This window comes from Protomyctophum parallelum, assembly GCF_964188405.1.
Source record: "Protomyctophum parallelum genome assembly, chromosome: 8".
In the NCBI taxonomy this organism is placed as follows: Eukaryota; Metazoa; Chordata; class Actinopteri; order Myctophiformes; family Myctophidae; genus Protomyctophum; species Protomyctophum parallelum.
This window is the reverse complement of record NC_139703.1, coordinates 11260758-11318257: the sequence shown is the minus strand read 5'-3', so window position 1 is coordinate 11318257 and position 57500 is coordinate 11260758. Positions and strand designations below refer to the sequence as shown.

The 57500-nt window shown below is 44.2% G+C and overlaps 3 protein-coding genes across 4 annotated transcripts in view; 1 reads left to right on the top strand and 2 right to left on the bottom strand.

Annotated features, from left to right (window-relative positions):
- The window catches only part of stab1 (stabilin 1), a 61711-nt gene extending 44764 nt beyond the window's left edge, over positions 1–16947 (bottom strand). Inside the window, exons 1-20 of the mRNA XM_083770422.1 lie at positions 16774–16947; positions 15757–15890; positions 14587–14705; positions 14195–14280; positions 13073–13142; positions 12558–12653; positions 11990–12103; positions 11558–11745; positions 11203–11342; positions 10302–10438; positions 9270–9331; positions 8527–8667; positions 7074–7214; positions 6114–6185; positions 5435–5548; positions 5072–5125; positions 3880–3960; positions 2884–3042; positions 1625–1687; positions 709–801 (exon numbers count right to left, since the gene is read on the bottom strand). Of these exons, the coding sequence (XP_083626548.1) occupies positions 709–801; positions 1625–1687; positions 2884–3042; positions 3880–3960; positions 5072–5125; positions 5435–5548; positions 6114–6185; positions 7074–7214; positions 8527–8667; positions 9270–9331; positions 10302–10438; positions 11203–11342; positions 11558–11745; positions 11990–12103; positions 12558–12653; positions 13073–13142; positions 14195–14280; positions 14587–14705; positions 15757–15890; positions 16774–16881 (2172 nt within the window). The 5' untranslated portion in view covers positions 16882–16947. The remainder of the gene's footprint in view (positions 1–708; positions 802–1624; positions 1688–2883; positions 3043–3879; positions 3961–5071; positions 5126–5434; positions 5549–6113; positions 6186–7073; positions 7215–8526; positions 8668–9269; positions 9332–10301; positions 10439–11202; positions 11343–11557; positions 11746–11989; positions 12104–12557; positions 12654–13072; positions 13143–14194; positions 14281–14586; positions 14706–15756; positions 15891–16773) is intronic.
- Positions 16948–22870: 5923 nt separating this feature from the next.
- ptpdc1a (protein tyrosine phosphatase domain containing 1a) lies at positions 22871–52203 on the bottom strand. 2 transcript variants are annotated; one of them, XR_014569677.1, is made up of 15 exons: positions 52019–52203; positions 47520–47621; positions 44748–44919; positions 44018–44098; positions 43300–43418; positions 41585–41722; positions 40454–40794; positions 31733–31964; positions 31219–31544; positions 30842–30895; positions 29852–30121; positions 29027–29212; positions 27329–27439; positions 23323–26841; positions 22871–23106 (listed from the first exon to the last, which is right to left on the bottom strand). XR_014569677.1 is itself a non-coding variant. In XM_083771966.1 (14 exons), exons 2-14 carry the CDS (start codon positions 47611–47613, stop codon positions 26728–26730), a joined length of 2238 nt encoding a protein of 745 aa, XP_083628092.1. In that variant the 5' UTR covers positions 47614–47621; positions 52019–52203; the 3' UTR covers positions 22871–26727. The 2 variants fall into 2 exon arrangements, 1 of the variants encoding a protein (XP_083628092.1); XM_083771966.1 differs by having other exon boundaries at positions 22871–26841.
- LOC310863538 (uncharacterized protein) lies at positions 23046–23633 on the top strand (the record flags this gene model as incomplete). The annotated part of the gene is made up of 2 exons (XM_083771967.1): positions 23046–23528; positions 23570–23633. 2 exons carry the CDS (start codon positions 23046–23048, stop codon positions 23600–23602), a joined length of 516 nt encoding a protein of 171 aa, XP_083628093.1. The 3' UTR covers positions 23603–23633.
- Positions 52204–57500: the final 5297 nt, after the last annotated feature.

Here is a 57500-nt window from a genome sequence, read left to right as displayed (position 1 = left end):
CGGAATTTTCCCCAGTGAGGGGGATAACTTTGTAATATGCTATTGGCTGTTTGTATTCTTTTTGGAAAAATATAAAAAGATACTCCTGTGGAAAGGCTATATTATTTTACTTATATTGAACCTATAAACAATTTAGTATTATTTAGTATATGTAAGGTTTTGCCCCCTCAAATGGTACCTCGTCAGATAATCCCCACATATCCTACAACAACTTCTGTGAACAGACTTCACTGTAGTAGCTTTTCATAAATTATATTTGTACTTAGGCTGTTCTGCTGTCATGAAAGTTTATAGTTAGAGAAATTCAAAGTCCAGCCGTCTGCTGTCCAGCCTCTCCCACCCCTCACTGGGGAAATTCTGGGAGGAAATCAGAAACGGGGTGAGTAGTCTTGTTACCCATTTAACATGTATACCAACTTGGTTGACTTGACAGTAACTGCACTGGTCTCTCTGCAGTCTGCACCTCTTCTGCCCTATACTGTGAGCCTTTATACCTCTAGCCCTTGACCCTAGATTCTAAACTAAATCCTTAATCCTTAACCCCTGACTGTTAACCCCTTATCCTAAACCTAACCCTTAACCCTTAACACCTAACAATGACCCCAAACGATAATGTCAAAGACCACTCACATGCACGCACACGCACATACACATACAGTACATAGATTCATACACATATGCATACGCACACACAGGAGTGTGAATTACCTCAGAGGTGACGTTACAGTACTTGGCACAGCCCTTACTGAGAGAAGGGTCCAATGGTGATGTCACATAGGTGCAGCCAGTCAGATGACTGTCCTACAGACAGACAGACAGACAGACAGACAGACAGACAAGACAGACAGACAGACAGACAGACAGACAGACAGACAGACAGACAGACAGACAGACAGACAGACAGACAGACAGACAGACAGACGGTAAAATTATGCTCAGAACATCCTACTATAAATGCGCCACGTCTCTCTGTGTGTGTGTGTGTGTGTGTGTGTGTGTGTGTGTGTGTGTGTGTGTGTGTGTGTGTGTGTGTGTGTGTGTGTGTGTGTGTGTGTGTGTGTGTGTGTGTGTGTGTGTGCGTGTACGGTTGTAATGCACGTAACTCGAGAACCGTTTGACCCACCGACTTCACATTCGACACATGTTCCACACCCCCACATGGAGTGCAGTGCCCGGTATCGAGTCGGTCGGACCCACACTTCTCCAGAACCACCACAAAAGGCTCTGCTCAGGCTCTGCCAGTGGGCCTAATGAGGCCAACTCCTTTCACCTGGGCCAGGCTGAGTGCCAGTGGGCCTAATGAGGCCAACTCCTTTCACCTGTGCAATTTCCAGCCTCTGCCTCAGCTAATTGAGGCTCAACCAATCAGGCTCTGCCAGTGGGACGAATTGATTGCCAAATACACTTTTCAGTTTGTAGTCTTCACACACAGGCACACAGGCACATACTGTAGTGTACACAGATCTCCATGTGGGACACTGGCTGACAAGTGCTATGACAACGTATATCATTAGGTTCCCAAGTTGCATCGTTCCCAAGTAGGCCGGTGACTGCGGCTGCGACGGACACGTACAGGTCTAGTTATAAGAATAAGAATAATAGAAGAACATAATAGTTTATTTACCAGTTCGATGCTGCCTTCTGGACACTGTGTCTGATAGAGATAACTACAGCGAACACATGGACCCTGTTTCCAGGAAGAGAAAAAAACATGAAGGTAAGATATCAATCCGGTACAGTAAGCACATGTGGTTTTAATCATCGCATTGTACATTGTATACATAATTTCTGGTATTCTGTATTGTACAGGATATAGTCACTAAGGTGACATTCAAAGCTTTGCTGCAATTAAAACGAATCCTGCTGCGCATTGTCAGAAAGTGCACTTCGTTTGGCAGGTGTGAAGGCTCATTAGAATCCTAATGCGTATCAAAGAACCGCATTCTAGGCTACTCCGAGCAAAAACGGGGGTTTCGCTTCGCTTCCAATCGCACTTGATTACGATTCGGTGCAGGTGTGAATGCAATCCGCAGTAAATAAAGGAAGCAAATGTGGCGGGTGAGGAGCTGAACACAGTTGGAGACGGAGAAGGCATATTTTACGCAGCGCAAAGATGTCCCGTTACCGTGGATAGACTTGGTCGAATGAGGAGACTGAAGCCCTGATCGAAATGAGGAAGCGTAAATTAATCAATTACTTAAGGAAATACATAAAAACACTGCAGTGTAGCCTATTATAGCCTACAGAATATTCTGTCTGTCTGTCTGTCTGTATGTCTGTCTGTCTGTCTGTCTGTCTGTGCGTGCCGTAAACATGGAGTGCTGTCACTGTGTGGGGACTGGGGAGTTGAATCAGTGCGCTCAGCGCTGTGCCTCCATGCCCAAACGAACAGTGCGTGGCGGCTGCGTGCGTATAGGGGGTCCAGTGACAGTCCCAGACGGCCCGACACATGCACGTTATGAGTGTAATTTTATCACCATAGATTTCACTGTGTAGGCTAGTTTATGAATGGGATAAAGGCCTGCTGCGCTTCCAATTTCTGCGAATGACAGTGTGAAGGCAAACCACAGCAAATTAAATATGCAAGAATCCCAAATTCTCCACCCATACGCATTGAGTCTACCGAAGTATTAGGTGAGAATGTGACCTAAGGTGTTCTGTACATGAGATTAGGGTGCAGAGTATCATCACATGGTATATTATACATGAGATTCGGGGGCAGAGTATCATCACATTGTACATGGTATATGAGATTAGGGTGCAGAGTATCATCACATTGTACATGGTATATGAGATTCGGGGGCAGAGTATCATCACATTGTACATGGTATATGATATTAGGGTGCAGAGTATCATTGTACATTATATATTATACATAATTACCACAGTGATTTTACTCTGGATGACATCACAGCGATGAGGCAGGATTGGTTTGATGGAGGGCGGGACTAACAGGCCGCCCACCATATGGATGATCCCATTGGATGCCACGATGTTGGAACTCTCCAGAGTGGCGTTGATCTCCCCCAATAAAATCCTGCCCTGAGAGAACCAATCTGTCAGTCTGTCGCCTATACCGATACGTCTGGGGGGAACAGCTAACAAACCTAACAGTACGTCCACTGCTGAACTAATCATATCACCTCCCAATATGAAGGACTGCCTTTTGATTAGTTCAGCAATGCAGGGTTATTTTTACTCTTAAATTGTTTCTGCCCACTATCCAACCCAATGCGATGCAATCTAATGTAATGTGATGTGATGTCGTGCGATGTGATGGAGTGCAATCTGATGTGATGCAAAGGGATGTGATGCGAGTGCAGACGATAGCCGACATGAACTGGAGACTCCTGAATGGCCACTCTCCTGTCTATCATCAGGGTATTGAGCTCTGAAGTGTGGTTAGTTCCATTGTCACGCTGCAGCGTGTCTACGTAGGTGGTGCACCTCTTTCTCCTCCTAGCTGTGACTTGTGTTGGCTCCATGGGACAGTTCTGGGTGCGTGACAGTGCTTCATCCTTCTCTCTCTAGGTCTGACTGGCCTTGTGTGTGAGCTGCAGAGTCCTCTAGAGGTCCACCCATGTGCCCACCCACCTCAGTTTTGTATTTGATCGGTTATTTTCCATTCCATTCCATTTTTATTTGCTCCTCTAAATAATAAAGGAAATAGATGAGTAGTCAAGCCAGATAAAACAATAGAATACACATTAAACAGTACTTTTTTGCCCTAAATCCCCCAAAATGAGATTATTGTGATTAGTTTAGCTTGCAAGGTGATATAAGTTATGCCTGTATCAGTTTTTTCTTGTTATAGTCTGATTTGTGAGTCTACTGCCTATCATTGACACTACTGTATGCATAATAATAACAATAACTTACATCATCAGCCACTGTAATCCTGATGATCTGATTGGCCATCGTCTGGATCTGAGGAAGACTGGCCAACTGGTCTGCTGTCAACTAGACAGACAGACAGACAGAGTTAGACTGGGTACTGGGTAGGTAGGTATAGGTAGACAGACAGACAGACAGAGTTAGACTGGGTACTGGGTAGGTAGGTATAGGTAGACAGACAGACAGAGTTAGACTGGGTACTGGGTAGGTAGGTATAGGTAGACAGACAGACAGAGTTAGACTGGGTACTGGGTAGGTAGGTATAGGTAGACAGACAGACAGACAGACAGAGTTAGACTGGGTACTGGGTAGGTAGGTAGAGTTAGACTGGGTACTGGGTAGGTAGATAGAGTTAGACTGGGTACTGGGTAGGTAGATAGAGTTAGACTGGGTACTGGGTAGGTAGGTATAGGTAGTAGTTAGACTGGGTACTGGGTAGGTAGATAGAGTTAGACTGGGTACTGGGTAGGTAGGTATAGGTAGTAGTTAGACTGGGTACTGGGTAGGTAGGTAGAGTTAGACTGGGTACTGGGTAGGTAGGTATAGGTAGTAGTTAGACTGGGTACTGGGTAGGTAGGTAGAGTTAGACTGGGTACTGGGTAGGTAGGTATAGGTAGTAGTTAGACTGGGTACTGGGTAGGTAGGTAGAGTTAGACTGGGTACTGGGTAGGTAGACAGACAGACAGACAGACAGAGTTAGACTGGGTACTGGGTAGGTAGGTAGAGTTAGACTGGGTACTGGGTAGGTAGGTAGAGTTAGACTGGGTACTGGGTAGGTAGACAGACAGACAGACAGACAGACAGAGTTAGACTGGGTACTGGGTAGGTAGGTATAGGTACAGAGTTGGACTGGGTACTGGGTAGGTAGGTATAGGTAGTAGCCCAAGATTTAGACTCTCGTAGCGTTTTTTTCGATTCTGACGTCATCACTCTCTACGAGAGTCTAAAGGCTCATTCATAGTCTGGATTTTCGGTGGTGAGGTGACCACCGGAGCTGAAATAACGTTGAGCGGTGGTGAGTAAAAACAGAGAAAAGGGCTGGAGCGGTGGCGGTGGTTTTCTCTTCACCGCGGCTCGTGACGTCATGTTGTAGTTCGGTGGTCACCTACCTCACCACTATGAATGAACCTTGAAGCGTTATTCATAGTCTGGAGTTTCATAGATAGATAGATCTTACTGCAGCATGGGAGAACATGTGATATTTCAGCATCTCCTGAAGTTTGTGTTGAGCCTGCATGGAGAAATGCAACACATGTGGGCTAATATTATTAGTCAGTAATACCAATAACACAAAAACATCACACCGTGTGAAGTGAGGGGCGCTCTTATCATCATACATCATCATATATCACATTCCGTGCTCAACCAATCAAATCATCACAAATGTCATAGACATTAGGCTTGAACAGAGCACCACTTTACTTTACACTTTTTGAAATAATATTTTGTATTACTCCTTATTACATGCTGTCTTGTTCAATGAACTGTTGCAGCCTTAGTTATCATGAGACGTTTTGAACAGAAACGTAAATGCTCTTACGTGGTTTAGCATGTAGATGATGCTCCCGTCCCTGGCCCTGTCTACAGCCTGGTTGGTGGGCACAAGCACAGTGAGGGGCCCCGGGCCCCGCAGAGGGAGGGGGGCCCCGCAGTTCTATAGGACAAACACACATACATAGACATAGAGTAGATCAGTGGTTCCTAAACTTTTCAGCTCGAGACCCAAAAGAGAAAGTACACTTTTGCCCGGGACCCAAACTAACAGATCTGTTAGAACTTTCAGGTGACAATGACAATGCATACTTTTTTGGGAATGTTTTTGTAAAATGTTTTGAAATAATAATAATAATAAAAGAAAATGTACCAGTTTTTGGGAACCAATGGATTAGATACAATACAACACACATAGATTAGACACACAATATCTAGTAATTATACATAGAAGCTACAAGTACTGCGGGCTATAGTAGCCTACTGTAACGAGATGTAGTCAAATGCTAAGGGTCAAAAACAGAAGACCTCACGTGTAATTTAAGCTGACAAAGGTTGATCAATCAATCAATCCTACTTCTCGGAACAATGGTTTTTAGCAACACATACTTGAATAAGCTGTAGGCCATAACTGTTTGACACGATAATAACTCCACAACTTCCTTCTTTAATGAAACTTTCTGACCACTCACTGCATTCTGAGATTATACAAAACAGTCTATACTCACATCAACCAGAGACAAGAAACGGTTGTATTTCTCATCTAGGGTCAGAATCTCTCCAATTGTCTTGTCAGCAAACTGGCAGGCAGGCAGGCAGGCCGGCAGGCAGGCAGGACAGACAGTCAGACAGACAGACAGACAGACAGACAGACAGACAGACAGACAGACAGACAGACAGACAGACAGACAGACAGACAGACAGACAGACAGACAGACAGACAGACAGACAGACAGACAGACCAAAAAGCTGACAAAAAATGCATTCTCGGGTGCAGTACTTGTTTAGACAGTTTTTGGTTTAGACTAGTCATTGGTTAGACCAGTCATTAGTCCTACAACTATCTCAAACCCTCACCCTAAACCTAACCTCCCACGGGGCAGCACACCTAAACCTAACCTTAACTTAACCCATGTCTAAACAAAGACTAGTCTAAACTAAGTATGCACCCCCTCAGGTCGGGATACCAATTTGATCCAATCTGGATAGAGAACTCACACAGGATACAGCTTAAACAAGTGCAATTGGAAGCGATTGGAAGTAAATTGGAACTGGAACACTATCGAATTTAATCTGATAAATGGGTACTCGCTACTGAATTTTGCAATCCACCTGGAAATATATATTTTTGTTTATTAAATGGAGTCTCCTGTTACTGAACAAACACTCTATGGCAATAATTACAATCAGAATATATAGTGTTTTAACCTTTAAAGAAATGTTGTTTTAACACAAAATAATATCATTTAATAATTCATACCATTTCCCTTCCTAGAAATGTAATGCAAAATGCAAAAGTTGTCTTTGAAATGTAGTGGAGTGAAACTTATAGTCTAAGTATCCATTGTAAAGTACATTTTAAAATGTGTACTTACATGTAGGTGCAGTAGCCTACTACTACTCAATTAAATGTAGTGATTTCATGTGATTCATTCATTCATTCGCTCTCTGTAGCGCCGTTGTCTCACCTGTTCATCCAGCGGGCTACCAGGAAGAGGTTCACTGATTGTGATTGGCCGGTCGATGATGTGAATAATCCCATTGGATGCTGGGATGTTTGCCTGGAGGACAGTGTACAGTCTGCTGGGAGCCTGCAACAGGATGAACTGCTGTAGAAACGAACACACGCACACTCATGTTATTTTTTCTTGAAGCGCGTGGAATGCTTTTATACCAATAAAGAAATAAAGTATTCTATGTTAGTTCCATTAAATCCCTGTTGGAATTTAAATAATCATGCAGATGGGTTGGCGAGTGGTCGAGTTGGCACCAAAACATTGTGGGCACCTCAATGCTATTATAATTATTTCCCCTCCAAATTGTAAAACAAAAAATGTAGGCCTATGCTTTTTAGTGTTTCCCCCACCCCATTTCCCCTCACTGTATATGTATCTTTTCCCTTTTTGCTTCCTATATGATGAATTCCTGTTCTGTTCTTTAGCTACATAGAAGTGTCTATTTGTATGTCTCTAAATGTTTTGATGAATTGAACAATGTGGACCCTGTTGTAAACAAGTGTATTAATTGGGTCGTCCACTCACAGTTGACAGTCTTTGTATTGAGTTTGTGCTTAAAATGTACTGTAAATTCTACAAACTGTTAATAAATATTTCAATCAATCAATCAATCAATGTCCGTAGATGTTACCTTGTTTCCCTTGTTCCTGGCTGTGAGTACCGTAGATGTTACTGTAGATGTTACCTTGTTTCCCTTGTCCCTGGCTGTGAGTACCGTAGATGTTACCTTGTTTCCCTTGTCCCTGGCTGTGAGTACCGTAGATGTTACCTTGTTTCCCTTGTCCCTGGCTGTGAGTACCGTAGACGTTACTGTAGATGTTACCTTGTTTCCCTTGTCCCTGGCTGTGAGTACCGTAGACGTTACTGTAGATGTTACCTTGTTTCCCTTGTCCCTGGCTGTGAGTACCGTAGATGTTACTGTAGATGTTACCTTGTTTCCCTTGTCCCTGGCTGTGAGTACCGTAGATGTTACTGTAGATGTTACCTTGTTTCCCTTGTCCCTGGCTGTGAGTACCGTAGATGTTACTGTAGATGTTACCTTGTTTCCCTTGTCCCTGGCTGTGAGTACCGTAGACGTTACTGTAGATGTTACCTTGTTTCCCTTGTCCCTGGCTGTGAGTACTGTAGATGTTACTGTAGATGTTACCTTGTTTCCCTTGTCCCTGGCTGTGAGTACCGTATATGTTACTGTAGATGTTACCTTGTTTCCCTTGTCCCTGGCTGTGAGTACTGTAGATGTTACCTTGTTTCCCTTGTCCCTGGCTGTGAGTACCGTAGACGTTACTGTAGATGTTACCTTGTTTCCCTTGTCCCTGGCTGTGAGTACCGTAGATGTTACTGTAGATGTTACCTTGTTTCCCTTGTCCCTGGCTGTGAGTACCGTAGATGTTACTGTAGATGTTACCTTGTTTCCCTTGTCCCTGGCTGTGATGCTGCCTCCGTCCAGGTTGAAGTCCTGACCCTTCAGCTGCTCATAGAGATGCTGACCCACCATCAGGTGGTTCTGGCACAGCGGAAACAGCCCTGCTTCTGTGTCATTCACTCCCTGAATGAAACATGCTGACGTTTACATCTACGCAGATGATGTCATATTTAAGGGCGCAACAGTTAAAGTGGCACAATGTCACTTTTTTTTATGAATCAAAATATAAATTTGTCCAATCTGTATGGCAGATAAATGTTAACACAATATAAATGGAGGTGATTTTATTTTGTCTCCCTGCTCTTCCATTGAGACATTTGGATTGTGTCAAAGGTCATGTCTCACCTAAACACATGACACCAATCTTGACCTGATGGTCAAGATTCAATTTATCCCCTGAGCAAGAAGGCAGGCTCTATTAGCTCCAGCTTTTATCGAACAAATCGATTTAACTGGTTCACAGTTTACACACACACACACACACACACAATATTCAACTAATTAAAAAAGTAACAGTAATTGATAGATTAATCACAAAACAACTCACATTGCATGAGACGTTGTTAGATGGCTGTTTTCACTATGCACAAAATAGAGACGCCAGTGTTAAAGTGGTTAATATTAAATTATCAGAACAATTATAATGAGTATACTTAGTAAGAGCATAGAGCAGTATTAGTAGTTTAGCTATTAGTTTATTATTATTATTATTATTGATAACTTACAGACACAGGGATGAAAGCAGTAAAAGGTCCAAGTTGAGTCAATCTGAGCTCACAGCCTTCCTCTGAAACATCATAATCACACAGTTCAATAATAATTCATTAATTCATGCATTAATATATTTATTTTGTATTATTTTTGTTGTTGTTATACAAAGATAACCCAAATATGAGAACAATATTATATAATAATGGTTATATTATAATATATAGCCATGACTGTCCTAAGCAACATTAACAAGGAACATTTCACTTTTTTCAACATTTCCATATTATGGGTCCTCAATATTGGCATTCTTCACCCAAAGAGTAGTTACATGCTCCTCCCAGTTCAGATAGATATAGGCTTCCTGAACCAGTGTACATTTTTTATTTAGTTTAGTCACATTCTTTTGAAAGTAATTTCATTAACATTTAGTAATATTTTAGCCATCTGAAATGTTTTAGTTTTCGTCTAGTTTTAGTTGACTATATATCATTTGATGGAGTTGGTGTATTTTGGTGGGCCTTGATAGCATCGTAATGGGCCTTGATCGTAATGGGCCTTGATAGCATCGTAATGGGCCTAATGGCTGATTTGACACTTGGTTACATGCTGAAAATAGCCGATCTACAAGCTTGTATGTAGATGATAGATCTGTTATTTTCAGAGCGCAACACCCGAGTGCAACCAAACGCAACAAATGACAAAAAAATTGTCCCTCCCGAACATCTATTTTTATTTCTTGACAAAATCGACATTAGGCTAAATATAGTTTTAGTCATTTCGTTTTTATTTCGCTTTTTTGTTGGAGGTAGTCGACAAACATTTTTAGTCATCGTTTTAGTCGATGAAATTGATACTGTCCTGAACTATAGTTCATTTAGTCAGGACATTTGGAGGTTCCAAGGAAAGGTTCTGCGACCAGCACTCCGAAGCTCGGATTGAGTTAAATCACCTGCCTTTCAGAAGAAATGTCCGCTCGTTGGAAGGAGCATGTGTTGTGCTTTAGCAGTATGTTGGTTTTTTTGTGTGTTTTTTTCTTTTTTTTTTACCAGCAATGGCGTTCCTGACGGCGGCCGACAGCTTCCCTTGCAGCGGTCCACCATCTTTGTGTAGCTCCAACAGCCGTCTCAACAGGTTACCATAGCAACGCATCCCATCCCCCACCTCATCATTAGCACATTCGCACCTGAGACAGACAGACAGACAGACAGACAGACAGACAGACAGACAGACAGACAGACAGACAGACAGACGTTCTAAACAAAAAGGTTTCCTCGTGGTGTTCGAGGATCTATTCCTGGTCCTCCATAATATCGTAATTTAAACTTTGTCGGATGTGTGACAGTGTGTGACGCGCTGCGATGTGATGCATTGTGATGTCAGGTTGTAAGTGGTCCAGAAAGATACCAATTTGATCCAATCAGGATAGAGAACTCAGTCAGGATACGCATATTAAACAAGTGAAATGACATGAAGAAATGAGTAGACAAAATTGGAACCGGAACACTATCAAAATGAAGCTGATAAATGGGTTAATTAAGATGTGGAGAGACTATAGGGAGAGAGTATAAATATATTGACAGTGCATTGTTCAAAGCCCGAACACAATCTATTGACTGATCATAATGTGCTCTGAAAATGCACACGTAAAAGGTTGAGAATGTTGACCAACAAGTGTAATGCTTTATTGGGTCGTCCACTCACAGTTAACAGTCTTTCTGGAGGATGTACTGTAATTCTGCAAACTGTTAATAAATATTTCAATCAATCAAACCACACCTATATGTGACGTGTGTGTGTGTGTGTGTGTGCGTGTGTGCGTGTGTGCGTGCGTGCGTGCGTGTGTGCGCGTGTGCGCGTGTGTGCGTGCGTGCGTGCGTGCGTGCGTGTGTGCGTGCGTGCGTGCGTGTGTGCGTGTGTGCGCGTGTGTGTGTGCGTGCGTGCGTGTACCTGGGTTGTCCATCCAGACCAGTGTGACAGGTGGCGGTGGGGTGACAGGGGTTTGATGAACATGCAGGAATCACATGACAGCCCAGCTGTACGGAGGACGAGTCCACAGGACTCATTCCTACCATACACTGACAACTAGACTAGAGAGGGGAGGGGGGGGGGGGGAGAGGGTGAGGGATGAGGGAGAAAGAGAGAGATAGGGAGAGGTACTAGTTAAATTCATGTGACTAGTATGACTACCGGTAATAAAACAGCAGTTGATGTTATTAAAGTGAGACCGACATGCCGGGAAGAGGCGCACGCACGCACACACACACACACACACACACGCACACACGCACGCAGGCACACGTACCTTGTTGGGTCCCTTAAAGACACAGACAGTGGAGTCGAGGGCACAGCCACCATTGTCGGTGGAGCACGGGTTTATGGGGGCGCAGATCTTTCCGTCGCCGCGGTAACCCTGTTTACAGGCACACTTGACCTTTGACCCCGAGGCTGAGCACTCTGCATTCACATCACAGTCCCCCTGTGAACACACACCTGGACGGACGGACGGACAGACAGACAGACAGACAGACAGACCACTGTTAAGATGTTATACATTTGTTGTTGTATATTTTTGATCATCTTAATCTCTATGTGCCAACACGTGACAGACAGACAGACAGACAGACAGACAGACAGACAGACAGACAGACAGACAGACAGACAGACAGACAGACAGACAGACAGACAGACAGACAGACAGACAGACAGACAGACAGACAGACAGACAGACGTTTACTTGGACAGGTGTTCTTGGAGGTCTTGCGGTGTCCAGGCAGACAGTCACACACAGCGGCGTCTCCCACTGTTTTACAGTAGGAATAACTGCTGCAGTTCTTACAGCCCGCACTCACTGCACGACACAACACAACACAGTACACTTATGTTACATAATGCACAATGCACACTTATGTTATATAAATCAAATACACAACACAAACAATAACACACATACAGTATAGTCATCATGTGCGTGTGTCATAGCAGAGGTGCTCGGATTATGGGTCAGGACTCAGGAGACCCAGAGTGAGGTCACGGGAAGATTGACAACTGACAACTGTAATCACACTCATGTGAACTGAGCGGTACAGGCTACTCAACAGCACCGCTGGCTGGCTGCCAGCGGTATGTACTGTAATGCCTCAACTGCTACAATTCCAAGCCCTACAATTCAGGACAATTCAGGGGTGGTGGAGGTTCCTCGGTTCAAAATGATTATTTTGAGTGGTCGCAGCCTGAAAAGGTTGAGAACCACTGCATTAATAATACTGTTTAATGGTGCTGTGATCAGAGCGAGGCGAGGTCACCTTGGTCACATCGTGGCCCGCTGTATGGAGGCTGGCAGTAACACTCTCCATTTCCCTCTGGGCCGCTGTTACACACTCCATTCACACAGTCACACTCTGGAGGGAGGGAGGGAGAGAGAGAGAGAGAGAGAGAGAGAGAGAGAGAGAGAGAGAGAGAGAGAGAGACACAGACAGACAGACAGACAGACAGACAGACAGACAGACAGACAGACAGACAGACAGACAGACAGACAGACAGACAGACAGACAGACAGACAGACAGACAGACAGACAGACAGACAGACAGACCACTGTTAAGATGTTATACATTTGTTGTTGTATATTTTTTATCATGTGCCATCACGTGACAGACAGACAGACAGACAGACAGACAGACAGACAGACAGACAGACAGACAGACAGACAGACAGACAGACAGACAGACAGACAGACAGACAGACAGACAGACAGACAGACAGACAGACAGACAGACAGACAGACAGACAGACAGACAGACAGTTGTCATGGTGACATACGTTTGTCGCAGCTGGGTCCGTAGGTGTTTAGGTTCTGACATTTCTCACAGGAAATCCCAGAGAAACCCTCCTACAAAATATACAAGGCCATACTGTACAAATCAAATGAAAATGATCATAACATCAACAACATTTACCGTATAAAGAGAAAGAAATAAAATAGGATTTCACGGTTCACCTCACTTTCACCTTGCATTTGTGTTGTGTATTGTTCCCATTTGTCATAAGCGAGACGTAGGTAGTCATGTGCACTATACGCAGTTTTTAAACTGTACACTGTTACACAATGGTTTTTTTGTTGTTGTGGGGTTGTTTGGGTGATTTGTTGTCTTGTTGTGTTGGGTTGATGTTTTTGTGTGTAATAAGGCTAAGAGTGCTCCTGGCACAAGCATTTCATTGTATGTCTGTACCTATATGGATATGCATGTGACTAATAAACCTGAACCTGAACCTGAACCTAGCTCAGGCTCAGGCTATGGCAAAGATTGGAGGCAGGAGACGAAGTAAAAGTGTAACAGAACTGTCTATTTATTATAAAATAGGCCTAATGACAGGATACTAAGGCATGAACTGGAGAACTAAAATAACATAACATAAGGCTATAAGGATCCTATGAGGTGTGAGGTGAGTCAGTAATCAGTGGTGTAAGTGTGGATGTGTGAGCCATAGTGTGAGCCATAGTGTGGTGTGTTTGTGTGGATGGAAAGAATATCTCAAAACATAAAGAACACAAAAGGCATGGATAACATGGGTGTGGAGGCACAGGCATCAGGCCTGCCTCCTCTGGATCTCTCTGAATGAATGGCAGTATATTGCAACGTGTTGTGTAAGTGTTCTCAGCCCACCCAGACCTCTAAACCACCCATCTGACCACCGTCTGCGTCACAGTGGTGTGCCGCATGCATTTTCAGAGCATGTTTATTTAATTGCAGTCAATCAATCAATTGTGTTTGATTTGATCAATGGAAAGTTCCTGCATGGTTAAGGTTTTGGGATCACTATACGAAAACTCATTTTCAAGGTTTTAATATAGTGAGTGTGTGTGTGTGTGTGTGTGTGTGTGTGTGTGTGTGTGTGTGTGTGTGTGTGTGTGTGTGTGTGTGTGTGGGTGTTGATTCTTACCTCACAGACACAGGTTCCGTTGCCCAGTTCTCCATCTAGACACGTCCCATGGAAGTTACACACCTTCCCCAACGAACTGGGACACCCTGGACACACACACATGCACGTACGCGTGCATGCACGCACACACACAGATGGACAGACACAGGCAGACATGATAGCTTTCGCCTTTCTTTAAATTGTATTATTTACATGACTATTTAACCTGTGTTTTGTTGACTATAGAGTTCATGTCATTTACTCAGATCTTACACTTGGAACTCACTCTTGATATAATCGTCGGATAAATACCTATACTGTACATTGCGTGCGTGCGTGTGCCTGCGTGCGTGCATGTGTGCATGTGTGCGTGTGTGCGTACGTGGGTGCGTGTGTGCTTGAGTGTGACTCACGAAGACACAGTGGGCCCCAGTGATCAGGACAGCAGTGTGTCTTCAGGATGATTCTGCTGCAGGTGTGTCTGCAGCCTGGAAGCTCCACCCCATTAATGTCGCTCCTATACACTGCGTATCTACACACAACCAATCACACAGCTGTTCATGACATGACATTAACCAGAACACCGTATCTACACACAACCAATCACACAGCTGTTCATTACATGACATTAAACAGCTCCTATACACCGCGTATCTACACACAACCAATCACACAGCTGTTCATTACATGACATTAACCAGCTCCTATACACCGCGTATCTACACACAACCAATCACACAGCTGTTCATTACATGACATTAAACAGCTCCTATACACCGCATATCTACACACAACCAATCACACAGCTGTTCATTACATGACATTAAACAGAACACCGTATCTACACACAACCAATCACACAGCTGTTCATTACATGACATTAAACAGAACACCGTATCTACACACAACGCAATCACACAGCTGTTCATTACATGGCATTAACCAGAACACCGTATCTACACACAACGCAATCACACAGCTGTTCATTACATGACATTAACCAGAACACCGTATCTACACACAACGCAATCACACAGCTGTTCATTACATGACATTAACCAGAAGTTGGTGCCCAAGAGTATAGAATGTACTTCTGGGGCTGTAACTTTCATTGAGTTATAATATACATAGTGTATATTACAGTATAACTCAAATTTTCATATCAATGCCAAATTATTTATTTGGCATTTGAACCATATATAGACCACCATTTAATAAGGCTAAATTGATTTAGCCTCAATATTATTTTGTTGTCGTTGGATAAGATTTTGTCCACTTTTCTATGATACGTGACACCTACTGTAGGAGAGACAACAGGCATGACACATTGGTCAAAATAACAATTCTTCTACTTTCTCTAATACTACTTGTAAATTAAGTACTGCAGGTGTTTAACAATAATTGAACTGAGTGTAAAATAAAATCATTTGCTTTCATTTTACACTCTCAAGAGTTAAAGATCTATACGGGTCTATTTGGTTACCAAGTCTCCCCATCATTTAGCTGGGGACCACCTGGAACCCCCTCAAGGACCACTGGTGGTCCCCGGACCACTGGTTGAAAACCACTGGTCTATGCTGTACCTGCAGTCGGCCACGCCCATGCCAGTGCTTGTCTTGGTGAAGGGGGCGGGGCAAGAGGAAGTGTAAGAGGCTGCACAGGAAGTGCAGGTGGTGTGGTGAATCAGTGTTTGCTCTACATCACAGCGACCAGGAGCCTGTTGACATGTGTGGACACTGAATGTTACATTCATTTAGAGGATTAAGGAATCGTCACTTATTTGGAAACTGTAAAGAAGTGTCCCATATTCAATGGATCCAAATATTGTACTTTTACTCCACTACATATATCTGAAAACTTTTGTTACTAACCCTAATGGGTCCATTTGTACACTCTCAGAGTTAAATCAACATTGATTTTACAATATAAATTGGGGTCTCAGAGATAGAAATGCCATTAAATGGGAGTCCATACAGTATATGCATGTCAAACTGGTGGTCCTTGAAATTAAACATGTTGAGAATCACTGCTATAGAGCCGTAAAAATCGTATCTCTTATGGGGGTCCCTGGCATATCTCTTCAAATGGGGGTCCGCAAGCTGATGATTAGTGTCAATTCGGGGGTCCTTGACATGAAAAGGTTTGGGAACCACTGCTGTAGAGTATGTACATTGTGCATCTGAATGTTCTGCTACCCAATCACTGCCATGTTTGAAACAATGGCCTGCATGCTGTCATGTGACGTTCTACATGTGCTTCGATTGGTCCATCCGTTTCAATGGTTACTAGGGACGGTGGAGGAGGTATACAGCACTGCTGGTGCTGTACAGCCTATAATATTATTATAGGATTTGGGTGTCCTTATTAAGGACAATGAATATGTATTTGGCCGCGGACACCCATCTGAAAATATCTTGTGCCAGGGACCCCTTGCCCCATACAACATTTGTTTGTGTGTGTGTTTGTGTGTGTTAAATATTTCAAACATATTCTACTATACTTCTTTTAATTATTGCAAATATACTATGTGTATGTATGGTTAAAGTGTGTGTGTGTGTGTGTGTGTGTGTGTGTGTGTGTGTGTGTGTGCGTGCGTGTACCTGTGTTTGAGCCGTGCAGCAGGACACACAGAGCAGCAGCAGTAGCAGCAGCGGTGGCAGCATGCTGGACGGGAGTCGTACCGACAACCTGCCTTCAACTCCCCTCATTAGTAAGTCCAACAGAGCCTTGTTGTTGCTTGTTCCTCCACTGAATGGAAGTGAAACGTCTGTGTGGTGTCTGGTACGTCTCTCCTCCCCTCTGTAGCCCCTCGCTCTCTCCCCCTCCCCCCCCCCCCCCCCCCCCTCTCTCTCTCTCTCTCTCTCTCTCTCTCTCTCTCTCTCTCTCTGTCTCTCTCTCTCTCTCTGTCTCTCTCTCTCCAGAGGGAAAACAATTTCTGGTGGTGGAGTGAGAACCTCCTTATCTCCTCTCCTCCTCTCTCACACTCCCAACGTAAATACACACACACACACACACACACACACACACACACACACACACACACACACACACACACACACACACACACACACACACACACACACACACACACACTGAGAGAGAGAGACAGGAAGGTTGGTCAGTTTCCTGGTTTTTCCAGTGTTTGGACGGAAATCCTGTGTCAGCTCTCACACACACACACACACACACACACACACACACACACACACACACACACACACACACACACACACACACACACACACACACACACACACACACACACACACACACACACACACACACACACACACACACACAGGGAGGCCACATACATGGAGCTGCCCGGCATATGCCTTGCAACTCCATGCCAGCCTATACCTGTCTACGGCTCACAATCCTGTCTGTCTGTCTGTCTGTCTCAGTAGTGTTGTATAAAGTAAGTATACCATAGTCATGACCCCTGACATGTTAAAACCACACACACACACACACACACACACACACACACACACACACACACACACACACACACACACACACACACACACACACACACACACACACACACACACACACACACACACACACACACACACACACACATTTATACCTTGAATTTATATACCAGTGAGGACATCAATATCTTAGGATGCCAATTTCATAGATTCTATAGATTTTTACAATCCTTTGCCAATTTTAACCGTACGACTGAAGCCGTAGACAGACCTGTTTACGTAAACAGACCTGTTTACGTAAACAGACCAGATATGGCCGATATACTTGTCGTTTACAGTACTGTAAACGACAAGTATAGCGGCCATATCTCCAACCCCAAACCCTATAAGCCTAACCTCTAAAAGTGTAATCTCAGGGAAAATGATCCTCACAATGTCTATTTCTCTAATTATAATATATTTGTGTATTTGTGGGGACACTTGGTATAACAAGTACACAGTCACACAGTCACACAGTCACACAGTCACACAGTCACACAGTCACACAGTCACACAGTCACACAGTCACACAGTCACACAGTCACACAGTCACACAGTCACACAGTCACACGCAGGCATGCACACAAAGTCAGTCAGACTGACACGCAAGAAGCATGTTGTTTTGTCCTGTTTTGTCTTTTAACCACATGAACCCTGTTATCGGCCTAACAAACATTCAACAAAAATAGCAGATCTAAGCTCGTAGATCTTGTAGATCTGCTATTTTCGGCAATACCATTTAGTATAGACAAAGAGAGGAGGAGCCCTGGTATATAGAGCCCACGGGAATCCAGTCAACTAACTAGTGTTTAAATCTTAGTGTTCATTGTTTTCCGGTTCGTGCTATGTTTGATTTCACAGCACTGTGGTCAGCGGTTGTTGTTTTAAAGTGTGCTTTATGACCCTGTTTCTCAACGTCTGGTCCAAGGCCCAGCAAGGGTCCAAATTGACCCTTAGCAGGTCTGTAATTCGGAGAGTGTACAAATGGAATCACGTTTTATCTTTGGTACCCCAAACTGCACTGTCAAGTGATCTGTGTCCATTTAACTCAGAGTGTACAAATGAAACCCCAGAGGACCCCAAAAAGGTTCCCTTTATGTGGTTCCATTTGTACACTCAAATGTAGTTACAGCCCTAAAGTGTCTACCCATGAACCCCTAGTGCTCCCCAGACACTCTGAGTTACAGCCCTAAAGTGTCCACCCATGAACCCCTAGTGCTCCCCAGGCCCAGACACTCTGAGTTACAGCCCTAAAGTGTCCACCCATGAACCCCTAGTGCTCCCCAGACACAACGTTGAGAAACAGTGAAAACAGAAATATTTGACAGTGGTGGATGTACTTAAGTACAATTTTGAGGTATTTGTACTTTACTTGAATATTTCCAATTTCAAATACTTTTACTTCTGCTCCACTACATCTCAGAGTCAAAATATTTACTTTTACTCCACTACAATTATTTGAAAACTTTAGATACTACGTTAGTTACTTTGGAGATTTTAATTTGGATTAGAAAACATACATTAACCACTTCAGCCTTATACATTCTGGTCATTTGAAAATAGCAGATCTACAAGCTCACACTGCATTGTCGCATTGTGAGCTTGTAGATCAGCTATTTTCAAAATATTTTGTACACATTTTGAACTTGTGAAATGGGACATTCTGCAATATGAGTACTTTTACTTAAGTACATTTTGCTGCCAATACCTGAGCAGTACATTTTTAACACAGGACTTGTGTAACAGAGTACATCTACATTGCAGGATTTATACTTTTACTTAAGTAAAACATTTGAGTACTTTTTCCAGCACTGCTAATTTGATGACAGAGGTGATGAGTGGCTCCCACTCTGTGTCCACAAGACATGGATTAGTTCATTTAGATTCCATAGTCTATGGAATCTAAATTAACTTTAATCTAGATAGTCTATGGCATACACTGTCTTTTATGGAAGCATGTTGTAACCAAAAATAGGCTATCGACAAGCTTACGTGTCGCAACACTTGTAGATCGCCTATTTTTTGGTTATTCGTTATTTTAGTTATTTAGTGGTTAAATTATAGCGATATAATACATGTTCAATCGCCCAGAAAACCCTAATGATCTTGGATATTTCATAAAAACAAAGGTTAAAGCCTCGATGAATCTGTGATAATTTATTCAACTGGTTGGCTGTATGGCTTGGCTACCAAAAACATCATCATTTATTTTATTCGCAGATTATGACTTGGCTTTACACCATTTTTCAGTGGTGAGATTTGATTTAGCTTGGATCCATGCATCCAACTCAGACCTCAGGAAATGTGTCCAATCAGCAGTTTGTGCAGGAAAGGGCCGTCTTGTGATTGGCCATAAAGCAGACAGGAAACAGTGGGGAAGATAGAGGAAGTGAAAAGAGTGGTAATATCAGCGGAACACGATGGCCACTGAATGACTCCAACAACATGCCTGCTCTTTTGCTCTTTTCCAGTAATGAATAATGAAACAAACTCAACGACATGAGATATAGCCTACTTAATACAATACAGTACAGTACGTGCAGTATGATTCCTAGAAAGCAATAAAAGTGCATTGCGATGATGATCTGTGCGTCCCGACTCTTGAGGAAAGAGCAGGGCCAATATTAGACATGTACCACATCCTCTAATTCAGGGCTTCCCAAACTCTCAGCTTCAGACCCAGAAGATACATTGTCTCCCCAGGACCCAAAATACACGAGGAATGAACCCCTCCTGATCTACCGTGCAGATGTAAACTAGCATCTTAAACTAAATATGGTGTATTTACATTGCATTCATAATAATGTCCATGAATATAACATGTCTAAATAAACAAAACATAATAAATAAAGTGAGATGGCTATTTTCACTATTACTTTATTTTTTTCATGGAATTAATTTATTTATTGTACATTTCTGCGGTCCTCACACCGCTGATCCGACCAATGTCTGTATAGTGTGGGGGCTTTGTCAGAGCACCTTCATTGGAAGCAAGGGCAGATACAGTATAAAGATACAAGTGGCAGTGGGAGTTTTAACCCTATAGAACACTAAACACGGGTGATTCTCACCCAGACAATTATATTTTTGTAATTTTCCTAATGTTGCCGATGTCAGAGGTTTGTGGGTGTTTCAGTATACCTTCATGATGGTCAGTGACATCATAGAAGGTCCCTGCCCATAATATCCCTGGTTTTATCTACAGGCAGGTGTTCGGCTTAATTTCTCCCGTGTTTAGTGATAGTGTGATAGAGAAAGATCCCATACACCTACAATGGACTTTGTTATTTTTATTTCTACTGGATCATTCTCTGATTGTACTTACTTTTTGTTTCAGCTGTAAGGAATATGCATCTACAGCAATTCTATTGTCTGACTAATGCCTTTCACCCACACTCGCACACAATTGTGTACTGTACATGCGTGCCATGCTGGCATGCGTGCTTATGTGTGTGCGGTTGTGGTTGCATCATGAGTTCTGTCAGACAGTGGTTGCAGATTCATAAGAAAATCGAACAAAACCATAACCTTCCTCAAAATCTCAGTTTAAGTAAAACAAACTTTATGTCGATTCAGTTGTTCATACTGCTGACGTTTCTTCTACAGCCACCTCAGTGCGTTCAGAATCAGTTTATTGCGGATATAGATCAGTGGGTGAAATTTGTTTTGTGAAAAAAAAGAAACAAAGGGGTCAGAGTAGGAAAATACAAATCTAAGCTAACTGACGATAACATTCTAAGCAGCACACGAGTACAGTACACAGTACACGAGTCTTAAGGTGCAAAAGAGTGGCAACACATTGGTAAGTCCACATTATCGGCAGGTAGTAGGTAGGCTAAGTACATGAGGTTAAATATTAAGTAGGTACACACAGGTATGTACATGAGGTTAAACATAAGAAAGGTCCATATAGCAGCAGCTTGTACTAAATGTGTGTATACCCACTCTTCTAAACCTGTAAAAAAAAAAAAAAGTTGGAAGGTGACATTGAGTGACCTGACCAGTGAGTTCAGAAAACCTGATTGCGCCGGCCAGGCAGAAGGTCTCAATGTGAACCTGACTGAATTTGGGGTTAGGATTAGACATTTAGGGTTAAGGCTATAGATATATGCCTGATGACATATTATGGTTATGGTTAAAAATGACAACATTTAAAATGCCATCCATAAAAGTGTCATTCTAACGACAATAGCACAATTAACTTCTGTCTGTCTGACTGACATTCTTTGCTGTAAAGGATTCCTCAGAACATTGCCAGGAAACGGGGCATCAGTTAGGGGACAGGAAACAGTGGAAGTTCAGAGGTTGTTGGTGTGAAGCTGCTCAGAGGAACACCTGACTCAGCATTCACCATCCTCCCACAGGAAGAAGGTAAGATCAGACTGGAAAGTGCCACTTCAAGCACATTTTCTGTGAGTAGCAGTTTGTCCTCAGTGGTGTAATTAAAGTAACCCAAGACAGGTATAGCCTACATGGTTACATTACTTAAGCAGGTCATTACTTAAGGACCCCTTAAGCTGAGAAACAGATGAAGCAGGGACCCCCACTATATACTGAATAAAATTGTGTTGCAGATCAAATGTTTTCATAGATTTCACTTGTTTGACAGCACTATCATCCCTGTTGTGTAATTTAATGTTTTTAAGGGGCGCTAGCCCCTCCAATGCCTGGCTTTGTGTGCGCCAAATTAATGTTTTCTGAGCACTTTAAAAACACTAATGTGTGTGTGTGTGTGTGTGTGCATGCACCAAGGATTGGGATGTAGGCTGTTCTACCATGGGAGTCCTAGGCTATGCGGTCCAGCCGCGGAAGCGAAAATAAGGTAAAGATTATATTTTTAAGCTGGATTAATGCTCTTTAATCAAATCTCGTGTTCTTGTGATTTTCTCGAGATATCTCGAGAATGGCATTCAGATGGTCGACATCGACAGTTCAGGATGGTGCTGTAATGGTGTGGGGGGGCTATTTTCTTCTCAACTGCCTCTAGTTCAAAATATGAACGCAATGGATTATTTAGCGATATTATGGAAACGAGAGCAAGGTAAAAAATAAAAAATATCTCTGTTTTTTCCCGGAACAGAAGGGGGGTGGGGGGGGGCTTATAGAGTAAAAGCGGCCATGTCTTCCCGGCCCCCCAAGCTTCTATTTTGAAGCAATCCCGGCGCTGATTGTGTTAACAGACCGTTGGACCAGAGGTGTCCCCAAAAATACAAAACTAAAATGACTGTTACAGTATGACTTTTTATTGTCAAGTAAGAAGCATAATAAAACAAATAAAATAGTAGTGCATGTTGAAAATTCCCACAGTATTCATTATTATTTTCTTAAGAGTTCGAGCAGGGTCAGCAGTGTTCCATTGAGTCTAGAGATGTTGAGGTCAATGACTCTCAAGCACGATGAATACTTCGTCGAACGGCGTTGTCGCGTGCCATAAATATCCAACCTATACGCTCACACCTCGTCCCGTCCACGACATGGAGTCTAAGCTCACACTGCATCATATCCACGACATGGAGTCTAAGCTCACACTGCGTCACATCCACGACATGGAGTCTAAGCTCACACTGCGTCACATCCACGACATGGAGTCTAAGCTCACACTGCGTCACATCCATGACATGGAGTCTAAGCTCACACTGCATCATATCCACGACATGGAGTCTAAGCTCACACCGCGTCACATCCACGACATGGAGTCTAAGCTCACACCGCGTCACATCCATGACATGGAGTCTAAGCTCAGACCGCATCACATCCATGACATGGAGTCTAAGCTCACACCGCGTCACATCCATGACATGGAGTCTAAGCTCACACCGCGTCACATCCATGACATGGAGTCTAAGCTCACACCGTGTCACATCCACGACATGGAGTCTAAGCTCACACCGCATCACATCCATGACATGGAGTCTAAGCTCACACCGCGTCACATCCACGACATGGAGTCTAAGCTCACACCGCGTCACATCCATGACATGGAGTCTAAGCTCACACCGTGTCACATCCGTCAGGTGGACTGTGCTTATAGATTGGCTATTTACGGCAGCAACATTGACGTATGATGGAGCATACATTGGGCATTGGCTGAACACGGAACACGCAGGCAGACGTACAGTTCAGTATAGACAGCAGCTTATTACAGTAAGGCTTCATATATAATATATGCATCACACCAGAATGCCACTTCAAAACAACACATCTACAAGGCAACGTGTTTGTTTGTAGATCTGTTGCGTTTGGTTAAGGCGACACCATCGTAGTACAGACAATAGGATAGGCTTGAGGGTGGAGGTCCGGTAAGTGATACCAGTTTTATCCAATTAGGAGAGGGAGAACGTACACATGATAAACGAGTGAAAATGGTGATGAAACTAAACAAAAACAAAGTGCAGGCTAAAATGGAATCTCATTTGTTGAGTTCTTGTTTCCTGATTGGATGAAATTGGTATGCTTGAAAATATATTTCCTGTTTAAAGAGCTGGAGAGACCCATTACTGTACAAACACTCCATAGCAACAATTACTGTCACAATATAGAGCTGTAACTGTAGTAGTTAAAGCTTAAAAACATCTTTTTAACAAGTAGTTAAAAAAGAAAAGTTTTGTTTTTTTACAAAAACCTTTCACTTATACTTGCTTTAATTACTCCCTTTAAAGACCGGTTGAGGCAGCTAGCATCTTCAAATGCTGTTTAGTGGATTCATTTACAACATCGTTACACTCGGATAATGTCTCTTTTTTGTGCGCACAGTATTCTTGAAATGGGGACATAAAAATGCGAGGAACAGCTAAATGTGCCACCTAATATGCATGACAGTAACGGTAGCATCAGTTTCTATATGGTAAAACGCCTCACATTCTAGCAAAAACAAGTCATCCTGCCTTTATGTTGTCGTTTAGTCTAGGCTATAACATTATAGACATTCTTTTCCATTGCTCATTTTATATTGAAATAAATAACACATTTTTACTTTTGCAGTGTAAAAAAACAAACAACAAAACAAAATACATATTTTGGTTTGTAATGAGACCTTTCCTCAACAGCGTTAACAATTGGGTAAAACATGTTTAAAGTAGAACATTTAGTTTACTCATTTCTAACCATAAAGTAATACACAGTGGTGGACAAATCCTCTACCCCAGTACTTAAGACCTGCTTTTAAATGACCTAAAGCAACAAACACTATGGAAGAGGTTCGGGTTGTGCACTTTGTCATGATGTAACAACCAGGACTGGGACTCTAATTTAATTACAGAAATTAACAGCCAGAGAACAGCCAAACTAACACACACGCAGGTATTTGGTATTGAGTCCTTTGCACGGTTATTGGGCCATTTAACATATTAGGGCTTGATATAAAATGGAGCCTGCATACAACCAATACCCCATGTCCTATCATTTGACTTGGGTATGTATGCATACATGTATGTATGTATGTATGTATGTATGTGTATGTATGTATATGTATATGTATATATCCAATGTATATGTAGTATATATCCAAAGTGCACAAAACCCTGTTGAAGGGTTTTGGGTCTGCGCCCCAAAAAGGGACTTTCAGCTTTGTTTGAGTTATTTTATGTGATAAAAGGGTGACTATTTCTAATTATCTGCAAAACAGAGCGTCATATCTCGCCAATAAGGCACGGTAAGAACACAAACCAAACCTCTACCAAAGAGTCCAATTGCTTTAAGTACAGTACTGAAGTAAATGTACTTGGTTACTAGTGTCCATCAATGGTAATACGCAAACTAGTACAGTAGAGCAGGACACTTAAAAGCTTTTAAACAGAGTGTTGTGGCACATAAAACATGGCAGTGCTTTGTTACACATAAAGGCAAAGAGAAAATAAAACAAAACAATTAAATGCTTATCCTCAAATTAAAGGAATCGTTTTTTTAAGTACTTTTTTCTACCAATTACTCACCCCACAAAGCCTTGAATGTTGAATTAATTAAGATTTGTTTCGGTTGCATCCTTTTTTTTATATTTTGGGCCTTCTGTATTGAATGATTTATAGATGGAGAGTGACATGCAGCAACGGTCATCGGGATGGATACCGGAGAACTCGCCAGTTTACCAAGTCGCCACGGCGAACGTTCTTCATCAATGTTTTCATCGTTTTGCTAACATGCTGTCTTCATCAGTGTAGTATGTCAAACTCACAGATGTTATAGTTCATTTCCAAAATGATCACATTATTTTGTGCAATTAAATGGTCAGCTAGATGATGATAAAAAGGTGAGTATGTGAATACCAATGATAAGTAGGCCTACCATTTCAGGAATTGTCTACTAATGAATTACATCGCTTTTTTGGTACTTTGGTGTTTAAACTTTTAGCATTCCTACTTTCTCTAGTGTTAACTCTAAACAACTATCCTCTCTCTCTCTCTCTCTCTCTCTCTCTCTCTCTCTCTCTCTCTCTCTGTCTCTCTCTCTCTCAATTCAATGCAATTTAAATGAGGGTGAAGTAAAACTAAAATGCACAATGTGAATCCAGACGGGAGCTCTGGAACACAGCTAGCTAACCGGCTAACGTAAGTAGCATTGTGGGTCGCTCGATCGAATGCACTATAAAAGCGCAATTGACAATGGTCTTTGGCAATGGCGTTAAGCGTCAGTATCAAAAGTAGGCTTCAATTGACAAAGGACTTCGGCAATGGCGGTATAAGTGTTAACACAACTGCAGTAGGAGACCAAGGCAAACTATATATAATAATAATAATAATACACAACTCAGGAATGCAACAAAAACAAAACAATCTCCATGAATACAAGGCTAAGTAAGTAATGCTGGGGTAAGTAACAATTCCTTTAAGGTAAAATGCTGACAAGACACAGCATTGTCTGAGTTGAGGAACCAGTTAAAAGACTTTCACCTGGCATCCCGGTTTGGTTTTTTTTAAGGCGAAACATAAAAATAATAAAAAATAAAATTACAGATATGTACTCTCCTATATGCTTGCTATTCTTTGAAATACAATAGTCGTGTGAAGTACACAGTCGTGTGTCTAAAGTAAAAAATAAAAGAAATGTAATGGTTAATATAATGCCCCAAAAATCCAGAGTGACTTAGCTGGTGAAGCAGAGGTCCTCTTCGACTGCTTTCTCACGCATCTCATGCAGAACGGGCGTGAGGATGGCTTTCAACGTGTCGTATAAATCCTGGTTCTTCTCTGGCGCAATCTAGAGAGGAAACCGCAAAACAATGAACACATTACACTAGTGGTTTTCAACCCTTTTCACATCAAGGCCCATTATTTATTCAGCATTTGAGCCACGGACCACCATTTGATGAGATTTAGACCCAAAACTAAGGAATATGTTGTTATCGTTGATGCACAATCAAGCAATTAGATGGGTAAAGCAGAAACCTGCATTGCCCCCGTGGCATGAAATAGGTCTTATTATTGGGGTCGAAGGCACTCCGAGCCACGTTGGGCCTCTTAGCCATTTGCCAAGGTGTTATATGTTCATTCTATTCAGAATCCCTGAATAGATGGAGTTCCTCTGCTGGACACTTATTTTCAGTAGCAAAGCAGTAGCTTTTGTTACCAAGGCTAATCAGTGAATAAAACCTGCAGGGAAAACATGCATTTTCAGAAAACCTTCAGGAAAAGATCAGGAAAGCGTGAAGGGTTGACTGTAGATGTGGTGAAATGGAAACGCTCACCTTGGTAAACACCTTGATAGTTTGGTTGAGGAAAGAGTTCTCCACAGCGGGTGGGATGGTCTGCAGACGCGCTGCACAGTCCAGGATACACAGTAAGGTCGTCCGCTGTCCCTGTAAACACAACAACAAATCACTGACATCATCCGTCTTGGAAAATGTCACACATAAAACCATAACCCAAAATCCAATGTTCAAAAGAACACAAGGATTTTAGACCCATACTCATAGACATCACTTCATGTCATGTGATTATGAAATCACTTGAAAGAATACTTTTTCAACATCTCATTCGGATAACAACTAAAAGAAGACACATTCGATCCCCATAATAAGGGCTGTAGTACAGAGGATGCGGTTGTCACACTGGTCCATGCAATTACTAAATATCAGTCTAATGACAATCACGCAAGACTTCAGCTTCAGCTTTCAAGTCTGATATTCTGGTGTTAAAGATGGTAAAGTGCACCAACACAGATGAAATGGGGGTGGTTGAGTCCTCATTAATAAAAAAAAAGGAGGGGAAAAAAGAGACAATTTTCAGTGCACCACCACAGATACACAGTTCCCCTAATACTATAGAGGGTATGCGCATGCATGAAGTGAATGGCAGATCGAGTGGCAAATTGAGTGACAAAGTGAATTTAATGTTGATTAAAGTAATTTAATGCAATCAAATATGACTTTTCTGCTTGGATGTCTGGGCTGTCAAGGCCAGAAAGTAGTTTTTTGCCACTCAGTAGGCATTTCCGCAGAACTTCCTGGTATGATGAGGATACCCTCTATTCACACGGTGAACAGATGAATCAGGTAAGGTCATATACATACAGAACTAGGAGTAGTAATAGAACATCTGCTGTCACGGAGTGATCACATTGAATCCGTGGGTAGGGGAAAAAAGCAAAGAACTTTCTTAGCAGTCTTAAGATCTTTTGGTGCAAGCAGACAGATTCTTCTTTTCTTTTTTAACTTAGGTGATTATGAGTGTTCTTTAGTAGTACTGTAGTACCACATCAGACGTCTTTGCCTAAAAGTGACAACTGTTGCAACAACTGAACTGATTTTTGGCCAATCACTTCAGAAACTATGCAGTTTCACATGATAACAGGTTGGCAAGGAATATGCAGAAGGAGATGCAGAGTTCCAAAGTTCAATTAGGTCAGACTAAAGAAGTCCTTTGTTCATTCGATTTCGAGCTTAAATTTAAGCTCAAACCGCACCAATGCAGTCGCAACTAGTTGCAACAAAACAGATTTAAGGTCAAGGAGTCGCACCAATGCGTCACACCAATGCGACTCCTTGCAACTGCTATTGGGGATAATATAATGGTTGCTGATAAGTTGTTGCATGGCAAATCCTTGGTGCGGTTTGGGCTTTAGAATCTGACCAGAGGTACGCAGAACATCATTGCTCTCGTCTTCATGTTTTATGTAATGTATTTGTTTGTTTGTGTTATGTCAAATGAGTGTATTATGTGTTGCAAACAAGACTGCTGTGTCGCAAGAAACATGTCAGTGAAAGCTGACAAAGTAGTAGCCTATGGTATCGTATTGCATCATGAAATACAATTTGTGCTGCACGTTGAAGCTTTCACATAAACAGACAATATGGCAGCTAGTGAGCATTTCCATCTGGATGCAATGCTGGCACACAGTACAACCCTGACTGTAAACCAAAACAAACACTGTAAGACAGCTATACCGTTTCCAGGGAGTCCAAAGCATGCTGGGGGTTGTAGTTCCTCTCTGTGAGGGCTTGGATGTCCTCGGTGCTGATCAGCGGGTCCCTGAGCTGTTCTAGCCAAGACCACATGAGACCAGATAGTACCAGAGCATCTCTCTCCATGGCCAGCCTTTCCCACGCTCCCTCCCTGGAGTTCAGTTCTGTCTGTGGACACACAAACAACCTGGAGTTCAGTTCTGTCTGTGGACACACAAACAACCTGGAGTTCAGTTCTGTCTGTGGACACAAACAACACATGAGACCTGATGGAAGAACCAGAGCATCTCTGTCCATGGCCAGCATGTTAGCCTGGAATACAAACGATAGCTCTTTCAGCGTTTGTTGTTGTTTTTTCACTTTGTTTCTCAGTCTTGCAGTCTATGTGAAAGGGCCAGTTTAAATGGTATTAAATGGACGGTTTCTGACACCTGGGAGCCGACGATTCTGATTGGTCTGTTGGCGGTACAGGGCCCACTTCCTTCCTACTGTGAGTCGTTGAGCACTACCCAAAGAGCAATTATGTGCCTACGTACACAACGGGCAAGGTTCAGAAATCAGATGGAAGATTGCCAGACTGAGAAGCAAAGTGAAAATCGCTGGCAGGGTCTGAATTATTTATTCACTCTGGCAGTAAATTAGTTTAAAATCATGAATAAAATAAACAAGATTTTCAAATGCACGTCTGAATGCTTTCGATATTTCCGTGTGGGTCCTGATTCTGAAAAGGTTGGGAACCATAAGTGATTGAAGAATCTAGTTCCAAGCCAAACGTTGAATGCATGGTTCAAAGAGAGGTGGTCCTACCTGCCACATGGTCACCTTGTAGCTCAGGTCCTGGTCTCTCAGGTCCATGGCCAGTGCTCTTGCTACCAGCAGACGCCTGGCGTCCGCCGTGAGCTCCGACTGCAGCGTGATGAAGGGAACGCTGAGCGCTCTCTCCGTGCATTCGCCTCTCTCCCCAGGCACCGCTCTCTCTGTGCATTCGCCTCTCTCCCCAGGTACCGCTCTCTCTGTGCATTCGCCTCTCTCCCCAGGCACCGCTCTCTCTGTGCATTCGCCTCTCTCCCCAGGCACCTCTCTCTCCGTGCATTCGCCTCTCTCCCCAGGCACCGCTCTCTCCGTGCATTCGCCTCTCTCCCCAGGCACCTCTCTCTCCGTGCATTCGCCTCTCTCCCCAGGCACCGCTCTCTCTGTGCATTCGCCTCTCTCCCCAGGCACCGCTCTCTCTGTGCATTCACCTCTCTCCCCAGGCACCGCTCTCTCCGTGCATTCGCCTCTCTCCCCAGGCACCGCTCTCTCCGTGCATTCGCCTCTCTCCCCAGGCACCGCTCTCTCTGTGCATTCGCCTCTCTCCCCGGGCACCGCTCTCTCTGTGCATTCGCCTCTCTTCCCGGGCACCGCTCTCTCTGTGCATTCGCCTCTCTCCCCAGGCACCGCTCTCTCTGTGCATTCGCCTCTCTCCCCGGGCACCGCTCTCTCTGTGCATTCGCCTCTCTCCCCAGGCACCGCTCTCTCTGTGCATTCGCCTCTCTCCCCAGGCACCGCTCTCTCTGTGCATTCGCCTCTCTCCCCAGGCACCGCTCTCTCCGTGCATTCGCCTCTCTCCCCAGGCACCGCTCTCTCTGTGCGTTCGCCTCTCTCCCCAGGCACCGCTCTCTCTGTGCATTCGCCTCTCTCCCCGGGCACCGCTCTCTCTGTGCGTTCGCCTCTCTCCCCAGGCACCGCTCTCTCTGTGCGTTCGCCTCTCTCCCCGGGCACCGCTCTCTCTGTGCGTTCGCCTCTCTCCCCAGGTACACAGCTGCTCTTCAATCTTTCTCTCTGCTCCAAGAGAGCCGGGGGCTCATTTAGCTAGTCGGGAAGAAGTACCCATTTTATTTTATTTTAATTGTGTAACAGTAACAATACCACAATGTACAAATACTAGTAAAAAGCCTGTATTCTAAATAATTCTTGATTAAAAGTACAGTAGCATCAAAATACACTTACAGTACCAATATAAATGTAGTAAAATTGTTGCATATGAGTTAGTTTTTTTAAATAGCTATATATCTAGAGCCAATCTATAAGCTCGCTGTGCATCGTGTGAGTGCCTCTGAAATATGCATTGGAGTAGAAGCATAAAGTATAAAAAAATGGTAATCGTCATATGAGAAATCTTAAATAAAATATACCTTCCTACACTGCCAATGGTATCCAGTGTTTGGATTGGCGTCTGTATTCTGCAAGTCTGTAGGGATGGCTGACGTGGAGATTGAACTGCTGCTATAAATGAGCTCCTGGCGTGCGGTGTGGTCATCGTTCTGAGGGGGCAGCTCCTGGCATGCGGTGTGGACATCGTCCTGAGATGTCGTAGATGTCCTGTAGATGTCGCCTGTAAGGCTGTTTACAGACCAGTAACCTTTGTTGAGCTGGTTGACTGGGAGCTGTTCGAGCTGGTCCCAACCTCCTCGGCCCAGCTTGTACAGGGCCGAATCACTGTGGCTGAGGATCCGCTTGCCTGGAACGTAGGCGTGCAACAGTTGGTTCAAACTTCTCCATTTAATTGATTATGAGAAATAATTGATAGTCGGTAATTTAATAAAAATAGACTGATAATTGATCCCTATTTGGGCATGTCATTATAGAAGAAAAAGTGAAAACATGAATGAGTAATACAAAATAATTGATAGATAGTTGCAGCCCTACCTGAAAGAGGACATGTCAGGGGGCTTTCTACATGCTGGATTCTCCAGAGTGGGTCCAGCTCGTTGTCTCCACCTAGAGGCTGGTTGTGTAACGGCAGCAGTTTGAAAGGAGCGGACGGGCAGTGCGGCGGCACCGGGATGCCTTTAACCCTCATCTCCTTCCCCAGCTGCTGCAGTGCCTGCTGGGATACGGTCTTCTCCACCTCGGCCGTGAGGTCTGGAATCTCCAGCACCTAGATAGACAGACAGATAGATACATACATATAGACAGGGGTGCACATAACTGGTGCACAAGTGCACATGCATGGTCAAAATATGTGTTGCGCGGCAGATCAACGACATGAAGGGCTCTTGCGTACTGCTGCCAGTACCAACATTAAGGTCTGGTGTTACAGTATGTACTTCAAATGTCGTCCTGTTAAGTAGATTTAGAACTAGAACTACTGTCGAGTGTGGACTAGTCATTAGTACGTCATCAAGTGGCTTTTATATTGAAGAGGAAGTCTGTTTCGTTTGTAACCATTAACCAAGTTGCCATGACAAGTTGTTATTGTGCCGTTCAAAGCAAGAACATTAATGTGGATTAAACTCAAGATTTTAGCCATATATTTCCGATATGAAAACCATGCATCTGTGACTTAAACAATGTACACACTTTGGAAGTACGTTAAACATGGAACCTCTGCACCATTAGGTGAGTAGTGAATTAGATCTGTCTCATGCTGGCTAAAGTGATGTTGTGGTAGAGTAGAGACGCCCGCCTGCAGTGAGTACCAAGCAACATCTCCAGGTGCTCCCCTGAGGAACTAGCCCAACAAAGCTATGTGCACCCCTGGATATAGACATGGATCACAGCGGGGACAAAGCTATGTGCACCCCTGGATATAGACATGGATCACACCGGGACAAAGCTATGTGCACCCCTGGATATAGACATGGATCACACCGGGACAAAGCTATGTGCACCCCTGGATATAGACATGGATCACAGCGGGGACAAAGCTATGTGCACCCCTGGATATAGACATGGATCACAGCGGGGACAAAGCTATGTGCACCCCTGGATATAGACATGGATCACACCGGGACAAAGCTATGTGCACCCCTGGATATAGACATGGATCACACCGGGACAAAGCTATGTGCACCCCTGGATATAGACATGGATCACAGCGGGGACAAAGCTATGTGCACCCCTGGATATAGACATGGATCACAGCGGGGACAAAGCTATGTGCACCCCTGGATATAGACATGGATCACACCGGGACAAAGCTATGTGCACCCCTGGATATAGACATGGATCACAGCGGGGACAAAGCTATGTGCACCCCTGGATATAGACATGGATCACAGCGGGGACAAAGCTATGTGCACCCCTGGATATAGACATGGATCACAGCGGGGACAAAGCTATGTGCACCCCTGGATATAGACATGGATCACACCGGGACAAAGCTATGTGCACCCCTGGATATAGACATGGATCACAGCGGGGACAAAGCTATGTGCACCCCTGGATATAGACATGGATCACAGCGGGGACAAAGCTATGTGCACCCCTGGATATAGACATGGATCACAGCGGGGACAAAGCTATGTGCACCCCTGGATATAGACATGGATCACAGCGGGGACAAAGCTATGTGCACCCCTGGATATAGACATGGATCACAGCGGGGACAAAGCTATGTGCACCCCTGGATATAGACATGGATCACACCGGGACAAAGCTATGTGCACCCCTGGATATAGACATGGATCACAGCGGGGACAAAGCTATGTGCACCCCTGGATATAGACATGGATCACAGCGGGGACAAAGCTATGTGCACCCCTGGATATAGACATGGATCACAGCGGGGACAAAGCTATGTGCACCCCTGGATATAGACATGGATCACACCGGGACAAAGCTATGTGCACCCCTGGATATAGACATGGATCACAGCGGGGACAAAGCTATGTGCACCCCTGGATATAGACATGGATCACAGCGGGGACAAAGCTATGTGCACCCCTGGATATAGACATGGATCACAGCGGGGACAAAGCTATGTGCACCCCTGGATATAGACATGGATCACAGCGGGGACAAAGCTATGTGCACCCCTGGATATAGACATGGATCACAGCGGGGACAAAGCTATGTGCACCCCTGGATATAGACATGGATCACAGCGGGGACAAAGCTATGTGCACCCCTGGATATAGACATGGATCACAGCGGGGACAAAGCTATGTGCACCCCTGGATATAGACATGGATCACACCGGGACAAAGCTATGTGCACCCCTGGATATAGACATGGATCACAGCGGGGACAAAGCTATGTGCACCCCTGGATATAGACATGGATCACACCGGGACAAAGCTATGTGCACCCCTGGATATAGACATGGATCACAGCGGGGACAAAGCTATGTGCACCCCTGGATATAGACATGGATCACAGCGGGGACAAAGCTATGTGCACCCCTGGATATAGACATGGATCACAGCGGGGACAAAGCTATGTGCACCCCTGGATATAGACATGGATCACAGCGGGGACAAAGCTATGTGCACCCCTGGATATAGACATGGATCACAGCGGGGACAAAGCTATGTGCACCCCTGGATATAGACATGGATCACAGCGGGGACAAAGCTATGTGCACCCCTGGATATAGACATGGATCACACCGGGACAAAGCTATGTGCACCCCTGGATATAGACATGGATCACAGCGGGGACAAAGCTATGTGCACCCCTGGATATAGACATGGATCACACCGGGACAAAGCTATGTGCACCCCTGGATATAGACATGGATCACAGCGGGGGACAAAGCTATGTGCACCCCTGGATATAGACATGGATCACACCGGGACAAAGCTATGTGCACCCCTGGATATAGACATGGATCACACCGGGACAAAGCTATGTGCACCCCTGGATATAGACATGGATCACACCGGGACAAAGCTATGTGCACCCCTGGATATAGACATGGATCACAGCGGGGACAAAGCTATGTGCACCCCTGGATATAGACATGGATCACACCGGGACAAAGCTATGTGCACCCTGGATATAGACATGGATCACAGCGGGGACAAAGCTATGTGCACCCCTGGATATAGACATGGATCACAGCGGGGACAAAGCTATGTGCACCCCTGGATATAGACATGGATCACTAGCGGGGGACAAAGCTATGTGCACCCCTGGATATAGACATGGATCACAGCGGGGACAAAGCTATGTGCACCCCTGGATATAGACATGGATCACAGCGGGGACAAAGCTATGTGCACCCCTGGATATAGGACATGGATCACAGCGGGGACAAAGCTATGTGCACCCCTGGATATAGACATGGATCACACCGGGACAAAGCTATGTGCACCCCTGGATATAGACATGGATCACAGCGGGGACAAAGCTATGTGCACCCTGGATATAGACATGGATCACACCGGGACAAAGCTATGTGCACCCCTGGATATAGACATGGATCACAGCGGGGACAAAAGCTATGTGCACCCCTGGATATAGACATGGATCACACCGGGACAAAGCTATGTGCACCCCTGGATATAGACATGGATCACACCGGGACAAAGCTATGTGCACCCTGGATATAGACATGGATCACACCGGGACAAAGCTATGTGCACCCCTGGATATAGACATGGATCACAGCGGGACAAAGCTATGTGCACCCCTGGATATAGACATGGATCACACCGGACAAAGCTATGTGCACCCTGGATATAGACATGGATCACAGCGGGGACAAAGCTATGTGCACCCCTGGATATAGACATGGATCACAGCGGGGACAAAGCTATGTGCACCCCTGGATATAGACATGGATCACAGCGGGGACAAAGCTATGTGCACCCCTGGATATAGACATGGATCACAGCGGGGACAAAGCTATGTGCACCCCTGGATATAGACATGGATCACAGCGGGGACAAAGCTATGTGCACCCCCTGGATATAGACATGGATCACAGCGGGACAAAGCTATGTGCACCCCTGGATATAGACATGGATCACAGCGGGGACAAAGCTATGTGCACCCCTGGATATAGACATGGATCACAGCGGGGACAAAGCTATGTGCACCCTGGATATAGACATGGATCACAGCGGGACAAAGCTATGTGCACCCCTGGATATAGACATGGATCACAGCGGGGGACAAAGCTATGTGCACCCCTGATATAGACATGGATCACAGCGGGGACAAAGCTATGTGCACCCCTGGATATAGACATGGATCACAGCGGGGACAAAGCTATGTGCACCCCTGGATATAGACATGGATCACAGCGGGGACAAAGCTATGTGCACCCCTGGATATAGACATGGATCACAGCGGGGACAAAGCTATGTGCACCCCTGGATATAGACATGGATCACAGCGGGGACAAAGCTATGTGCACCCCTGGATATAGACATGGATCACAGCGGGACAAAGCTATGTGCACCCCTGGATATAGACATGGATCACAGCGGGGACAAAGCTATGTGCACCCCTGGATATAGACATGGATCACAGCGGGGACAAAGCTATGTGCACCCCTGGATATAGACATGGATCACACCGGGACAAAGCTATGTGCACCCCTGGATATAGACATGGATCACAGCGGGGACAAAGCTATGTGCACCCCTGGATATAGACATGGATCACAGCGGGGACAAAGCTATGTGCACCCCTGGATATAGACATGGATCACAGCGGGGACAAAGCTATGTGCACCCCTGGATATAGACATGGATCACAGCGGGGACAAAGCTATGTGCACCCCTGGATATAGACATGGATCACAGCGGGGACAAAGCTATGTGCACCCCTGGATATAGACATGGATCACACCGGGACAAAGCTATGTGCACCCCTGGATATAGACATGGATCACAGCGGGGACAAAGCTATGTGCACCCCTGGATATAGACATGGATCACACCGGGACAAAGCTATGTGCACCCCTGGATATAGACATGGATCACAGCGGGGACAAAGCTATGTGCACCCCTGGATATAGACATGGATCACACCGGGACAAAGCTATGTGCACCCCTGGATATAGACATGGATCACACCGGGACAAAGCTATGTGCACCCCTGGATATAGACATGGATCACACCGGGACAAAGCTATGTGCACCCCTGGATATAGACATGGATCACAGCGGGGACAAAGCTATGTGCACCCCTGGATATAGACATGGATCACACCGGGACAAAGCTATGTGCACCCCTGGATATAGACATGGATCACAGCGGGGACAAAGCTATGTGCACCCCTGGATATAGACATGGATCACAGCGGGGACAAAGCTATGTGCACCCCTGGATATAGACATGGATCACAGCGGGGACAAAGCTATGTGCACCCCTGGATATAGACATGGATCACAGCGGGGACAAAGCTATGTGCACCCCTGGATATAGACATGGATCACAGCGGGGACAAAGCTATGTGCACCCCTGGATATAGACATGGATCACACCGGGACAAAGCTATGTGCACCCCTGGATATAGACATGGATCACAGCGGGGACAAAGCTATGTGCACCCCTGGATATAGACATGGATCACACCGGGACAAAGCTATGTGCACCCCTGGATATAGACATGGATCACAGCGGGGACAAAGCTATGTGCACCCCTGGATATAGACATGGATCACACCGGGACAAAGCTATGTGCACCCTCTGGATATAGACATGGATCACACCGGGACAAAGCTATGTGCACCCCTGGATATAGACATGGATCACACCGGGACAAAGCTATGTGCACCCCTGGATATAGACATGGATCACAGCGGGGACAAAGCTATGTGCACCCCTGGATATAGACATGGATCACACCGGGACAAAGCTATGTGCACCCCTGGATATAGACATGGATCACAGCGGGGACAAAGCTATGTGCACCCCTGGATATAGACATGGATCACAGCGGGGACAAAGCTATGTGCACCCCTGGATATAGACATGGATCACAGCGGGGACAAAGCTATGTGCACCCCTGGATATAGACATGGATCACAGCGGGGACAAAGCTATGTGCACCCCTGGATATAGACATGGATCACAGCGGGGACAAAGCTATGTGCACCCCTGGATATAGACATGGATCACAGCGGGGACAAAGCTATGTGCACCCCTGGATATAGACATGGATCACAGCGGGGACAAAGCTATGTGCACCCCTGGATATAGACATGGATCACAGCGGGGACAAAGCTATGTGCACCCCTGGATATAGACATGGATCACAGCGGGGACAAAGCTATGTGCACCCCTGGATATAGACATGGATCACAGCGGGGACAAAGCTATGTGCACCCCTGGATATAGACATGGATCACACCGGGACAAAGCTATGTGCACCCCTGGATATAGACATGGATCACAGCGGGGACAAAGCTATGTGCACCCCTGGATATAGACATGGATCACACCGGGACAAAGCTATGTGCACCCCTGGATATAGACATGGATCACAGCGGGGACAAAGCTATGTGCACCCCTGGATATAGACATGGATCACACCGGGACAAAGCTATGTGCACCCCTGGATATAGACATGGATCACACCGGGACAAAGCTATGTGCACCCCTGGATATAGACATGGATCACACCGGGACAAAGCTATGTGCACCCCTGGATATAGACATGGATCACAGCGGGGACAAAGCTATGTGCACCCCTGGATATAGACATGGATCACACCGGGACAAAGCTATGTGCACCCCTGGATATAGACATGGATCACAGCGGGGACAAAGCTATGTGCACCCCTGGATATAGACATGGATCACAGCGGGGACAAAGCTATGTGCACCCCTGGATATAGACATGGATCACAGCGGGGACAAAGCTATGTGCACCCCTGGATATAGACATGGATCACAGCGGGGACAAAGCTATGTGCACCCCTGGATATAGACATGGATCACAGCGGGGACAAAGCTATGTGCACCCCTGGATATAGACATGGATCACAGCGGGGACAAAGCTATGTGCACCCCTGGATATAGACATGGATCACAGCGGGGACAAAGCTATGTGCACCCCTGGATATAGACATGGATCACAGCGGGGACAAAGCTATGTGCACCCCTGGATATAGACATGGATCACAGCGGGGACAAAGCTATGTGCACCCCTGGATATAGACATGGATCACACCGGGACAAAGCTATGTGCACCCCTGGATATAGACATGGATCACAGCGGGGACAAAGCTATGTGCACCCCTGGATATAGACATGGATCACAGCGGGGACAAAGCTATGTGCACCCCTGGATATAGACATGGATCACACCGGGACAAAGCTATGTGCACCCCTGGATATAGACATGGATCACAGCGGGGACAAAGCTATGTGCACCCCTGGATATAGACATGGATCACAGCGGGGACAAAGCTATGTGCACCCCTGGATATAGACATGGATCACAGCGGGGACAAAGCTATGTGCACCCCTGGATATAGACATGGATCACACCGGGGACAAAGCTATGTGCACCCCTGGATATAGACATGGATCACACCGGGGACAAAGCTATGTGCACCCCCTGGATATAGACATGGATCACACCGGGACAAAGCTATGTGCACCCCCTGGATATAGACATGGATCACAGCGGGGACAAAGCTATGTGCACCCCTGGATATAGACATGGATCACAGCGGGGACAAAGCTATGTGCACCCCTGGATATAGACATGGATCACAGCGGGGACAAAGCTATGTGCACCCCTGGATATAGACATGGATCACACCGGGACAAAGCTATGTGCACCCCTGGATATAGACATGGATCACAGCGGGGACAAAGCTATGTGCACCCCTGGATATAGACATGGATCACAGCGGGGACAAAGCTATGTGCACCCCTGGATATAGACATGGATCACAGCGGGGACAAAGCTATGTGCACCCCTGGATATAGACATGGATCACACCGGGGACAAAGCTATGTGCACCCCCTGGATATAGACATGGATCACACCGGGACAAAGCTATGTGCACCCCCTGGATATAGACATGGATCACACCGGGACAAAGCTATGTGCACCCCTGGATATAGACATGGATCACACCGGGACAAAGCTATGTGCACCCCTGGATATAGACATGGATCACACCGGGACAAAGCTATGTGCACCCCTGGATATAGACATGGATCACACCGGGACAAAGCTATGTGCACCCCTGGATATAGACATGGATCACACCGGGACAAAGCTATGTGCACCCCTGGATATAGACATGGATCACACCGGGGACAAAGCTATGTGCACCCCTGGATATAGACATGGATCACACCGGGACAAAGCTATGTGCACCCCTGGATATAGACATGGATCACACCGGGGACAAAGCTATGTGCACCCCTGGATATAGACATGGATCACACCGGGGACAAAGCTATGTGCACCCCTGGATATAGACATGGATCACACCGGGACAAAGCTATGTGCACCCCTGGATATAGACATGGATCACACCGGGACAAAGCTATGTGCACCCCTGGATATAGACATGGATCACACCGGGACAAAGCTATGTGCACCCCTGGATATAGACATGGATCACACCGGGACAAAGCTATGTGCACCCATTCAGTCTATGGTTGCAGCCGTACAGTGCAAAACTCCCTACGGCGTTACTTGAGGAACAGAGAAAGGCAGCTCGTCACCTCCTCCTCCAGTGCAGGCGGCCGGTCGGCGGCGATGTCCAGCAGGAGGCAGCACGCCAGCTGCACCATCTTGGGCACGTTCTTCATCTTGCGCGCCTCGTAGCCGTGCAGCAGGTGGCGCTGGCGGGCCAGGTACTGCGGCAGGGTGACGGGGCCGCAGGCGGCCGGCTCGGCGGCGGGGAACACGCAGCGGAGCGGCACCAGGAAGCGGGCGAACTCGCGCACACAGAGCAGCTGGCCTCGGGTCTGGATGGAGTTGGGCCGCTTGGCGCGCACAAACAGGATGGCCTGGTCAGCGCTCATCCTGGACGTGAACACCAGGTAGCACGCCAACAGCACACCTGTGAGGTGCAAGAGAGAGGAGAGAGCAAGGACCTATTATTGCAGTTCTTTAACGATTAACTGTTACGATCCAATTCCTTAACGGTCGGTCGCACGCACGCACGCATACAACACGTCACTTTGTCCATTGTTGTATTGTTTTAGTCTACTTGCCAGCCCATAGAGCCCCATTGTGAACGCGGACATTTTGAGTACCCTAAAGTTTTATGTTAGAAATGTTGAGTATGGGTCCCCAGCATTTAGAAACTGCTGGATGCTAACTTGCATATCGGTATGTTTTTTTTTCGGGGGGAAAAAAACATTACAAATTATGAAATGTGTCAGTGATTTATTTGTATATTTAAGTCATTTGTTATATCTGCCCTGTGCAATTTGTGATTACGAATCCTAAAAGATGTTAAAAATTGTTAACGTTGATAAACACAATTGCAATCATACATACAGTATTGAATACACATGAAAGTGGTTCTCAAAGTAAGGTCCAGGGGCCCGCTGGGTTACTTGAGGGTGTTCCAAATGGACCTTTACAGGTCTGTAACTTATTGTTAGGGTTAAGGTTAACTTACATGGTTTAATTTGGTTTAATTTGTACACCTCTCAGAAAAGCACTCGTATTGTAATTGCATAGCAGGTCCACATACCAGTTTTGACAGTGTGGACAAAAAAACTAAACATGTCATGGAACCGAATACGGTTCCTCAATGTTGGATCCGGTTCCTCTGGTTCAGAACCCTAACCCTATTCTCAATGAGAAGCCATTAATGAATGATGCGTTTTCTTTTTCCTGACCTGTTCTTCCCAGACCAGCGTGGCAGTGGACAGCCATCTTCCCCTCCTGGATGGCGAAGGACATGACCTTGACCATGTCCAGGATGGTAGTCAGAGAGGCCACCCCGTAGTCCTTCCATCCAAAGTTATAGAAGTAAACTGGAAGAAAGAAAAGACAGACATAATAGTCAACGTGCTTGTAAAATATTTTGTTTGGATGAGGGCTAGGTGTACAGAAAAGACAAACCAATGCAGATGTATTCTTCTTCTTTCAAGAATGTTCAAAATATTATATAAAATATAAAATATAAAATATAAAATATAAAATATATAAAAGTATTTCAAAAAAGTATCAAGCAACACAGGGCAGAGCTCTCCTTAACATTGTGAACTCTTCACTCTCTCGTGCCTGAGACCAGACTGACTCATAATATATAGTATTATATTAAAACCTCGGCCTCTGCTTAGTAACACCAACCAACTGTCTTAAGGACAGGTTCACTCAATACATTCACCTATACCTACATGACGGGTGGAAATAAATAAACCATTTCCCAAACCTTACAGAAATCATCACAATCCATAAGGTTTTTATTAATCATGTTTTAGCCATAATATATTTCACACAGAAAAATACACACACCTGGCAAGTGGTATATCTCAATTACCATACCCCCCCCCCCCCCCCCCCTATATATGTCTGTGAAGTGAACTCTTTAACCCATTCTGAACGGGCACCCATTTTGGTGTCAGCATCATGTTATGCTTTAGCTATTTAAAAATAGCAGATCTACAAGCTCATATCGCGCCACCGAGTGGCGCGATACGAGCTTGTAGGTCTGCTATTTTTGAAAAATCGAAGAGCGACTGACATTTTTAGAATCTGATCTCAGGTCAGAATGGGTTCATCAGACCAGTGTGTGTCCGGCGGAAACCTCGTATGAATCTGATCTCAGGTCAGAATGGGTTAAACTCAGTGGGTAGGATAACTCAGTGCCCACTGGGCACTGGGCAGGATATTCCACTGACCAGACTGAAAGGCTAAACCTTGTAGACTGAAATGTGATACAACAGTGCTCTCTAGTGGAGTATCTTATTGACCTTTTGTGCCAGTATATTATCACAAAATGTAAAGGTGGAATACATGTTTGCTGCTACTCAGGCAAATCTTAAATTGACTGTATGTAGTAGCTAAGCTATAATGAAGTGATACAAAATCACTGTCCATAGCAGTGATTCTCAACTTTTACAGACCCGCAACAGTACGTTTGGACTCTTGGTTTTCCCTAGACCCGACGTTGAGAAACTGATTTTTATATATAGCATCTCACATCTCCATGTGACACACACACACACACACACACACACACACACACACACACACACACACACACCTTGCGGTTACCATCCAGCCACTCTACCCCTGAGCCACTGCCGCCCAATGATGACAATGATGTGCATGTGGACACACTCACTCCCAGCCTCCATGAAGGACTCAGGTCTTAATGGGTTAAACTTATGGGTCAGGTCTTAATGATGATAATGTGCATGTTGTGGACACACTCACTCCCAGCCTCCATGAAGGACTCAGGTCTTAATGGGTTAAACTTATGGGTCAGGTCTTAATGATGATAATGTGCATGTTGTGGACACACTCCTCCATGAAGGACTCAGGTCTTAATGGGTTATGGGTCAGGTCTTAATGATGATAATGTGCATGTTGTGGACACACTCACTCCCAGCCTCCATGAAGGACTCAGGTCTGTACGTGAAGCCACTCTCTGGTTCCAGTGTGTTGCCACAGCTAGCATGCTCTCCAGGGCGCTGCAAGTTAATCACCGTCTTCAAACCACACCTGTGTACAGGAGGAGGATGCCATGTCAGCATAATTATGCACACTCTCTGCTGGGGAACAGATTAGGTTGTGTAATTTGTCATGTTCCCCAGGGGGTTTATTAAGAGGCTTAGTCTTGGGTCGATCAAGCATACATGTGGTGTCAGCGCTGAATCCTGGAAATATATTTGTCCAGCTATTGACTATGTGCTTCTTAAAGATTCAAAGATTCACCCCACTTCACATCTGAATTTATAGTGTCACCCTTGCTTTAAGATGATAGTTGATGGTCTGTGCATGTGTGCATTCATTGGTCATATTTATGCATGATGGTGAAAGATAGTATACATTGAGGTTCATACTTAATATTGTTAGAATATAATTTATAATTATGTTAATGCTCTGATGAAGTCTCTTGGCCAAAATGCCTAGTATGATGTCTAGTATCAGATTCTATGATTTATTTCATATGAGTTTAATCTTTATCTAGCTTGCATGTTTACTGCTGTTGTTGCTATGACTACTGAATTTCCCATTGGGGAAGGTTTACCTCATCACATCTAGAAGTCAAATGTTATTTTCAAAACAAAACGGGTTTGTAAGAGAATAGAAAACTTTACCTTTGGAATTGTTGGATTATATTATATTTGTCCATAATCTCAGTGGAAGGCCTTGCCATAGCCAGCAAGTTGTCAGTGATCCTGGAGAAAGAGATGAATAGATCGCTCAAACCCACTACATTCAAAGTTAGTAAGTCATCTTTAATAATAACCAACTATTCAAAGTAAGCAATGCATTCATTCATTTAAATAAGTGTTAAATAGCTCTATATTCTTGTATCAGTCATTGCTATAGTGTTTGTTAAGTAACGGTGTTCTCTCTGGAATCAGAAAATGCATTTTCATTATACCAATTTGATCCAATCAAGAGACGGAACACATATGGGATACAGGATTAACAAGTGAAATTGGAAGTGATGATACAAAGAAATCAGCAGACAAAATTGGAACACTAAAATGTAAGATGACAAATGGGTTCTCACTCCTGATTGGATGACATTAGCAACCAATCAGAAAATGTATTTTAGCTGGCGTACTGGGAGATGGGGATTTGTTACTGAACAAACACTCAATTGCAAATAGAAATGTTTACTCTCACAATTTAGAGCTTAACATAAAAAAAAGAAAATATCATAACATAATTTACAGCACTGTTACCGGGACGATAGCCCTGCTGGTGTGAAGTGACAAAAATAGCAGATCTACAAGCTCACAATGCGTCGCGACTCGCAAAACGGCACATTGCAAGCTTGTAGATCTGCTTTTCAGCCTCCTTTCACTTTCAGCTCACCAGGATGAGTAAAGTCCTTTTATGGCTTGCTCCTCGTCGCTCCAGCGCGAGGGGTTCTCGTATTTACAGGCCCTGCCTCCGCACGCCATGGAGCACTGCATGTGTCCAGGGATCACATGACGCAGTCTCTCCCCCACCTTGGTGTATTTGGCTGTGGGGACCCTGGCGTTGGCTGGAGACAAGAGGACAAGAACAAAAGAACATGAGGGTACATTGGGAGAAGGATGCTGAAGATGGAGCTGCCAGGTAAGAGAAGAGGAATTAGGCCAAAGCGGAGGTGGCTGGAGTGACCGAGGAAGCCGCAGAGAATAGAAGCACAGTAGATGATCCGCTGTAGTGATTCAGAGAACAGAAGCACAGTAGATGATCCGCTGTAGTGATTTGGGAATTAGCCCAAAGGAGGACTCATAATTGTGACAATTCATTCCTCCCATTGTAACTGTTGTACCCTACCGACTCACCTGCCAGTGAGGATCCCCCACTGGGAGGACGTAGCACCTCCATCCTACTCCTCCCGTTCAATGTTCCCACCCCCCATTCCACTGGAGTACGCAAAGTGACAAAAATATCTCCCTCCCCGCCTGGCTTCACTCCCCCAAAGAACGCGGCTAATTGTGTCCAAGCCGGGTGCAGCGTGGTGGATTCAAAGACTCCACCCTTACTCTACGATGGTGGACCAATACTTCAACCCCTTTGTTTCAGGGTCAGTCGAGTGCCCCTTGAGACAAAACAGCAGTACTCGTCATCCTCACTGCTCTTTGTCTGAGCTGACATTTTACCTCCATTCTCAAGTTAAGTCTTGGTGAACATCTCCTCCTCGTCTCTCTCTGTCGCTAACTAATTCATCACAGTGACACAGTTCCTGCAGCTGCCATTACATCTGCCGACCCAGTGTTCTGTGACATCTAGGGCTGCAACAGTTCATCAAATTAATAAATGTAATTGATTATAAGGAATCTATGATTTTTATTTTTAATAGTATAATCAATTTGAATCCATTAAAACCATAAAAGCATGTGTCAGATTTTAGATTGTAGTGTTGGCTATTCAAAAATAGCAGATATACAAGCTTCTTACTCACTTCTGCTGCGAGCTTGTAGATCTGCTAGTTATTTATTTTCAATCGTGATTTTCTAACTCAAATCTTTTCTTCAAATCTTTGCTTAGAACTAAATATCTTTAGATGGGGGGTCAGCGGGCCAAGTACATATAATTTTGGGGGTCCTTGATATAAAAAGGTTTGAGCAGCACTGATATAGAAACATAGGTTTTTCAGAAAAGCATTTGTAGAATCGGCCTCAGGTCTTAATGCTACTAGTAAAAATACAAATACCCAATCAAGTCACACTGAGTTTGTAGATCAGCTATGTTCGTTATTTCTTGCTTATTTGGATAGAATAATAGCCAAGACAATAATCAATACAGCTGCAGCATCAGCGGGAACCCTGGCATGTTTTACTAAAGGTCATACATGCAATTTGTATCTAAACACACACACACAACACACACACAAAATGACTGTCCACACACAAATGACTGTCGAAGCAGTCAGGCTGACCCATTTTCAGATTTTGAAGTGGATTATCTTTTTGCTCATGAAGCTCTCAGAAGGTTCCCCTTCCATGACTTTTCCTAAATATCCGATTCAAATCATATTTTTTTTCCCCATCTGAAACGTTTTCCAAATAATTATGTCAATGATTAGGCATCATCATACCATCCCTGACCTGACGTTAACTTACGGCTATGTTCGGCTAAATTGAATTCCACTAGCAGAGAAGTTCTTCACATCTCCAGACCACCTGGAGACTGTCATTGTTCAACATAAAATGATTAGCCGACCAAGCATAACATAGTTTACATTTAAAATTAATATTTAACCAACATAGTTTACCCCCCCCCCCCCACACACACACACACACAGAGTATGAATTATGATGTTTTTTACAGAATGATTCAAGAGTAAGGGCCGATTCATACTCCTATTTTAGAGCCGAATAAAAGTCGGTTCGGCTCTGTAGAGCCTACAATGTGACGTCATTTGAGGTTCGGGGGGGGGTGGGTACCGTCCTAAAGTCGGCTCTTCGGTGCTACTGAAGATTTCTGACGAGCCGAAATCATTTCGGCACTACAGCGCCGAAACAGCGGTAAAATAGGAGTATGAATCGGCCCTAAGACTTTAAGATAACCTTTTAAAAAACAAATCATTAAACATCAAAACACATTAAACAATAAAAAGAATAACGTTTCTATTACTTCTGGTAAAGCTTATATGCTATTGGGAGGAACAACATCTGGTGCCTTTGTGTGTGACCTCCCATTTCTTAAATTGTAGCACTTTGTGTTCGTAGACAGGCTCTGGATTGTCACGTCATTGGACTGGTCCTTTCTCGATTGAATTCTCTTTGAGTAGCTTCCTCGCTCCTTGCCTCAATTCAAGAGTAGGGGTTTGCCAGTCACAAGATGTGTTGTAAAAGGTTATGAAAAACATTCCTTTGTGTTAAAAAAAAATCTAAATAAATTGGGGGAAAATAGATGATCTACAAGCTTGTAGATGGTCGGTCTATTTTCAAATGACAGATGTATGGAGGGTTAAAGTGCTTAAACTGAAGCAAAACCCAAATAAGCAACTACACTGTAGAAACAAGCCCCCCCCCCTCCCCCAAAAAACACAAGCTACTTCTAATATTTACAAGCAACTACACAGGAAAACAAGCCCAACGTGGTTTATGCAGTAATAATAAGCGGACATGGCTCGTTGTGTTTTCCTACCTGCCTCCATGATGTCCTCCGTGCTGCTCTGTTCTCCGCAGACTCCAGAGCTGGGGTAGGACAGGCCAGTCAGCAGACTGACACCGGCTGCCATGGCACGAGCTGCGAAGTAAGTGGAATAAACATTGTATCAAAAGATGTGTGTGGGGGGGGGGGGGGGGGGGGCAGGATAATGAGCCGGCGATCAGACAGGTGCTGCTGATAAATCAAACAATGAGTTGTGAGGAGGAGGTACAGCAGGAGCGCTGTTGCCAGGCAAGGGAAGCTCCTCCAGGGAGGAGAGCAACGTGCGAAAGGAGGAACCACCATGCAGACTGACTCATGTGTCACCCTGGACACTTTACCTTTGGGAGCGCATTGGGGCATGCTGAGTTACCATGACACGGATCTGAGTAATCTATTCTACAGGATAAAGGGATTAATTCACACTGCCACTGTTTGAATTAGTCTTTCAACCCCATGTGTAATGCTACTTATGTACTTAACTTCACTTTCACTTAGATGATATTTTTTGCTATTTGACAATTGACATACAACAAAGTAGGGCATATCCTGTGCCTGGGAACTAGGGCTACTTTTCTTGAAAAAATATATATCTTTGAAATGTTTTATATATCAATGATTCAATTAACATTAACAACTTAAGCCCAATTTTCGTAAGCCCTACTTCCTCATATCACTGTGTAAAAAATGTGAAACTTTCACCTACAATGAAACGCTAGAGAGATTGTTCGATTCAAGTATTGATTTATTTTTTATAATGAATTACATCGATTAGTTCAAGTAACTCTTGTACCCCTACTGGGAACTCCCAAGCTTGCATTAATATGCCGTCTCCACACACATTCAACACATTAAATGTACGTACAGTATGAATGATTGATGTGTTATTATTAGCTGGGTGTATTGTGTTGCTTCTTGGCTTACAGGTGATTTACCACAGCTCATGTGACTGTAGTGCCCTCATGTAAGACACTGCTCTGACACTTTATCTCATCATGTTACACAAACGGCCCTAATGAGGATTAGGGTCTGACAGTGTTGTTACCCCAACTGTGACACTTCACTAGGGGCGCAAGGTTATCAACCTAATACATTTTTAATATATTATAAAAAAAAACATTTATGTATTTCTTTTATTCTTCTTTTTTGAGTGGTGCAACCACTCCAAAGAACAGCAATGTCTGTGATGTTCAGCTATGTGTTCTGTTCACCTATGTGTTGGTAAATGAGCACCAGTTTGAGTACCAGTAGGGGCGCTGTTTGCCAGAAACAGAGAGAGAGAGACAGTGCTGCAGTGATGCCTGCTAATGAGAGAGAGAGAGAGAGAGAGAGAGAGAGAGAGAGAGAGAGAGGAGGGGGGAGAGAGAGAGAGGGGGGAGTTGCACCACTCGGTTCACACGTGTGTGATTTTTTATTTAATGAGTAAGAGGCCGTGTCCACAGAAAGCGTGTTTTTGAGCTGCCGGCTCTAAGGCTGTCACAATTACATAATTACTGTATTTGTCATAATCGTTCCATGCATGTTGAAAAATGTTCATACATTATGAATGTATGGTTATTCCCAAATAGTTGTTTACCTTTTGACTGCTCATCTGCAGCTGGCATGTATGTATTCCTATGGTAAAGATGCGCTGGTGCACTCAAGCATCGCACTTCAGCGCTCTAAACGTTTATAAAAATATTTGGCAAGAAAAAAGTTAAGAGTGCTTTGGACTAATTTGTGTTTTTGATTGGATGTTTTGTCACCCTTTTGTCACCCTTTTTAGAACCAAAGAGTACCTTCTATCAACTCTTGACTAGACATGAACGCTGTATCCCTGGTTTTGTCTATTTTACAGGATTAACTGTTGCTCTCCAAAAACATGACATGACTGACATTCACCGTGATGTTGTTCCATCAGTGGGTAGATATGAAGGAGGTGACTGTGCTGTTTACACATGATAGCAGTGAGTCAAAGCCTGTGTGGGATGTAAGACTGCCACCTCCACAATAAAGGCCACAGGCACCAGGAGGTGGCTCTTTGAACACCATGTTCTGAATAACATGTTTACAGTAGGGATGGGCGATATGAAATTTCTAGATATTATTTCTAGATTATTATGGCCGATGACCAATATAAACCGATGTCGATATGATCTCATAGATATAAATTATTTTCCTGCCATCTACGAACATATTCAGACCCCCCGCTAGGGTACAGCTGGTGCCAACTACGTACATGTTCGAATCGTACCATATATGAAAGCGGCGACCGTCAATTTAGCTTTTAGCATTGCTCCGGTTGCTATGCAATGCCTCTATCCCCACCAGATATGGGATTTTTACACCCAGGTTCCATTTACATTCGATGATCGGATTTCATTTGTGACTTTGTCACGCATCGCTCCAGACATGTAACCGTTTCTGACGAGAGGTAAAGGGTATGCGCTAATGCTAATGATCACTGCTCCCAACAGCCCCCTCCTCCCTGATAACCCGGAAATGAAACGGTGGTTCGTTAAAATCATAGAGTATTAAAAGGATAGAGACTAAACTGGCGCGAAGCTCCGCCCCCTCCGCTATTCATGTCAGTGGAAGTTGCTCAGTGGCGTTTTGAAGCACCCGGAAGGCTGCCGGAAGTACCGTCTATTTCCGCATTTTTTCGCGGATTCAGCATTTGGACACCAAATTTTGGTGTCCAAATGCGGAAGTGTAGCTGGGCTTTAACATTGAGCGCTCGGTTGCACGGGGTTTCCTCGTCAAGAATCCACGGGTCCGCCTGCAGTCCTTCCTCTTACCACTAGGGCCCAGCGCTTCAACATTGGAGTGCCTAGCTGGCCCCTTGGTTAAAATGGGAACCCATTGGCTGGCCCAGACAACGAGGCGGGACTTCCCCCCTTCTTCTTCGTTGGTTTTTATTTTGACTCAAGTGGGTGGGGGATCCCGTTCATAGACTGTAACGGTAGCCACGCCCCTCAGAACATACGCGACTTTATGGTCATTTTTTAAATAAATGGGACCATAATTTTCCAAAAAGAATATTATGACATTAGAAATTAGACTTTAAACTAGTGACTGGAAGCAGAAAGTATTCATGACCATGTTTATTAAGGTAATACAGTCTAGGTGAAGTTGGGCCCAAATACATGGATCTCTATGGAGCTATGGGGTTTTTTGAGCCCAATGACAGCGCCACAACAGGCCATTATATGAATTTTCAGGAAATCACGATTTCCTTACTGGCTTCACAAAATATCTGTCTGACTGCCCCCCTGGTATAAACACTGTATTTTAAAAGGCAATGGCTCTTTATTCCAAAAGGAATACAAGGGATGCACCGTTATTGAAATGTTGGCCCAGTCATATATCCCAACATAAACAGTTTGAATGTAGTATTTTTATTTAAAAATGTAATGTTCCAACTTGTTGACCCTTTTGAAAGCTTCCACAGAAATTAGGGATATTGCATTTTAAGGTCAACATTCTCTGATACCGAAATGATGACAGATTAATTGCCCATCCCTAGTTTACAGTATGATATTTATGATGATAATTGCAACTTTGCCCTAGGCTGTCATTACAAAACAAAAAATTTGGTGTTTTCACTCATCTATGGTCACAACCCACATATGAGAGAGTTGTGTAAATATCCCATTAATTTATTTATTTCATTTCCTACATTTAGTTTTATTTATTTAAAAATAAATAAACTAAATATAAGTATAAATGAATACCAAAAATCTATGAAATTCCATAAATCCAAAAACAAATGTTTAGTTTGGGACTTTGGGTCCTGGCCTGGGGAGACATGACATTTCTGTTTTGGGTCATGGGCTAAAAAGTTAATAATAGAGAAATGGGTAAAAATAAATACCGGTAGTATTGTTTTGTTTTGTAAACACAGGTCAAGGTTAGATACTATATCTATGCCTTTAAAAAGGTGGGTATTTTTTTTTTTTTCATGTAAACAAACATGATAAAGTTAAATGATATGCCTTCACGAAAACAATATTTGAACAAAACAATAACATGCACTTGCTTGCTGATGGGTCCACAATCCACATTACAAATGGATGACAGCAGGAGGATGCACAAGCTGTCTATTGTGGGACATTGGTTTGTGTCATGCTATTTATTTATATTTGTCTGTAATTTTATGTATATACATACACACTATGAATTCAATTGAATAGTGTAGTATGCTATTGAATAGTGTTTTATGTAGTATTTGTAGTATGCTGAAGCACACACAAACCCATATGATGAGGGGGTACTGATGCTGCATGCTAGCTTATTTATTATGGTTAGGAGTTGAGTTCCCATGGGCCGGACGGACGGGTCGCGCTGTGAGTGGCTGACGGCGTTTCCATGGTGACCGCGACATCTCCCATTATCAGTGGTTGTCCTGTCAACGAGCCAGCCCATCACAACGCGACCGTCGCTACGGGCTATGGGATAGGATACAGCCTCCTCCAGTTAGCTTCTGTGCTAGCCGGAGCAGGCCTAATTAAACCTACCTTGTTCTCGTTGTCGTGTCCGCGTGAGGTTTTTAACATGGTCCGTTTACATCTATCTAAAGTCGTGGTGATGCCACGTTGTCAAATTAATCTTATCCATTTTAAATTTGCGAGGAAATCATCCCGTAGTCGTGTCCATTTGGTCAGCTAGCTGAGCTAGCAGCTAGCCACAGTTGCAGCCTGAGTTGTATTTGGTCGCGCGCCGTGCCGCGCGCCGAAAATACCCGATCTACAAGCTCACCGCGCGCAGCGCCGCGGCGCGTTGAGAACTTGTAGATCGGCTATTTCCCTACTATTGTACACGTCCCAGGGGCGGCATATGTCATGTGACCACACCCAGTTGTTCAGTAAATTCCATCCACCTACCTAACTGGATTGGAAACTTTTGAAGTGCATACTTTTATACAATAAAAATATGTTTTCAATAATTTAAAAAAGTCAAATACCATAAGGGTGATGCCATAGAGTAATACAAGGAGGGTGATACTATATTGTTATGCATCAAGCCACCAATGACATTATGAATTCAATGGTCTTTGAAAATCCCAGACATTTTAAAATCTGTACTGTACTTTACATCACTTTCAACAATAAAGATTTAAAACATAACACATAACCATAGCAGTGGTGGAAAGTAAAGTATATTATTCACTCAAGCACTACTTATTTATTTATTATTTTTATTACTTTTATACTTCTACTCCACAACATCTCAGAGGCAAATATTGTACTTTTCCCACTACAATTATTGTATAGCTTTAATTACTAGTTAGGCTATTACAGATCTTTATTATTATTACAAAATATACATTAACCAAATAGGCTTGATTGATTGATTGATTGATTGAATTATAACAAAAAAAAACATTGCATGGATGCACCTGGGACGTATCCTCAGTGATGTATCCCAAGGTCATCGGGGTTTCGGGTCTCTCAACATCATACCCCTCACTCAGGCGACCCAGCCGGGAGTGATCAAGTCCCGACTTACGTCCCAGTAGCTACCCTCAATCAGTCCCACTAGGGCAAAACCAGGGGCACACAATCCGTTGGAACTACTCCAGAACTACTCTGCCAGGGCTGGGAGGTACACTTCTGGCACATGGAGGGACTAGGCTCTGTGGGTTGTCTCCTGTCCGGGCCCCTCCTACGTCTCACCAGGTCCACTTCTGCTCTCACCAGAGCGAGGACGGTAGCAAGACCACTCGCCCTTGGCGAGTGGTCTGGGCGAGTGGTCTTGGCGACTCGCCAAAAAGTCAAGTCCACTCGACCCAAGCAGAAGGCCATTCGGCCCGGGGCGAGATGACTTCCCCTTTTGGCGACAAGTCTTCACTTTTTGGCTAGTGTTTTCTTCACTTTCAGCAACTGCAGCCTTTGCTAGCTACTGTGCTAAAGCAACAAAAATAACATCCGTGCGCAAACCAAAACAAACCAGGGTTGCCACATATCGTGTAGAGATGAGTTGGTCATGAACGAACGAATCAAAAGAACTAGTTCTTTTTGGTGAACGAAACCGATCCGGTCACTTCCGTGAACGATCCGTTCAAAATGCAAATGACGGGGAATCGCCCGTCTGCTCTTCTAATTCGGTATTCGTCTCCTGTCCGGGCCCCTCCTATGTCTCACCAGGTCCACTTCTGCTCTCACCAGAGCGAGGACCTGTGCGTTGCACCAGAGTCCCAGCACCAGACAGTTCATTCAGGAGTGGTGGGCAATGGTTCCGCAGGGTCATGGTACTGCGGTTCCGCTTGCTGCTTGCATGGCCCTCCCAAAGGCATAATAAATGTAAAAACAGCAGCAGAGCACAGTCAAAACACTTATTCCAAAAGGGATAGCACCAAAAAGGTCTTGTTTACATTTAAAGCCCTATTATGCAATCAATGCATAGACATGACATGAAGAATAACAACAAAGTTCAATATCATCAATAACAAAAATAAATCAATATCATTTCAGGAAAAAAATGAAAAACTATGTACAGAGTGGGATAAACAGAAAGGGGGAGGATCATTTCCTCTCCCTTGGGCTTGCTGAAAGGTAGCCTGCATGGGCACCATTTCATTTAGGGTATATGATCCTGTCAGGAGCGGATGATATTGTTACGTCATGTTGTAGTATTGTTTTGTAGTCGACAGGCAGGAACAACAGGCGGCAACTTTATTGAGGGAAAAGGAAGGTTCATTCCTTTTTTCTCAATAAAAGCTACAGGCTACGAGAGCTTTTATCAATAAAGTTGCCACGTGTTGTTCCTGCCTGTCGACTACAAAACAATACTACAACATGACGTAACGATATCATCTGCTTCCGACAAGATCATACAGAATTTTTAAACAGAGACCATGCAGGCTTTCCTCCGAGGTGGTGGAAAGCCTGGTGAGGCGAGGTTAGCTGAAAGGTGGATGCTTAATTGGGTCGTTACAGTTCAAAGTCTTTGTATTGAGTTTGTGCTTATACTGTAATTCTGCAAACTGTTAATAAATATTTAAATCAATCAATCAGTATACTTTCTTCAGGTTTTCAGCTCTACCAGCTCTGTCTTTGCAGTGTCTCCTCACTCTCCTGCAGTGAAGCAGAGCCACCTGTATCGTCTAATACAATGATGGGCATCTTTACCAGTGGGTTTTTACTGTGGGCCACCTCAAGAACAACCTGTAGAAAAAAACATTATGACAGAGATTCAGTGAGTTGTCATTTTGAAACTGTAATATATCGGTGCTGTCGGGCAGAAAACCCTTATTCTCGAATCTCGATATTTTAACCTTTGGTGTTTTTTCGTAAATTAACGCCCTACTTGATCATACTACAGTGTCACACAAAAGTATCAAAAGTAGCAGATATACAATCCCGTTTTGAGCTTGTAGATCTTCTAACCGTTTTGGACATAATGAGGTTACCACCCGACAGCAAAACAAATGTAATCCTTGGTTAATATAATATATATATTTATTATTTTAAAAGTGTTAATGTAATTCTGAGAATGTAAAAATTGAACCAAATGGACCCGTAACTCCAGAGAGTGTGTAAATAAAACCTTATAGGTCCATTTGGTTCCATTTTTACGGGTCAGTTGAAGATGCTTGGAGCTATTATTATTATTCTTATTCTTATTACCTTCAGTCTGTATTCCAGTTTGATGATTGAACAGTTGAAGATGCTTGGAGGAAGCTGTGCTGGGATGGACATCACTCTGGTGAAATTCTGCCCACTCCTGGCACTCACCACCTCTCCCTTCTCCTTCAAGATGTTATTGATAGCAACCTTCCGTTTCCTCTTGTTGCAGCTGAGGTTGGCATAGAATGATTGCTTCTGGTACAGGTAGTATTTGGGAGTGACGGAGCGGCTGGAATTGTTAAGTATCTCAGTCTTGACTTTGAGAGCTTGTCCTGTAACAACAACAGATAACTTACATTTAAAGTACTTTTGGATCCTGCACAATCACAGGGGAATGCTTTTTATTGCATTAATCAGATACGTATTGTAAGGCTAGAGTACCAATAGGCATATATGCATGGGATAAAATGGATTATGCAATAAATGTTTCCATCCATCCATCCATCTTCAACTTTATCCGTAGTCGGGTCGCGGGGGCAACAGCTCCACCAGAGAGCTCCAGACATTCCTCTCCAGAGCAACATTAGTAACTTCCTCCTGGGGGATCCCGAGGCGTTCCAAGGCCAGTGAGTCAATGTAATCCCTCCATCTGCGTCTTGGTCTTCCCAGAGGTCTCCTCCCAGTGGGACGTGCATCAAGGACCTCCCTAGGGAGACGCTCGAGAGGCATCCTAACCAGATGCCCGAACCACCTAAGCTGGCTCCTTTCCAGGCGCAGAAGCGCCTGAACTTCTCACCCTATCTCCAGCCACCCGTCGGAGAAAACTAATTTCGGCCGCTTGTATTATTACTCTTTAACATTGGACTAATCTGTCTTATGGTCAGGCACCAGTCCAAAAAGAAGGAGAAAAAAGGCTGGACTATTGCAAGTCACGGTGCCGAAATACGATCGATAGAGATAGATAGATTAGATACAGTAGATAGTCACCTTGCAGGAATCCCATTCTCTCAGTGTGAACGTTGATATTAATTTTTCCAGAAGCGAAACAGTTTAACTCCTTGTCTTCGTTCCTGTCTTGAGGTTTCTGAGGTGAGAGAAAACAACAATAAAGACTATTCAGGTTCTGCAAGCACATTGAAAGATGAAGATAAATCATTTCCTAAGATCAATGAAGTATATTCGTTCATGATTTCAGGCCGTATGAGTTTGTTGTTTGATGCCTCAAGTCTGGACTTATCTAAATTATCCTAGAGTGTAAATGTCGGGAGATCACCGGCTCCAACCACTGCACATGTAGGCCTACTAGTTACATTGAATTTACATAATACGGTACTGATGTAGTTATATACATTAACATACTCTATCAAACAGACTCAGAGAAGCAGACAGAGTTCAAAATGACATGACACACGTTTGTATCACTCACCATCAGATCGGGGAGGGACATGTCCGCATTGGAGACCACAGTAAAGCGTGTCTTGGCTTTGCTGTCTGTCCTCATGGACCTGGTCACTTTGGCTTTTAGTGAATAGTAGATCTTACCATGTTTTCCCTTAAAGGATGCTGGTAGATCACTGCAGCACAGAGAGAACAGGATCAAAGACAAATCATGTGGATTTCTGGGTCCAAACTTCATGGCCACAATGTTGATCTCAGACTTCATGTGCTAATGTGGCTATGCAGCCTGTTATATCAGTCAACTATGACATAATTTGCCACTATGACAGTGGCTCTCGAAGATGTGGGGTCCGGGGACCCCCAGGGGTCCTTGAGGGGGTTCCAGGGGACCCCCAGGGGTCTTTGAGGGGGTTCCAGGGGGCCCATCAGCAAAATGGGTTAGTATTGCATCAAAATCAGTTTTACCACTGTAAATTTGGTTTGGCAACTCACAAATAGCAGATCTACAAGGTCACAACGCATGCACGACACGTTGAGAGCTTGTAGATCTGCCATTTCTGAAAAATATAGAGAAATTGTGAATATTTCGTAATAATATTGATTGAACATTATAGCATAAAGGTCTAGATAGAGGTTTACAACCAGCTCTGGACAAACTGACACACACGCACGCACACGCACACACACACACACACACACACACACGAATGGGAGCTGACCAGTACAACCACAGTCAAATACTGTTGGCCACTAAGATTTCCGTTTTGCTTACCTATCAGGTATTTGGAAAGAGAACTGTCGCTCGTGTCTCCCTGCACTCAGCGTTTCAGAGCCTACAGTGGTACAAAACACATGATTTTACCCTTTGAACCTTTGACATCTTGATAAATAGATATTTTGTCCTATGTTCCATGTTTTGTAATTTGTATCCAATAATACAAAAATAATAATAATAATAAAGATGAGTGACTGAAGTATAGGCTAAAAGCAGAAGAAAGTATACGTCCTATTGAACCATATCTTCCTTAACCAC

What these genes read in the sequence shown, in the direction of transcription:
- ptpdc1a (XM_083771966.1), bottom strand. Translation starts at nt 47,613, where the DNA reads ATGGCAGCCGGTGTCAGTCTGCTGACTGGCCTGTCCTACCCCAGCTCT. An exon ending in GGAGGACATCATGGAGGCAG is followed by an intron (nt 44,920 to 47,519) that starts GTAGGAAAACAC and finishes TCTTGTCTCCAG; the next exon opens with CCAACGCCAGGGTCCCCACA. An exon ending in CCTGACATGTCCTCTTTCAG is followed by an intron (nt 31,545 to 31,732) that starts GTAGGGCTGCAA and finishes CCTACGTTCCAG; the next exon opens with GCAAGCGGATCCTCAGCCAC.